A 72,089-nucleotide genomic window follows, 5' to 3' on the forward strand; every position below is an offset into this window, starting at 1 on the left:
GGTGGAGATTGTTGATGAAGTTATATTGGGAGTGGATTTCTTGGTTGACCATGACATCAAGATCGATATGCAGAGAAGGGTGATGCGTTATGAGAACCAAGATGTGCCACTTAACTTTAGTTTGGAAAAAGGGTTCAGCAGTAATCGGGTACTGGTAGAGAAGACTCGACGAAGGCCACGAAATTCAAAGGTAAAGGTTGATGGAACAAATGGGCCAAACAAATCAAAACCGAAGGTACCTGTGAGAGAAACACTGGCATTGAAAAGCCCTAACGGACGTACTAAAACGAAGAAAGAATGCAAGGGTGGTTTCAAGCCAAGGCACACTACTGTTGTGAAGCGTCGGAACGATACTGATTATGCAAAGCAAATCCGTCCAGCGCAAGCTCTGCGAATTAGTTCTTCATTGGCCGAGCAACAGAGTGCGAGGGAATGATCGAGGATAATGAGTAGTAAGATGAAACACAGGTACGACAAGGAAAATAATTCGGAAGGTTTCCGGGAGGGAAATTTGGTGCTGTTATACAACCTTAGCGATGTGCTTGCACAGGAAATGATTTCAATTGGAAAACAAAAACCAAATAAGAGAGTTTATTTATTATTAAAGTATTTACTTTTCTGTATATCAACAGTATTAATTTAAGTTGCAATATCGCGTACATATATAATAAGGGATGTGATACGATTGCTGTCGGAATTAGATTTGAAACCAATCAATACTCCTGCTAAGGGTTGCAGAATTATTGCTTGAATATTTAGATTTAGAACAATAATAAGTCTGACTTAATTACAAGTCGTACATTTTTAAGTTCATCAATTACGACAGCAATCGGATTCAATGACACCTTTGAATATTCTTGATCTGAAAAAAGAGTAAACCTCATCTGAATTTTTACTAAGCTTTAAGTTGTAGATTATTCAAATAATTGGAGTTTTTTCTAAAGCTTAAAATTATTTTCTGCTCGCTTAGGAAAGATTTCAATTGGAAAACAAAAACCAATTAAGAGAGTTTATGTTATTATTAAAGTCCTTACTTTTCTTTATATCAATTGTATTAATTTTAATTTTAATATCACGTACATATATAATAAGGGATGTGATACGATTGCTATCGGAATTAAATGTGAAACCAATCAATACTCCTGCTAAGGGTTGCAGAATTATTGCTTGAATGATTAGATTTAGAACAATAATAAGTCTGACTCAATTACAATTCGTACATTTTTAAGTTCATCAATTACGACAGCAATCGGATTCCACGACACCTTTGAATATTCTTGATCTGAAAAAAGAGTAAACCTAATCTGAATTTCTACTAAGCTTTAAGTTGTAGATTATTTAAATAATTGGAGTTTTTTCTGAAGCTTAAAATTATTTTCTGTTCGCTTGGAAAAGATTTCAATTGGAAAATAAAAACCAATAAGGCGAGTTTATTTATTATTAAAATTCTTACTTTTCTTTTTTATCAACTGTATTAATTTAAGTTACAATTTCATGTACATATATAATAAGGTATGTCGTGATACGATTGCTGTTGGAATTAGATTTAAAACCAATCAATACTCCTGCTAGGGTTTCAGAATTATTGCTTGAATGATTAGATTTAGAACAATAATAAGTCTGACTCAATTACTAGTCTACATTTTTTAATTCATATTTTACTTTATTACTTTCAAATTCAATTACGACAGCAATCCGATTCCACGACACCTTTGAATATTATTCTTGATTTGAAAACAAGAGTAAATCTAATCTAAATTTCTACTTAGCTTTAAGTTGTAGACTTAAATTGATTCAAATAATCAAATTTTGTATTCGAAACTATGTAAACAACTCAAATTATACATGAATATAACACACTTCTGAATTGTCCAAACGTAAAGTTAGCTGCAGCAGCAATATAGCTCAAAGCACTTAATATATTTTTATGTTATTATTAAAGTACTTACTTCCTTTTTATATTAAATGTATTAATTTAAGTTGCAATTTCATGAATATATGGCTCCAAGATGCAAAACCAGATGAATCCATGATATGTAAAACTTAGAAAAGCACAAAAAAGCTGAAATTTTGTAAATTGTTATGAATTTTCAACACGGGTTTAGAATGTTGCTAGGCGATGGAATATTGTCGCAATTTAAATATTATTTTAAAATTTTTAAACATCTGGTTTTGCATCTAGGCGCCTCATATATTCTTTTTTTGGCAAAAAAATTGACTAAATCTAATGATATGTTTTAAATAAATGTTTATATTATATGTTATGTTTGGTTATTATAATTAAAAATAAATATTGAAAATTAAATTTTTTTGGTTCATATTTTATTCTCGTGGCTGCTACAGGTAAAGTAAATCGGCAGGTAAAATTCACGTTATATGGCGGTTATATAAACGATAAAACCGCAGTAAAATTTATTGTCAAATGCCTCGAAAATGTAGAGGAAAAAACCGAAAATTTTACCGCCTTTTGACGCGCATTGTGACGTGTGTGAGCAGAGCAGTGCTATGCTCACATCCTATAAGTGGGAGCGGAATGCACGATCACATTAATAGGAACGAAACGGAAAATTTGGTCACAAAAGTTCATCACGCCCATGCAAACGTGACTATGAATATAACCGCTGCAGAAAGTCAGAATGACCGTACAATGACTAGTCAAATGACGTGGAGCGTTTTTGCAGGGTAGTCTTGTAAAGACAGATGCATAGTGTACAAGTACAACACTACAAGACAGGTACCCGTTACCTAATCGATAACTTAATCGTCACCAATAATTTGTTCACCAATTATCGTCTTAATGACTTTTACATTGCTGTCGTGAAAAAGGTAACGCATGCGCTCTCTCAAAATAATGTACGTGTGACTCGTTTTCTCGCTCTTACCTATTGTGTTTTCGACATTCCTTCTCGCTCGATGTTATTTACATTTTTAAGTTACTTCATCAGTTATGTTTCCGTTATCGCTAACCAAAACATATGCAACAACAACGACACGGGTAACTGGTCTATCGGTTACCTTCTGTCAAGTCGCTTTTTCCATGAATGAAACGCGTCCTTTATGTTCAGATAATATTTAATTATAAATAATTCATATATACAATGTTTTTTTACAATTTAAATTATTCCCTTATTACTCTAGTGAACTTAACATATGTGTATATTGATATGTACAAGCTAATTAAGTACAATAACGTCTATTTATAGCTGTGCCCTTTCTGAAACTTTCGAAGCTCAGTGATGATGCCCAATTTTTCCTGCGCTGGTGGTGTTGTTCAACATCATTTTGCAGAGCCATATGAGTTTTGTAGGGATAATACCGGAAGCCCCAATTCGTGCTATCAAAGTCGATTTACAGGTGATATTGATCCTTTGGTCTTGACCCTTTCCCATAGTATGCTTGTTAGCGCCTTATCTGTGGTACTAAAAAGGCGGGGGGATAGTTGTCGCAGTTTTCTTATAATTTGAGCAAATTTATGTTCTTCCTTCAGCCACAGCTGGAATATTTGGAAAATTGCTATGCGCACATCGTCAAAATCAAATTACCTAGAATGAGAAAGAAACTAATATCAGTAAGGATAGATTAAAGTTTTTAATATACTTAACCCGAAAAGTGTCTTTAAATAGGGCTCCACAATTAGCTCTTCTGAGAGGCCAAGGCACAAGGGACTCAAGGAGATTTCAGATAACTAGAATCAGGGGTACCCGAAGATACTTCGCTGTTGCATTCATAGAGAAGACAACATTATAACAAGAGATAATTGATTGATGTCACGAAGGAAATTAGACGTGCTACAAAAACAAACAAATGCAGATGACTGTTTAATTCAACAACAACAACAACAAAAACAACAACTGTTTAATTCATTATCCGAAGTTCTTGTATGGACGTGCAGTATGAAAAGTGCAAAGTACTGCTAAAACTGATTTCCCCGAGTAACCCGGGAACGAATTGATGTGACTACGCATATCCTTCTTTAACAGCAGGGTCTAGAACCAGTTCCCTGTTGGACAGGAAAATAAACGTTTGGTTATCTCCAAGTTGATCATATGCTATTACAGAATATACTCGTTTGCTGCATCCGACCAGTAGATCCAACTTTCTCAGATTTTCTGGGCTCAGCAAGGGTATCCTCCTGAATGGTGCATTTGTTGCACGCTGCTGCCTGGCCGCTCACCCAACAACACCAGACACGACGGAACTTTCCTTGGGACACCCAAGGTCACTAACGCTTCTCATGGCTCCAGCGGGTTAGGGGGCTTAGAGTATACCCGCGGTAGGCATGCCTGCGTAAGAGGCGATTAAAATACCAAATTGGTTCAGGGGGTTGTGTAGCGCAACCCGTTCAATGGGTTGCCAGCGCTATATATAGCTTCTCCAACCCAATTGTGAACCTCACCTACCCGTGGCGAATCCTGTTTCTTTAACAGCCGAGGCTCTGGCGACCCCATGTTCCTTATGGATCTACATTTGAAGGCGCTTAGTTAGCTGACATCGCTTACTTAAACGGTTGATTCTAAAGTAAAAACCAAAACAAAATATAGGTTAGGTTGAACTGGCGGGTTCATAACGACCTCACATAGACTGAATGAGTCCGTAGTGTTACCAAAAGTTTGTTTTAACGCCCAAGCTAAAAACCCTATCAACAACCAGGACATGTTATAAAATAACTCCGTACTCTTGACATATACCTGAAGCTTCCTACAACTTAACCCACTTGCTGTTTCTAGATCTGACAGCTGTCACCTGGAGTCTTAGCCTGGCAAGCGCAGGGCACGAGCACAGAACGTAATCGATCGTTTCCTCCTCCAACCCGCACTTCCTACATCTGCTATCACTGACCAAGCCTAATTTAAAGGCATGTGACGCCAGAAGGCAGTGTCCAGTAAATACCCGTCATGAGTCTACAGTCTACAGTTTAATGATAATGAAAATATAAGAATCAGTGTTTATGAATAACATATTTTAATTAATCTCTTACAACAACGTGATCGGTGGCTATATCGCCATGTAGATAGTGTGGTGTTCCACCTTGTATAAACGTAGGTACTGTATGTGCTCAACCGTGCAAATGGACATAAGCAGTGACATTGTGCCAAAATGTAATGGGCTGCTCAGACTCTTGGTGCGGCATTTGCGGCGTTCGAAATAAAGTCAGCACTGGTCCTTCAGTGCGTAGAAAAACTAAATCAATTAGGAGCACACAACGTAGTATTGTTGCCCTGGGTCCTAGGCCACAGGGGAGTAGAGGGTAATGAGCAGGCGGACTCAGTGTTTAATTTATTGCGTCCCTCCCACAAATTGTCATCCTCCCAGCATATCCTTGCAGCGGGTCTGCGCCATACTCTCCTCTTCCGGGAAGGTATCGACCCCAATCCGGGTCCTTCTCCTGACCCCGGTCCTGAGAAATGAGTTTACTGCGTTTGCCGGAAAAGAATCTTTTTAGGACGGTCATATATATAAGGGCCTGAAATATTTCAATGAACTTCCTAATCACATAAAAAGTAGTAATAACTTCAATACTTTTAAAAAAAGTTTATTGGAGCATTGTAAAACCCTTCTAATAAGATAAAGTTTTTCTCCTCTTATTTTTTACATGATATATCCGATACTGGAGCGCGAAAAGGGAATGGTAATATTGGAAGCAGCAAAATACAATGCATCCGGCCCTAAGGAAAAGAAAATCGATCGCCACCTGTAACTCCAGACAGTTCCAACAACTAATTCCGCTGGAATTCGGTATTTCCAGCTGATATTTACTGTTGCTGATCGGAATCACTCGCATTCCGACAGCATTAATATAACAATAAAATTATATAATGTGTAACAAAAATAACGAAAATAAGGCCAAACAAAAGTAGGAGCAGGGGGATTGGAAACACGTCCTTTTCAACCTCCCATTATATGTTGAGCTGTGCTAATCGGAATCTTTATGCATTCCGACAGCGTCTTTACTAAACAAAGTTGAGGGGTGATTGGATACACGTTATTTTCAATTTCCAACATCCAAAGACATGTTTAGCTGTGTTCATCGGAGACTAATACATTCCGACAGCTTAAAATACACATATAATTGAAAAATATAAGTTCCAAATTTTGTTGCTTTAAGCTGGGAGCAATGGAGGATTGGAAACGCGTCCTTTCCAACCTTCCTTAAATGAGTGGCTCCCATACTCGTCCCTTTGTCACGCTAGTAAATATGCTGATCGGAATCACATGGCATTCCAACATCATATTCAATAGAAATAAGTGATTATAACAATGTATTGTACTTAGTAGTTTAAGTTTTAGGCCTAAACAGCCGTAATAATAAATAAATTAAATTAAAAAAATAAATACTCTTGTCAGTGTTTCACGTGCAAAGGATGGTTGCATCGGACAGGTTGCTCTTGGCTAGATTCCAAAATCCAGCGTCCTCGTAACTTTTATAAATCTTTTGTGGCTCTTGTTGTTCACGGCCTCATTACATTATGAGGAAATACGGCACCTGAGAACACAGCCGTATGAAGCTAAAAAACACAAGCATATCTTCAGTGAACTCCACAAACAGGCGTCGGACCTCTATGCTGGTGATTCCTGTACTCAAAGAACAAAAATAGCAGAGGAGGAACGCACTCTCCCTGGGGAAACGAGAGTAGTCACTCTAGCTCAACTTCGAGCTGGATAACGTAACAGGTTAAACTCTTACCTATCCAGAATCAACCCCGACATACAAAACATTGTCCTGCTTGTAATGTGTCCCCACATGACACCAACCATCTCTTTAACTGTATTGTGGAACCAACGCCTCTAACACTCCTCTCATTATGGTCCACCTCTGTTGAAACAGAAAGTTTCCTTGGACTCCCGTTAGAAGACATTGATGACAATTTGTGATCGGTCGCACCTATTGGATGGGACGAAGCACTGCTATAACAACAACAGCAGGCGGACAACCCGGAAAGAGAGGCAGCAACTGCATGACCCATCGATCCCGAGCCGTTCCTGGCAGTTGGGTCACTCAATAAATGCCCCTAATAGTAGAAGGGAGGGAAAAGAGAGATCACTGGCGCAATATGCCAGGCCTGAGTCAATCTAAGTTACTGTTAGGGTGTTACAGCACAACTCGATATAGGGCATTAATAGGCTTTTCAAAAAGATAACCTAAGAATCCTAACGGCTATTCTTACAAGACACTGTAGACTGAACAGTCACATGCAAAAGCTGGGTATAATATCGAACAACACATACCGATTTTGTTATGGATCAGCAGACGGCGGACCATATCCTTCTAGGTTGCGGCGCAATTTCAAGACGTAGGGCTAATTTTATGGGCTCACCATGGCCAGAGCATTCATACATTTAATCCCTCAAGCCAAGAACACTGCTGGGGTTCATCAAGGAAGTCGGCTAGGATGAGGTGCTGTGAAGGGGATTCAAGGGGTTGTGTAGCGCAATATATAGCTTCTCCAACCCAATTGTCAACCTCACATTCGAGCGGCGAATCCCGTTTCACTAACAGACGAGGCTCTGGCGACCCCAAGCTCCTCATGGTACTTGGGGGTGGGGAGGGAGGGATGGGCTGAAGGTTTAATGTGGCCATATAAATCGTTCCCGAGATGGTCGGGCCAGCACCTTAATGGAGCTGTGTAACCGGAGCGTATCGGATCTGTATCCGACAAAGGACCATCACATCGATAACACTCCCCAAAGCCTTCGGGGAGTAACCTAATAGCTACAACAACAACAACAGGTGCTGTGAAGGAGATGTGCAAGTCAGTGTGCAATCCTCAATAAATTATCTATCCACGTTCCGGTAACAAGCACCATTGTGGTACTAGCCCCACCATCTCGGGAACTATTGACATGACTACATTAAACCTTCTAGGGATTGAATATTAATAATGACCGCTATGATGCGAAAGTCTGCTAAAATGTACCCTTCTCCATGGAATGATCGATATATAACTTTCCACGTTTTGAAACAGTGATGAAAAGAGCAAAATTTACTAAAATTTTAACTGGCTGTGGGTAGTAAGGTGTTGATGTTCTCTGTTAACGCAATATAATGACAACTGCGACGCAGGGAAAATGACAAAAATCTTGTAAATCTACTGATAATAATTAATTAATTCCTCCCCTTCTATGCATACATACATGTGTATGTTTCTCTCCAAACGCTAATTAAAAAATTAATTGGTTTTCACATGAACTTCGAACTCTGTCGTATTTGCATTCTTCAGATGATTATCAACACAAGCATGACAAATTATTTAATATGGTAGCCAATTTACTTACCCTTTCTGGTGCGATGATTCCTGGACAATCGGGCCTGACTAGACGCAATTTTTTTTTTGCCTTAAGAGAGCGTGCTTAACGCGAACCATATCATGTTATGGCACACCTTTGGTGATGTAAACAATCACACATTTCTGCTCCTAATTCTTCTAGGATAGCAGCAGCAGCTCCCGGTGGCGCCACATAAATAACAGTTGCATGCCGATCAGTTGCCTTTTTTGCTCTGGCTACCTATTCAATTTTAATTCACATTAAATTATCTATTGTTGCAATTTTTGGTAATAGTCTAGTTGAGGGGTCGACTGCTAATACGCTACCAAAAATATGGAGAGTGGTATCAAACGACGCGTCTTGACATCAGTATTAATAATCCGAAGGCGGAAAATAAAAATATTAACACGTTCAAAAGATATTAACGAAAAACCGAAAAAAGACCCGCGGGTACCTCCGAAACCGGGGGTCGGATCCATAGTATTTTTGCGCAGAACACCTTTCGGCGTTGGCGGCCTTCGGCCGCGCTTATAAAAAATAACCCTGGGCTACGCCATGCCACGTCCGGGTGTGTGGTTTAACCGTGGCTACCGGCACGGTGATGCACAATTTTTTTTGTGGGTACAAACACAACAACAACCACATGGAAATCGCCAACTTCAACTGCAAATATCTCCGGACAGAGATAAAATTTTTCTTTTCCGCCTTCGGATTATTGTTCTCGAGATTGATACGCGTCTTTTGATACCCGTATTAATCTCGAGAACAATAATCCGAAGGCGGAAAATAAAAATTGTATCTCTGTCCGGAGATATTTGCAGTTGAAGTTGGCGATTTTAATGTGGTTGTTGTTGTGGCGTACCCACAAAAAAAAATTGTGCATCACCGTGGCGGTAGCCACGGTTATACCACACACCCGGACTTGGCATGGCGTAGCCCAGGGTTATTTTTTATAAGCGCGGCCGAAAGCCGCCAACGCAGAAAGGTGTTCTGCGCAAAAATACTATGGATCCCACCCCCGGTTTCGGAGGGACCCGCGGGTCTTTTTTCGGTTTTTCGTTAATATCTTTTGAACGGGTAAAAAAAGTTAATTTCCGCTTTCGGATTCTTGATCTAGACGTGAATACGCGTCTTTTGATACCTCACTCGAAAATTTTGGCCCAAATTTGTTGTCAGTGTCAAAATATAGTGGAACCTGCGTGGAACATGCGTTTGACACTGAAAGAAGTGTCAAAGTTACCGGGGTTGCTGTCGTGGAAAGCGACGAAGGGAAACAAAAAAAGGAGCGGAATACCGATATGGGTTGCTGTGGTGGTAAATTTTTTTAACGAATTTAGTATGAAAATGTAGTGCCCTATATGGGTCCTACAGAAAATTATACAAAAGCCTCGAATTGGGGTATCTGAGGACACGTAGTTATTCCAGTATTAAGACCAGAAACACGGGTGCTAAGTTTTTCTACCCGTTCAAAAGTTCTCCGTGAAAAACAGTTTGAAACCGAGGTCGACTGCAATAACCCGTCCAAAAATGTGGAAAGAGAAATGAAAAGATGCGTTTTGTCCTGTTATCAATAGTCCAAAGGCGAAAAAGTATTCGAATTATTGGAAGCGAGGGTAATAGTCTAGTTGAGGGGTCGACTGCTAATACGCTACCAAAAATATTGAGAGAGGTGTCAAACGGCGCGTTTTGACAACAGTATTAATAATCCGAAGGCGGAAAATAAAAATATTAACTCGTTCAAAAGATATTAACGAAAAACCGAAAAAAGACCCGTGGGTACCTCCGAAACCGGGGGTGGGATCCATAGTATTTTTGCGCAGAACACTTTTTTGAGTTGGCGGCCTCCGGCCGCGCTTATAAAAAATAACCCTGGGCTACGCCAAGCCAAGTCCGGGTGTGTGGTATAACCGTGGCTACCGCCACGGTGATGCACAATTTTTTTTGTGGGTCCAACACAACAACAACCACATGAAAAACGCCAACTTCAACTGCAAATATCTCCGAACATAGATACAATTTTTTTTTTCACCGGATTATTGTTCTCGAGATTAATACGCGTCTTTTGACACCTCTCTCGATATTTTTGGGAGGGTATTAGCAGTCGACCCCTCAACTAGACTATTACCGAAGCGAGGCAAAAACGGCTCTATTAATACCTCCCCCAACGGTTTTGGTCGTGTTTTAGCAATCGTCCCCGGTAATAAAGTATCACAATTTGTTAATTAAAATTGTTCAAAACATGGATTTTAAAAAGGGATGTAATTAAGTGCTCGTTTGCATAGTACAGGTTTACAAGTATGATATGTATGAGAAGGAAATAATTCCTTCCTCTTTCTTACACACAGCAGTTTGACATTTCGGTCAGTGTCAAATTAGCGTGGAACCTGCGTGGAACATGAGTTTGATACTGAACGAAGTGTCAAAATTTCCGGGGTTGCTGCCGTAAAAGCGACGCAGGGAAACAAAAAAAGGAGCGGAATATCAGATATGGGTTGCTGTGATGGTACATTTTTTTGAACGAATTTAGTATGAAAATGTAGTGCCCTATATGGATCCTACAGAAAATTATACAAAAGTCTTGAATTGGGGTATCTGAGGACGCGTAGTTATTCCAGCATTAAGAATACCAACACGGGTGCTAAGTTTTTCTACCCGTTCAAAAGTTCTCCTCGAAAAACCGTTGGAAACCGGGGTCGACTTCAATAACCCGTCCAAAAATGTGGAAAGAGATATGAAAAGACGCGTTTTGTTATGTTATCAATAGTCCAAAGGCGAAAAAGTATTCGAATTATTGGAAGCGAGGCAAAAATGTGTCTATTAATACCTCCCCCGACGGTTTTGGTCTTGTTTTAGCAATCGTCCCCGGTAATAAAGTATCACAATTTATTAATTAAAATTGTCCAAAACGTATAGATTTTAAAGAGAGATGTAATTAAGTGCTCGTTTGAAAGTAACTAAGGATATTTCTTTGTAATTTTACAATAAAAAATTTACGCAGTTTTCGTTAGCAGCTACTACACTTTTCTTGGACCTAAGAAGTACAACAGTGCCAAACATAATCCACAAAAGGAACGAACAAGAACAAGCCTTTTATTAGGTGAGCGTGGCTGTGTATCATAGCGGAACGATACAAGGTGGCAGCATGGTGACATACCTACAAACATAAATAAAAATTGCATGTACTTTGTTTTTGTAAATTCGATGGACAAATGTCAAAATCGTACTGCGCCGTAATTTGATGTATCAAATCAAATAAAAAAAGCCTAAAATCAGCTGTCCCATGCTGCCACCTTGTATCGTTGTGCCATGCTGTGTATGTGCGCACCGCTACATATCCTACTTGTAGACCTGTACTATGCTCGTTTGAAAGTAAATAAGGTCATTTGTTTGTAATTTTACGATAAAAAATTTACGCAGTTTTCGTTAGCAGCTACTACACTTTTCTTGGACCTAAGAAGTACAACAGTGCCAAATAGCATCCACAAAAAAAACGAACAAGAACAAGCATTTTATCAGGTGAGCGTGGCTGTGTATGTGCGTGCTGCTACATATCTACTTGTAGACCTGTACTATGTCTGCAACAAAATTTTTAATTTCCGTCACATGTCACAACTAAAATTAACTTAATGTTATTTTGGGCGAAGGCCGCCAACGCAAAAAGGTGTTCTCTGCAACAAAATTTTTAATTTCCGTCACATGTCACAACTAAAAGCGCAAGATATTTTTCGTTGTAAACAATGATATTTTTTCTCCGTTTCAAAGCTTCCCGGAATAATTAATGAACTGTCATTTCGATGACAGCATGAAACGTGGATGTGTTAGTGGGGAGCGAAAAAAGCTTTGAAAGTGTGGGTGAACTAGTTACCTCCGTCTTGTAGAGAAGTGCGTTGACTTCTTTGTGAGAGGCACTCGCTTAAGTGAGCATATCGGAAAAATCTGGGTTGCCATTCTTGTTTCGGTTGAAAACGGTCAATTACGGTTCTGTACAGAGACGTAAAAGATTGAAACAGGGTTTATGTAGTCACAAAAGTGTTGCTCCTGTTCCACAGTATTTTAATTTTATATCATGGCGAAAAGTGTTCAGTTCAGAGTTATCGATTTTCATTAAAAGTTTAATTTAATACGGAGGGTTACTCCTTTAAGTGTAAAAAGCAGAGAAAACGTAGAGTTTTTTAAATTATTGTGAACAATTTTTTAATTTGAATTTCTGCACCCAAGTTCACTATTGTTTGCGTCCGTTGTCTATCGATACACGAAGTATTCACAAAATTTGATGGTCTGTAATTGTTCTATTTAATTCACTAGTTTGTATCCATTTTTATAACTAAGCTTTAGATATACTACATAAAATTATAATCCTGTAAATGTACATTATAAATACAACCCTGTAAAATGCAACTATGTAAACAAGGAGAAAGAAACTAATAAAATTTGGCTTGTCTAGACAGTCTTCAACCGACAATTGAATCGTGCAGTTCACATTTTTATTATACAGTCCACAAACTTTAATAGTTCACTATTGCATATGAACAACTATATTTGTGTAACACAAGAATCTGGAGGTCAATTCCTTAACTATGAAAAACTGAAAAATGTACACTTATTGAAAACTCATTTGCACACACAATTTACACTTTGAATTTAGTTATGTTTTTAGGCACAAATTTTTGAAACTAAAAACAAAATTGTCATTTTTGGATTATTCCGGTCAATTTTAATAAATTTTAATATTTTGTTATTAGGCTATTTGACCTATTATTGGTTCCAGTAGGAAATGAAAAGGTGGTGATTATTCCACTGTAGCGGCCCTACGTTTCGCTAGCCATCCTGGCTTCTTCAGGGGCGAAATCTATTTATTTTCAACAATAAAACATAAGAAATAATTACATTAGTTTTGTCACAATTTTGAAATAATTTACATTAACAACAATAAGGTGTCACAAAAACAACAATTTTAGCTAAGCTAAGACTAATATAAGGTACACTTGTCAGAAAAAATAAAGAAAAAACGGCCTAATGTCAAAAAACCCTATCGAAATACAAACTGGCTTGTTTGTTTTTAATGAACTACGTTGTATTTTTCTTGTATTTCGTTAGTTTTTTTGATATGTAGTTCACGCACACCAGTAATGAAACCTTATTGGCTCCTTCGACAAAAAATATAAGAGAAAATACAAGAAAAATATATAGAAAATAAAGTAGTGTCATATAGGAGTTTGATTTGTTTGCACTTACAGCACCATTTTATTTGCAGGAGACTTTCACAGCTACAAAAATTAAGGCGGATTTACACAGACGCTATGGTTGTGTTGCATTCATTAATTCATCTGTCGGGCGAAGTATCGAAAAATTTACATAAATGCTTTGGTTACATGCCTACGCTTTAACAACGCCATACGAAAAACAGTGAAACGCCGTACGTTATCTTTGCTTTGAAGCGACCAAAACGTTTATATAATTTTGTCCTTATGGATTTGTGTAAACAGCCTTAGAAATGGAATTTTTCCATGTTACACGTGTGGCGATTTATATTTTGACTCTAATTTAAATAAATTTATTACAGCCTCATTCTGTTTGGTGATATCGCCTCCAAAACGATCATCGTTCGTGTGTTCGTATTATGAATTGCAATACGATAGATAACAGCTGACTCTTACGTAACGAAAGTGCTCGTCGATTGGTATTCTGTATCACGAAAAGTTGCTACCAATACGAAAACAAAGTGTCAAAAACAAACAACAGTAGCGCTATTCACTAACTTTTAACGTATCTACATACGAGATTTTTAACATAAACACTTTCGTTTGTTATATAATACATGCGATTCACTAACTTAGTTTTAACAACACTTGTTAACTATCATTTCGATGTGGCAATGCTGGTAGTGAAATGTCAAAATTTACGAAAATTTCAAAGAGGAATCGAGAAAAACAATCAATTTTTTGTACGCGCCAATAATTTTATGCAGCTATTTTAGCAAAGGGAAGTATTTTTGATATATATTTTATATTAAGAACTCGAAAGCCATATTTTTTTAAATAAAATGTAATTTTGCACAAACCAAACGAAAGTAAACAATGTTTTAACAGCTTACACAAAATCTGCATTAAAATAACACATGCCAAATCGACTACGTTAAATTATCGGATTTGGAGTTGGCAAAAAGTTAGTGAATCGAAAAAGTGTTAAAATATATGTTAAGCTAATTTAACATCTCCAAATGTAGTTAAAAAAGTTAGTGAATAGCGCTACAGGTATTGACCTATCGTTTTGGTTTAAAATGAGCGACACAAACAAAAAAAGTGAGTATTAATAATTAATTAGTTATTATTGTATAAAAAACTTGTATTTTATATTAGAAGGCTCAAAAAAGACCACTAGCGCCCAATTCCTCGTGCTTGTTCATGAGCTGAAAGAAAATGTGGATCTGGCCAGAGGAGCACCGGTATATGGCGCAAATAAAACTTTATTTGATGGGCAATGGGCCAAAATTGCGCAAAAAGTAAATTCCCACTGTCCACCTCAAAGAAGAGCGAGTGAATGGAGAAAGGTATTATATGTACATACATATGTATATCCAAATATTATTATTTTACGTTATTTTATAGATTTTTGCCGACTTCAAATGCCGCACCAAAAAAAAAAATTGCAGAAAACGCGGCAAATATGAGTGCTACAGGTGTGGGACCATTTCAGCCGTCTCCACTCAACGAAGTGGAGGAGGTTATAGACAGAATGCTGCTGATGACGAAAGGAGCAGCGCCAAGCGGATGACACTTGGTGTGTCAAGGCCATCGAGGGCAACGTCTTCCACAGCTGCGGCGATATTTGAATTCGCAGGAGTGAGTGTTATAGCAGGCACAGTGTCCCCGACGCCACCATCTGCTTGTGCAACGCAAATTCCACAGAGGAAGTTAATACCAGCACGACCGCTGTAGTGACACCGAGCAGAGCGCAGCTCAGAGCCACTCAGACTCAAACCTTCCAACATCACATTGCCGATTCGGCGAAAATTCAAGCCGATGCAACCAAAGCACTAGTTGACGTGGGTGAGGCACAGGCCAAGGCAACGGAAAATTTAGCTGAAGCAGCTATGCTACAAGCAGATGCTGCAAATTCCATTGCCAAGTCGTTAGAGCAGCTAGTTGCTATTTTTTCTCGGCAGTCTGAGGCATTAGAATCTATAGTAGCAAATATGACTACAGAGTTTGTACGTGAGTCCTAAACTTAATTGTTGTAAACTTTATTGTTTCTAGGTACCGGAGCGGTTCCTCGAACGACGAGTAACAGAAGCTTAATAATAAGCAGCAACAAAAAAGAGTATCAACACTAAAAGCAGAAGAAAAACGAAAATTAGTCGAAGAAATCAATAGTGGATATTCCAAAGAAGTAAAAGTCGAAATTTCCAAATGAAGAGGGACAATAGTTTTAGTGAATCGCGAGGATTTTTGCTAATTCAGTGCACTTTTCAAGAACCACTTAACTATGCATTGTTTGAAGAACGGCCTGTTTCAGATTATATTTTGAGCTGATCCTTGCGATTCACTAAAACTATTGTCCCTCTTCATTTGGAAATTTGGACTTTTACTTCTTTGGAATATCCACTATTGATTTCTTCGACTAATTTTCGTTTTTCTTCCGCTTTTAGTGTTGATACTCTTTTTGTTGCTGCTTCTATTTATGCTTCTGTTACTCGTACGTTGAGGAACTGATTCGGGACCTTGAAACAATGGTTCGGCCTTTCCAGACATAAGTATTCAACCAGAAGTACCTAAAAAGTTAAAACGAAGCTTTATGAAAGCATAAGTACCTTAATAACATAGACAAAGAGTATATATTTGTTAAGAGGCGTCACTCGATACTTTGTTGTTGCCAAAGCAACCCTGTCATGTCGAATGTGATTCTCAAGGAAGTTTTGTTTAGTTTTTTTTAATTGAATCCTATATAGTTATGCGGTAAAGTGACTTTGCATAATTAAGATTTTTGGAAAGAGAATTAATTAATTAATTTAATACAATCAGTAAAATAAACACAAATACCCCACGAAAATGTATAGAAGGCGTTTTTATAAATACATCTGATAAAAAAAAACAACGACTACTTTGAGAAAACATCGAGTAATTCGCTTTGGCAACAACAAAAGTATCGAGTGACGCCTCTTGACAATATATACTCTTTGACATAGATAAAAAGTTTTTTCCCACAATTTTTTTTTTTGTGATAGTAAATGAATAAACGTCTTGAACAATTTCGATATACAGATGTGAACACAAAAATAGTAGTGGCACTTTTAGCAAGTTTCGGTTCCAGTGCCAATTTTTATCAAATTTCAGCAAGTTTCGCTTCAGTTAAAATATTTTTGCAATTTTTTTTATAAAAATATATGTCAATATATAATTAGACGAATATAAGTTGGAGCTTAAAACTTTACTCAAAAATCGGGAAAATCCAGCGGTCTCATGAAAATTTGCAACTTTTTACCAAGAATTTTTAGAAATTTTCTTAGAATTCAGTTTTGTACCTCGTTGTATTTTAGTCCAATAATGTGCTAATCTTATTTCGATAAAAAGACTTCCTCATTTTTGGCAATTATTTTTCTAACGGACCTTCGAATTTTTTTCTATACAAATTTTAGAAGGAAATTTTTTTTTATAAAAGGAAAAAAATACGATGGTCCGTTAGAAAAAAAATTGCCAATACTAAAATAGAATGAGCTACAAAACTGAATTCTCAGAAAATTTCTAAAAATTCTTGGTAAAAAGTTGCAAATTTTCATGAGACTCCGCTGGATTTTCCCGATTTTTGAGTAAAGTTTTAAGCTCCAACTTATATTCGTCTAATTATATATTGACCTATATTTTTATAAAAAAAAAATTGCAAAAATATTTTAACTGAAGCGAAACTTGCTGAAATTTGACAAAAATTGGCACTGGTATTTTTGTGTTCGCAACTGAAGAGTAAATATGTACTATAAAACATGGATCTCACAACATATTTATTTTATATAAAGTATAGATATAAAGATTTAGATTAAGTAATATTACAAACATGGATTTAATAGCTTATGCAAATAAAACAATAAAACAATGAAGTTTGTAGAAATTCATTATCAATCATAACTATTCATTCACATACTCAGACCATATTTCCACCTAGGCTTTATTCGAGATTTAGGCCTCTGAAAAGATTTAACGTTAAATCTTGCAAGTTTTATCATCAACGTCGATATAAATGCTCTTGTTTTTATGAAATGAATTTTATGAATTGATACAAGCTATCAATCAGAGCTGTAAAAAGATTGAATCAATTGAGTGTGCATTCTATCAGCATTATTTTAAAAATTTGTGATTTGGTTGCATATTATAAATCTCCATTCCTGAATGGCTTAAAATAGTTTAATTCAAAACTAAAGTGTGTGTGTTATTGAATCGTAAAATATAATTCAATATAGAGTGTGAATGTAAGAACCATTCCCAATCTTTAATGAATGTAAACTTGAAATGAATGCACATTTTTTTTTCCATTCAGTACTAAATACTTTTTCCCCAAGGTTATTTTTTGTATACTTTCATTGCCATCAGATATGTTAAATCAATTTAGGAGTTGGGTGCAAAAAAGGCGTAAAATTGGTCAATAGCAAAATTAATAATATTTAAGAATTCACGAGCTTAACGCCAGCTTATAATTATTGAATATGAATTATTATGTTTGTTTAAGATCAACTGAAAAAAAGAAGCATTTACTGGTATATTGCGACGGTACCATTTCGAAAACAAATAAACAAGTAGTTAATTATAAACCAGGAAAGTCTTAAATCATTTTCATGGTGTCCGAACATAAGACATACAAGAAATAGTACTTCATAGCAGATTTTGTATACTTCGTAATTGGGTTGATTTTTTTAATTAATCGTGTGAGATCAAAAAATTTTAGGCTCTTGTGAGTTTATTGGTTTCCTTTTTAGGTAAATCTCGCGGATAACTTGCTTACATAAAACCATAGGGCTCTTGATTATATAACGTATTCAAAAGGCATGAAGATATAGTAGAATTTGGCTGAAACTTCGCAACGACAATCTATTGCTTTCTTGCTATATGTCAAAATGTTACAACTTATTTTGCTATTGTTGTAAAATGGATTTTGTAAATGAACACATTGTGCATTGAACAAACAGATTAAATTGTGGATATTTTTTGTCCATAATGTAACAAAAACAGATACTTGAGTTGAAGTCATTTAAATACATCAAAGTGCATAGGTCCATCCATGGCGGAACGATACAAGGTGGCAGCATGGGACAGGTGATTATACGCTTTTTTATTTGATTTGATACATCAACTTCCGACGCAGTACGATTTTGACATTTGTCCCTCGAATTTACAAAAACAAAGTACATGGAATTTTTATTTATGTTTGTAGGTATTTCACCATGCTGCCACCTTGTATCGTTCCGCCATGGGTCCATCGGCGATTTCGTTGCTTTAAACACACGAAAACACGCGGAATCTCTTTTAAATGAGGTTTTCAGCTATTTGCATTCTTACATTCAAAGCTGCACTCGACGCTTCTTCATCGGGTAGGAGATCGTGATGTACTTCCGAGAGATTGCCGCTGTTCAAACTCAGAGGCAGTTCATGCTTAAACGAAACGCAAATATTGTGGATTGCGCAGCAAACATTTATTATTTTTATTGCCTTTTCAGCCGAATAATGAAGTCGCCTCGACCCTATGATACAGCGAAATTGGTTTTTCACCACTCCAAAGCAGCGTTCGATAAGGTTTCGAGCTTTACAATGTACCTCATTGTACCGCTTCTGAAGGGGTCCTAAATGGCGTCATTAAATAAGGTTGCAGAGGATATCCGGAATCGCCTGCCAAAAAATGTTTTTTTTTTCTTGAATCATAGAGAAATTAAAAACTATAATTACCTAGTAGCCAAAAATTCCCTTTTCCATTTTGATATTGTGTTCTCATATGCCGTTCTGCTTCACTATGCTTCCAGATAAATAAGTCGTGGTTTGCCCCTTGATGCCTTGAATCCACAAACGTTATGACCACATTGTGGTCACATATCTATAGAAGGAAAAAAAAAGCTGTCACCATAGTAAACGTAGCCTATTAGTATACATACTTACAACCAGCACATTTAAGCTATAAAAGCCTTTCCGGTTGAAATATAGGTGCTTCATATCTGCAGGAGGTGACTTGATCCGCACGTGAGTGCCACCCACGCAGCCAACAACACCCGGTATGCCGAATTTGGTAAAGAAGTGCTCTTTTACTGCACGTTCTCCTTGCTCACTCCTCTCAAAATTTACCCACTTGTGGCTGAAATGATTCTAAAAAATGGATAAGCATTCATCAATGACTTTCGCTACCGTAGGCTGGACCATAGATGAAATGCTTTCATTTCCAACTGATTTCTGATAACTGCCTGTTGCCAAAAAACGCAGGAACGTGGATAATTTTTGTTGGAGTGGTAAATGCGTGCTATGAAATGTATCTTTGAAATATATTTGTATTTCGTCAAAGATATGTTGAAATATTTCTTTGTTAACGCGAACATTTTGAACAAATTTACAAATAAAATTATTTTGTAAACAATGTCAACACAGGCGCAATTTTTTATTTTACTCAGCGTCCGGTAAGTGAAGAACGTTAGAGCTGTCTCTCAATATCCGCCTTTGGATTTTTAATTCTTCTTCTTGGGACACTAATAGAGCAATAACTTGATTCATTTTTATTATATATATATCACTGTATTTATTTGACTAGCAACTTTATTTTTATTTCACTTATTTTGTTAACTTTATAGACGTGCGCAAAAACAAAACATATGTGCACAGAGTTGCATGTTTGACACTTGATTATCGTGTAGTTGACGAACGACGTAAAGCTACACGATAAACGGCAACGTAAGATTCAGAATACCATAAGCACACGATATCGTCCAAGCAGGTATCGTTCGTTGAGCGTATCGTTCGCCAAACAGAATGAGGCTGTTAGCTTTCCGTATGTTTCCGCATTGTTGCAGGCTACAAATCTTCTAGTATTCTTATTTCCGCGGAAATATATGCAACTATTCATCTGTAAATACTACCCTGCAAAAATCGTGTGACCAAAAACACACAGCCACACGAATTTTTGACAGGGGTGACGATTTGGAATGAAAAATTGTGCAAATGAAATAGCATGCTGACAAATTTTGCTTTCCCACAATGTGTCGTGCTCTCTCGCACCTATTATTTTTATAGGGATAGCAAAATACGTAATTTTTGCGTGCGAAAAAATCCGCCATTTCTAATTCAGCAGTGACAGCAAAACATTTCGTGGTGGAAAATTTTTTCAATTTTGAGAGTTTTAAATGGAATATCTCCGGAAAGATTTAAAATTAAGAGGGAGTTCTCCAGATCACAAATATATATATTTAAAGTGCGCAAACTTATAATTTAAAAGTTTTTTGGTGTTAAAATTAGCAAATTTCTATACAAATTTTATATGTGTATACGTACATTCCGGTCTTGTCTTTCCGCGCGAGCGGTCGTACGGGTCATCCTCTTCTCAACGTCAATTTTCGGGCTTTTTGCGTTGAGTGAAAAGTTAAAATGGGCCACAGGGTTGGCTTCTGTGCTTCCCTCGGGCGTTTTGGCGGAGTTAGGAGATGCATTGCCTCCCTGACCTGGAGTTAGGGTGGTTTCTTGCGCTCCTAACAGGAATCGAAAACTCGTCCATAATTAATAACTGGCGTTACGACATGAAAGCCAATTCGCTTTAAATACATACATAATTGATCATAACGGGTCGTGAAAGACACTTGGCAACAGGCCACTGAAAATTAATGTTCATATACATACATACAAATGGAAATAAAATTCTCGAAAATAAACGGGACAATGTAACGGAGTGTATATAATTGATGCTGAAAAAGCATGATCGATTTACATATGTACTATGCAGTGCATTGCATACATCTAACTGCAAATTTTATTGCAAAAAGAACTAATAACGGGATTGAAAATATCCTTATTATATACTAATGTACAGTCATGTACACATAACCAGAATAAATATAAAATATAACACCTGATAAGACGAAAATACTTTTACAAAAATGAAATAAACGAAAAATAATTACTCCAATTGGACAAAAACCAACAATTGAATGGACTAGAGCATCTGTATATATTATATTAAAACTTACCGGATAAGACGAAAATACTTTTACAAAAATGAAATAAACGAAAAATAATTACCCCAATTGGACAAAAACCAAAAATTTAATGGACTAGAGCATCTGTATATATTATATTAAAATTTACTGGATTATACAAATTACCGGATTATACATAACGCCACCGTGGATCAACGGAACAAAAAACGGGACTTACATAAATATATAAAGTGATATTGGAGATTGGAAAATTTAAACAAAGAAAGTGGACAAAAATACCAACTTAAATTGAAAATAAACAAAAATTGAAACTATTGTAATTTGAAGATTTGGAAAAATTTCAACAAATTAAAGACCTTTACCAAATTAAATTGGACATAAACACAAATTTTATAAATAACAAATATACATATAACTGCACCGAGGACATATAACGGGATAGAAAATATCCTCATATCCATATAACCTGGCGTGGTGCCATGGAAAAACCGAATCAAATTGAAAATAATTTGAAAATAAGCTGACGTGGTGCCATGAAAAAACCAGTTTACAAAGCACATAGTTAAATACAAATAGCAAGCTACTACACATGGTTCTGGCCAGTCGGTATTACCATTGTGTACTAGTGGAGCCTAAATTACTTACATACTTTGGAAAGTTAATCCAGAAATTAATCATTTTATGCATTGGACAATAACCTGGAACTGGGACTTTCAAATATAAGAAGGTCCTCCTCCATGCAATCAAATCTCAAAAAAAAAAAAAAAAAAAAAAAAATGTGTATACGTATATATATGTGGCAGCACAGCTTTGTAATAGGGCCGTTCCATTGGTTTATCGAGCTCTGGCTCTGGCTAAAATCTCATTGGAACGATCTGGATCAACTTTATGAGAGCTGGCAGCACTAATATAAAACATCTGTTTTGTAGAAAATAAGAAGAAACGTACACAAAATTTTAAGATACTGATAGAATTATTAACTCGCACGTAAGCAAACTATTTATTTTCCTTACATCATCTTCAAGTTGTTTACTCTTTCAGTGTTTTTGCTTTTAAATATGGCGAGATCTTTTAGGTATACACAAATGTACACGTATTTAGTTCAGTGCATTGTTTACTATATTGTTTGGCAGCTTAATTCGAGGTTATGTTGCGAATAGAGTGGAAGGCACTCGCAGGCCGTGAAAATAGGCACTCGAATGGAGTGGAATGAAGAACATTAGGAAGACCAGAGTTGCATTGGATCAATCATTGCATCAATATTAAAGATAAATTTAGAAAAAATAATTAAATACTTGAGTATATTTCAACATTTTCTTTCAATTACTACAATTAAGGTGTCTTAGATGCTATTTATTCCAAAATTATAACATTTTATGTCTATTTAAAAATTTAACTTCAATTTCCCTAAGATTTCCGTAATATGGCCATTAGTGATGTTTGTGTGTGTGTGCAAATTTTGTGCATACAAACCTCAGGTGAGTTATCTATTTGGCCCAACCCAAACTGTGCTTAGCTGGTAGACCAGGACATCAGTAGGTCGATTCTGTAACTAATTTAAACAACATTTCATGTTGTTTCTACATCTTAACAACTTTTTTTGTTGTTAAGCGATTCTGTAGCACCTTTAACAAGACTTGACCTTGTTTATTGTCAACAATCACAATCAGCTGATTTGCTTTGTTTATTTTCGTGGCTAAGCTAAAGGCATTTCAGTTTGTGTTGTTATTAAAAAGATTTTTTGTTGTTTTCAGCTTTTTGTGGGTAAAAAATAAATTTAATAGCTTTTGAATATGTTGAAATGCATCTGTGTAATGAGGAAGTTAATGTACCTACAGTTGACCGGCGCAGGCTTCGGGAAGTTGATAACCCTTTCGATTTGACACCATTGGAGTTCCGTAAACTATACCGATTAAGTCCCAGCTTAACTGAAAATATAATATCGCAGTTAAGTGGCCAGTTAAAAGGAGAAAGGATAACGGCGTTATCAGCCGAAAAGCAGGTAATCTTATAAAAATCGGCTTATTTATATACTTGCATAAATGTATAAATAACTCGCAGGTTCTAGCAGCGTTACGGTTTTATGCCACTGGATGCTACCAACGATCAGTAGGGGAACAATGGGGAATATCGATGAGCCAAACGTCAATAAGCCGTTCCGTACACCGTGTGACAGACGCAATAAACAATTCTTTGTTTTCCCAACATGTGAAATTCCCTATGACGCAAACAGAGCGCCAGGCGGCAGAGGAAATTTTTGCATCAGCGCCTGCACCGTTTGTACCGGGCACTATCGGCGCAATCGATTCCAGTCACCTGTCGATTTTGGGTCCTAAAGATTACGAAGCTAGTTACGTCAACCACCACGGATACCATTCGATCAACGTACAAATGGTAGGAAGGAAATAGCACACAATAATTATATTAATGATGCCTTTTTTTAAACTTGCAGATATGTGATCCCAGCCTTAAAATTTTAAACGTGAACGCCAAATTTCCAGGAGCAAGACATGATTCGTTTATTTGGAGCTCATCTGCAGCACGTAGGGTAATGCAGCGGTCATACGAATCTGGAAATCAAAACATGTTTTTGATAGGTAAGGTGTTTCAATTCCATGTGGGTTGTAATATCAAAAGCAAATAATTGCAGGTGATTCTGGATATCCATTGGAGCCTTGGCTGATGACACCTTTGCCAAATCAGCCAGAAGGAACACCGAAGTTTCGCTACAATGAGGCGCTATGTAAAGCACGTAATCCTGTCGAGAGACTTTTTGGTGTCCTTAAAAGTACATGGCGGTGCTTATCACGCCAAAGAGTACTAATCTATGAACCTGGCTTTGCGGGAAAAATAGTAAACGCGTGCGCAGCAGACAGATTTCGACGAAAGAGTTGTTTATGATCCCGAAATGGAAACAGAAATCGTTTCCGATGTCGTTGCTCCAAGCTCGATTGCAAAACGTGTACAAGAACGGCTAATCGCAAATTTCTTTTAAAAAGGTGTCCTACCTCCATCCCTATCCTCACAACTATTCCTATCCCTATCCCTGTTGAACATTCTCGGTGCGGCTTCAGTCAGGGGTATTACTCTATATTGTGATGCGAAAGGAAATTCTGTCGAATTTGAAACAAAAATGGAAAAAGTTACAAAAATGAAGTGTTTTCGAAATTTTCAAAGTGTTTAAAAATTTTGTATGGACAATATACCCCTTAAATAAAATTATTTTAGTTATTTTAGCTATAACGAATTTTATTCATATTTCATCAAAACAAAGGCTTACAAATTCAGTTTATAAAAAATTGCATGTACATTAGAGTGGTCCAAAAAAACATTTTTGATTATTTTCAAGTCTTATTGTCTTAAAAGTTTCATTTAGGTAAAAAAAATGTCCTCCAAAGTTCAGCTTGATATCTCAATCCTACACTGAGCTCAATTAATTTTTATTTTCCCATATAAATTACTATGTAAATATATTTTTTTTTTCAAGTTTTATACGATGAAACTACGTAAAAACTTTTTTTCGGAATTTTCCACCAAAAAAACGTCTTTTTTGATAAATTTTTTATAGGCCCACGGTTAACTTTTTTGTAGGAAATTTAATTTTATTTAATGGAAAATTCCGAAAAAAAATTTTACGTAGTTTTATCGTATAAAAACTTGAAAAAAATATTTACATAGTAATTTATATGGGAAAATAAAAATTAATTGAGCTCAGTCTAGGATTGAGATATGAAGCTGAGCTTTGGAGGGAATTTTTTTTTGACCTAACCAAAGCTTTCGAGATGATAAGCAAACAGCTTTTATTTTTTGGACCACTCTAATGTACATACATATACAATATGTATCAAAATAGTTAGATCTATAAATAAATCTATTTCTGATATTTCATCAAAACAAAGGCTTACAAATTCAGTTTATAAAAAATTGCATGTACATTAAGCTGGGTTGATTTGCATGGACGAAAGCTAACCCATATCGCGCCATCAATTTTTCGATAGGTTTTGGGCTCAGAAAAAAAAAGTTCCATTAAGCATACCCAACAAAATAATTTTCGAGCCTGCAAAATTTGAGTTTTGTGACTTTTTTTCTTTGATTTTTAAGGTTTTTTTTCATGACCTACTTAAAAAATTTTCACTTCATTTTAAAATTTTCATGTATACCCTGTCGGACTCAAAATTGTCCACTAAAAACTTTGGCGATAACATTTTTTTGAAAAAAAAAAATATTTTTTGGTTTTTGAGGAGTGTTTTGGTGAAAAAATTTATTTTTTTGCCATTTTTTAAGGGTTTCTTCAGAAACGTGCAAATGTGTTGCCGATGAAAACGAATTTGCCTCATAGTTCCTATCGCACTTAAAATTATGCGATGAAAACGTTGGCATTAACAGTTTTTTTTTTTGGTTTTTGGGACTTGTTTTGGTCGAAATCGACTTTTTTCATTTCCAAGGCTCCAAATAATTTTTTATGTATTTTTTTTTTTTTCAAAAAAAACTTATCGCCAAAGTTTTTAGCGGACAATTTTGAGTCGGACAGGGTATACATGAAAATTTTAAAATGAAGTGAAATGAAAAAAGAAGAAAAAAGTTAAAAACTCAAATTTTGCAGGCTCGAAAATTATTTTTTTGGGTATGCTTAGTGGAACTTATATTCCTGAGCCCAAAAACTATCGAAAAATCGATGGCGCGATATAGTTTAATAAATCGACCCAGCTTAATGCACATACATATACAATATGTATCAAAATAGTCTATTAGTTTGAAGACATATAAATAATTCTTAAATATTTTTATTTATTAACCAAAGAACATCTTAGTTAATGAGAAAGATATGTCAGTTTTCGGTTTTTGATTTTTCGATTTCTCGATACGTATGGGGAGCTATTAGTTATTCGAGTGTACAGATCGGTGGGTATTGAATTGGGGAACGATGTAGTACTACTTCACTCAATTCTCATACTTACATTTTGCCACTGTTCAACCGACTTTACCGCGCCTCCAACGGCATTCAGCTTCGCGCCCATTTCAGCCCACTTCTTACGGCTTTCTAATTTGCCATGCATTTTTTGAAATTTTCCGCTGGCGAAGTCTGGGTCGGATGTAAAAACATCGAGCATCGCCCTTAGCTGCTCCCCCGATGCACGACTCCTTTATGATTGCGAAAACATTCTGTTGAAATAAATCGAAAAAAGTAATCAAATCCTTCCCTTTGATTTAGAAAAAAACGATTGCTATAGGAAGGTAGAGGAGGCTTTTCTGATCACAAACATATAGTTCCCAGCATACGGAGCTGTATAGTAATCCAGGTAATAGTGGTTAAAGTTGGAAGTTTTACGTACTCCTACAGCGTTTTTCATCATTATTTACACACTTTTAGTGAAAGTTTACACACTTGACCGCACACTGTAAATTACGCTTACAAAAAATAACCCATAGCCCATCAAATACCCGTCTTCCCGAAGAGACACATTAGAGACACAACCGATTCACATGGCTGTGGCTGCTGACACTTTTTGTTTATCCATGACACCATGCACTGGAGAACTATAAAATCGCGCGTGGTAAAACTTATATATTTGTGATCAGGAACACTTGTACCAATACACAATGACTTCCTCTCCCATTCCATAGCAAAAATAGTGCAATTCCTGCGACTCCAAGCTAAATCGCAGCCACTTTTTTGCTTAATATAAGGAGTACGGCTGTAAACTAAAGCGCACCCAGATATTCGCATTATTAGGTACTTACCCTTATGTTTGAATACTTATTTTGAATTTTTTCCACTTTTGGGTTAAAATGTGTCCTTTTTATTAATATATTATTATTTTTTACTTTGCAACTCAATATCCAGACAATATTGTTTGGCGCTCAAAAATTTATTTTGACATTCTCCTTTGTGTTTTTCAGTGCCCTGAACGTCATGCTGAACATATACCCAGTAGATATTGCGGGAAAGGCGGCCGCGGCAAGGTCGTTGGTCAGGCTTCGTGATATGGGATATAGACTTTCTGACCGCGGACACTCTAGCCTTCTTACCAGTTTCGACTTCATCCCGGACAGAACGGACTACTGTATGCCGATAACAGCTCCCTATACAACCTTCACCCCAGTTATTCCAGAGAGAGAGGATTGGGGAAGAGGAATTATCTGGGGCATGGGACCGGTTAACTTGTTCACGGATGGGTCAAAGCTGGATGGAAAGGTTGGTGGGGGGGTCTTTTGTCAAGAGCTAAATTTAAGCCGCAAGTTTAAGTTGGCTGATCACTGCAGTGTATTCCAAGCGGAAATTGCTGCGATTAAGGATGCGGTGGATGGAATGCTATCCAGTGCTACCACGGTTAGGGAATTTAACATCTACTCTGATAGCCAATCGGCTATCAAGGCCTTGAGCTCAACTACAGTGCGATCGAGGGTGGTCTGGGAGTGCCTGACCTCGCTTGCGATTGCATCGAATTATTTTACAATTAAGATTATCTGGGTCCCGGGCCATAGTGATATCCCGGGTAACTGTCAAGCGGATCTCTTAGCCCGCATCGGTACAACTGAACCGGATGAAGATGGCTGTAGGGACTTCGGGATCCCGCTGGCCACCTGTGGATTGCTCCTCCATAGCTGGGCCTCGAATCAGCTCAGCAAACGTTGGGCGGATACCACGTCTTGCAGGGTAGCAAGATCTTTCTGGCCGAAAGTGGATGGCAGGAGGTCTGCTGAAATAATTGGGTTCACTAAGGCTCACCTATCAATGGTCATTGGGGTTTTGACAGGGCACTGTCCCATGGGTATCCATGCGGTACGTCTCAATATACTGGAAACTCCATCCTGCTGCAGCTGTATGGAGGATGATGAGGTGGAATCACCAAATCACTTTATGCTTGATTGTCCAGCTTTTGCCAGAATTAGGCGAAAGTACTTCGGTCGCGACTCACTTGGATCTCCCGAGGATATATCCAAAGTTGAGATCGGTATCATTCGGAGCTTTATCGTTGCTACCCAACGATTTTCTAAGTAGCTGGATCTAGGTCACCGTTATTTTTGGTGTATGTGGTATCACAACGGACCTTCGTGTTGTCCAAGTGAGCTATCCTTATCAGGGCAGCTACCACCTAACCTATCCTATCCTATCCTTTGTGTTTTTCGCATTTTTCGCCTGAGGTGCCACCTATCACAATTTTCAGCAATAAAAAATAATCAGCTGTTTACCATTGTTAACACAGAGTTACAGAATCAACAAATTGTTAGTGCAAACAGCAAAAATTATTGTCTACGCTAACAACATTTGTTATTGTGAAGCGTTACAGAATCGACCTCCTGGTACTTGGCTCCATTTCCATTATGTTAAACCTAAACGCAAGGAAAAATAAACCTGAAGCGGCGTCCTCGTTGTCTAAAACGACGGCGTCACCGGGTAAAGACAATTTTGTATCGATGAATACAAAAACTAATAAAACAAAAATGGAAAGGGAACCAAAGATGATCAGAATCGTTAAGATGCAGGATTTTACTTCAGTAAAAGCCTCCTTAGCATCCAACGAAAAAAATAGTGAGGTTAGGAAAAAGCTAGAAGAGAAAACAAAGGACACGATGGCTGCCACCATTAATAACGGTACACAAAATACAAAACCAAAAAGTGCAGATACAGACATAGGTGACACGAACAACGGACCTAGACAAAACGAAAACACAAATACACATTCATGCGCAGAACAGGGAAGTACAGCCGCGGAAACCATTTTATACCCACATGAATATACAGGCACCATTTTTGTGCTTGTTGACTCATCTGCGTGCGCAGAAATGACAAATGAAAAAACGACAAATGGTTTAAATCTTTTCAACATTTTAAAGCACATGAAAATAAGAGACATTGACCTTATTTATGCCTTAGGTAACACTCTATACAAAATTTTGTTCAAAAGCGCGGCCGCAGCCAACAACTTTCTTTTAAACGCGAAGGTGAAAAAAAAGAACCTGAAAGCATTTGTGAATAGATCAGCCTTCGAAACCTACGGAGTAGTTAGAGGCAATCCTACAAATTACGATGATAATGAAATAAAACTTCATGCACAATCCTCAGTGCCAATCAATTCAGTTAGGCGGTTTATGCGGAAAAACCACGACGACAACACCCTGACAAGTACCAAAACAGTTAAGCTAGGTTTTATTGGTAAAGACATACCAAATGCGATAGTTTTAGACTATGTAAGACTCCCAGTCGATTTTTATATCCCTCCCCTGCGCCAATGCCTAAAGTGCGGTAGGCTTGGCCACATCAAAAAGTCCTGCAAATTCAAAGAGAGGTGCATCAACTGCGGCCTCCCAGAATGTAACGAAGACACGTGCGTCAAAAAATGCATTCTCTGTGCAAGCACAGACCATATTTCAACTGACAAGGCAAAATGCATATCATGGCAGAATGAACAAACCATAAACTGGGTAAAAAACGTCTTAAAAATGTCTAGGCGTGAAACGCTGGAAACGTACTTCTCGGACAGGCGCAACCGCTTTGACATCCTAACAAGCGACGACGAGGAATTTCCGAAACTCCCGGACACAAACAACACCAAAAAAGACAGGGACCGAACAATAAACAGGAAACTTACCAAAATCAGATACAGCACCATTGCATTAAGAGGTAGCGCGGAGGGAAAAAGCAAAAGACCGCTCAACGAATATAGGGAAAAGACACAAACGGAACCAGTCTACAATACACCAGAATACCTTAGGGGAAGGGTTACAGAAATAGAAAGTCGGTTTCACGAACTACTGGAAATTTTACAAAAGGAGGGGGTTAGGGAACATCTGGGAGGGGCCTTAGATAAACTGACCAAACTGAAAGAAAAATTTCATGCCAATGCACAAAACGAGGACATTATAGCTATACAAACAGGGACCGTAGTCCCACTAAACTAAGACATCATGACTGGCGCAATGAAAATTATGCAATACAACTGTCAATCCCTTAAGGCAAACATTAATACAGTAGAATATTATCTCAATCACAACGAAATAGAGATAGCCTGCTTGAGCGAAGTCTATTCGAACCATGAACAACCACATAGAAACATCATAAACTATAATATTCTCGAAAAAAATAGAAATGACGGATATGGGGGCGTCGCCATAATATTAAAAAAAATAATCAAATTTCATAAAATCAACTACCGTACTGACAACGACATACTCATTGTCCGCACCACCAACCTCAAACCAAATTTAGTTATATGTGCAGTTTACTTCCCACATTCGATTCTAATAGAGCCATTCAAAGCAGAAATGGACAGACTCCTTTCCTTTCTCGACAACCAGGAAAATGTACTAATACTCGGCGACTTCAATGCCAGAGCTAGGATCTGGGGAGACTCAACACAAGCATGCAGAGGCAATAACCTACACAACATAATAGACGAGCATAACTTTTTATGTCTAAATGACGGTTCGCCCACGTTCCAAACAGACTTAACTTCAAACACAGGATCAGTTCTAGACCTATCGTTTTCCAACTGCAGCATACCCTTTAAATCGAAAGTAGACAATGTCAGGTTGGGCGGGAGTCACCACTTTCCAATCATCATTGAAACTGTCGCAATCAAAATGTCCGGCATAAAGTTCCGCTCCAACAAAAAGCTCATGGAAAATCTCAAACAAATGGAAATAGAACCGGACATTGACGATATCCACCATAAATTCAACCAAGAAATTAAAGCTGCAACGTATGTCATCAAAGAAAACAAATCGCCCAAAGTCTGGTGGAACGAAACCGTAGCAAAAAGTTATCGATTCCTTAAAATTGCCTATCAAAAAGTGAAACGTCAACCCTCCCCGGAAAACTTTCAAATTCTTCAGAACACCAAAAAAGGGCTGAAAAAAGATGTCAAAAAATCCAAAGCTGAAAGCTTCGAATTCAAAATTAAGGAACTCAATGAAAACCCAACAACAAAAGATGCCTGGAGATTTGTAAAGGCATTGAGAGGAGATTTCAAAAACTCGAACAAATTTGAATGGTCCCCAGACAATGACAAGGATTACCTTCAAATCCTAAAGGACCAAGTACCCATCTCCGAAACAATGCCAATCAACAGTGAAACAATCCCAGAAAATTCGCTTGCAATCAGCTTTGATGAACTAAAATCCATTCTGCTGAAAAAGAAATCTGCCGGTGGAGTTGACGGAATAACATATGCCATGTTGAGAGCCTTACCGGATTCAACACTCAACAACATCAGAACAGTACTCAATAACGTTTTCCTAACTAACAACATCCCTGAAAAGTGGCGTGCCACCAAGATAGTCCCGATCCCTAAGAAAGGAAAGGATCTAAGTGAGCTGAACAACTTCAGGCCCATAGCCCTCATACCCGTCTTTATCAAATGCATAAATCTATGCATTAAAGACAGAATTTCCAACCTGCTAGAAGAAGATAAAATACTCCCCAAGCACACCTTTGCCTATCGGAAAAACAAATCCGCAACAGTCTGTATTAATTACCTCTTGCACGAAGCTGCAATACTCAAAAGTAGAGGTTTTAAAGTCCTCATCTGTTCAACCGACATCAGCAACGCGTACAACTGCGTTAGCATAAAACAACTCAAAACCATTCTGGAACAAACCAACATCCCCGATCAATGTATCTGTTGGATCACAAACTTTCTGGCCTATAGGAATCTTCAGTTAGGAAAAAAAAAATCACAACGAACGACGGTCTTCCACAGGGAAGCTGTCTGTCCCCGTGTCTTTTTAATATATATACTAAAAACCTACATACCATTGAAGACTCCAACACCAAACCGTTCCAATTCGCTGACGACTTCATTATAATGTCGTTCCACCACAACCTTGAACAAGCTTCAAATAACTTGCAAGCTAAACTCAATGAGTTCGCAAGCTGTTGTCAACAACTAAACTTATCGTTCAACCCGGAAAAAACGAATGTCATGGCCTTAAGCCTAAGTTCGAAATCCATCTTTGACATCACATATCAAAATAAACCCCTTCAACAGGTACGAGTAATTAAATTTCTAGGACGAAGCATAAGTGCATCCCTAACTGTTAGTGAGCACTACGAGGATGTAATAAAGCAATCCAGGAAAAACTCCAACCTCTTTAAATCAATAACGTCCATCAAGTCCGGGCTGCACCCTCAAGTAGCACTAAACTACTACAAAGCCATAGTACGTAGCAAAATTGAGTATTGCAGAACGTCCACATCCCATTGCGCCAAAATAATAAACAAAAAAATTCAAACGTACCAAAACAGCTTCCTTCGGAGAGGATTAGACCTAACCCCCGCAACCCCAGTGCCACTTATATATGCAATTTCAAACGAACTCCCACCTACTGAAAGAGGGAAATGGCTCACGGCTAAAGAAATAGTTAACATTGTCTCTCGAGACCCCATTTTCATGCAACTTCTAGCCAATCAGCCTAACGTAAAATCTAGCTATAGCCAAACATACAACGAATACAAAGAAATTTTCGACAGGCTTGAAATGGTAGACACATCTGTACTCTCTCCCAACCTTAGAGTAACAATGCCGACACTACCCGACAAAAAGTCTAACCTGCCCTCAAGCACAATAAAATCTATATATGCCAGCATTCTAAACCAGTACGTAACGTACAACTACAGCATATTTTTCACAGATGCATCTGTTGGCACCACAGCCACAGGCTGTGGAATATATAATCATACTGACGAAGCCGAATCATTCTTCAAACTCAATCTCAAATCCTCTTCATGCTTTGGAGAAATTGTAGCGATATATATGGCATTAAAACAGGCTAGAGACAAACAATACAGGAACATCGCAATCTTCACTGACATCCTAGGGGCGTGCCAACTCCTCTCCAAAGACCGCACACAAAACTGTTACATCTTGAAAATACATGAACTTATACAGGAGACAAACTTCGACAAAGTAGACATAATCTGGACCCCCAGTCATAAAGGCATTATAGGGAATGAAAAGGCAGACACACTCGCAAAAAACGCGCTAAACTGCGATAACATAAAACTAGTCAAATTATCTAAAGAAGAAGCCCTCAGAAACATAAAAAATCAAATAATGAACACATGGTACGAAGAAACCATAAATTACGCCAGAGACAAACAAATCCTTTTCTCCATGCTTTTTCCTAACAGACCAAACAAAACATGGTTTCGTAATTGCAATTTAACGCCTAAACAAATAAAAACTCTAAACAGAGTTCTCGTGGGATGCACATATGACGGTGCTTACTTACAAAAAGTAGGCATAACAGATTCTAACGTATGTGCATGTGGACACATCAACAACTATATCCACATAACCTTTGAGTGTAGACTTCTAGAATACGCTCGCACAGGACTAAAAATTTTTACAGAGTGTACCAGCTTTGAACAAGTTTTCCAGGGGTTTGATCCAAATAAGATCACTCAGCTTGCAGACTTTTTTACCAAAGCAAAAGTTACTTTTTGAAATAAACGTTTTAAAAATTGAAAGGAAAAACAGAAAAAACATATGCACTATTATCAAACACTCGTATCGCCAGCAAACCGCTGGTATACCAAAGATGCTAGTACCGTCCACCACATTTCAAATACCCATCCTAAACTCCCAATAACAAAAAAATATATATATAATAATAATAATAAAAATAAAAATACGCGAATTAAGGCACCAAAACCAAATAAGACACCATTTAAATGAAATATGGCAACATTGTTCCCGACATTTTGCAATTAAGGCAAATACGTTTTACAAACATTGCTGTTCATCATAAATACATGGAAGTTATATCTATCTACATGTTCGTGTAGCAAGAAGATTATACCAAAAAGAATCCAATCAAAGTCTGCATTCTCGTGCAGAAACTAAACGCAAATCATAAAGCAGGAGGAAAAACCTGGCGTGTGGAGACAAAGTCTCTGGCCAACAAACCCAAACCAAAAAAAAAAAAAAAACATTTATAATAAGTAAAAACAATGCAAAAATGGGTAATAGTCTAGTTGAGGGGTCGACTGCTAATACGCTACCAAAAATATCGAGTGAGGTGTCAAACGCGTATTAATCTCGAGAACAATAATCCGAAGGCGGAAAAGAAAAATTTTATATCTGTCCGGAGATATTTGCAGTTGAAGTTGGCGATTTCCATGTGGTTGTTTTTGTGTTAGTACCCACAAAAAAATTTGTGCATCACCGTGGCGGTAGCCACGGTTATACCACACACCCGGACTTGGCATGGCGTAGCCCAGGGTTATTTTTTATAAGCGCTGCCGAAGGCCGCCAACGCAGAAAGGTGTTCTGCGCAAAAATTCTATGGATCCGACCCCCGGTTTCGGAGGTACCCGCGGGTCTTTTTTCGGTTTTTTGTTAATATCTTTTGAACGCGTTAAAATTTTTATTTTCCGCCTTCGGATTATTAATACTGATATCAAGACGCGTCGTTTGACACCTCTCTCGATATTTTTGGTAGTGTATTAGCAGTCGACCCCTCAACTAGACTATTACCCAAAAATGAAATGTGAAATATACAAAAATGCAATTTAAGTTTATCGTTGCCAATTTATATAGATATGTATGTGGATTAAGGTTTTGAAAGATGTGTAAATTGTAATTTAAAGTGCTATAGAAATTTGCTAAATTTGCAAACTTTAACAACAAATAACTTTTAAATTATAAGTTTGCGCACTTTAAAATATATATATTTGTGATCGGGAGAACTCTTTCATTTGATACCAAGTTTTACCCCGAACTCGGGGGGTGCTATTCTAAGATTTTCCCAGTCTTTAATATACAATGATTTTTGCTGTTTATTTCGACAAACATTTTTGATTTGATTTTTGTGCTCATCGAAAGAATTCACAATTATATAGCACCATGCCACGAATTATGATAAAAGGTGGTGTGTGGAGAAACACTGAGGTAAGCATTTGACGCGACTGGTTACTCTTGGCCGTTTATTAACTAAATTGATAACTTTCAGGATGAAATCCTCAAAGCAGCTGTAATGAAATATGGCAAAAACCAGTGGTCACGTATTGCATCACTGCTGCGCCGCAAATCTGCCAAGCAATGTAAGGCACGCTGGTACGAATGGCTTGATCCTAGCACAAAGAAGACAGAATGGTCACGGGAGGAGGATGAAAAGCTTTTGCATTTTGCCATATTAATGCCAACACAATGGCGTATAATTGCGCCGATTATTTCAGAGGGTTAACTGGCACCAATTGTTCGCACCAAATTGTTAGCTACAGGATTCGCCACGGGTAGGTGAGGTTGGCAATCACAACCCCTTGAATCATTTTGGTCGGCAGGTATGCCGCAGATATATTCTTGGTACTTGTTATTGATGGCTTTTAAGCTGGTTAACTCGCTTAGATCTGGGTTGTAATTAATTACTACTAATTGATTTAGAAGTTTTTTACTTAATGTAATAACACTTCTAAAATTTGATTTTTTTTCTTCATTTTTTTGAGGCTAAAACTCCATTCTCATAACCAAAGCGTACACCACTAACAAGTGCACAGAAAACGAATCGTTTTGTAATTTCTATGAAACCAGTGCCAAAATTGGAGTTATTTAAGAAACCTCAAACTGCTATGCCATCACGTCTCAAAGAAAATACCGGACCTAAACATTTTTCGCATATCGTAAGTCCGGTTGGTGCATACATGAAAAATACAGCAACTACGCCGCTCATGTCAAATCTTAAGCAACGCTCAGAGAATCCAGATGTCCGCAATGCAACTGTTTTTCGTTAACTAGAACAAGAATCGCGAACTTATCAGCCAAAATTCGGTTTGACGGGCAATACGATAACAAAAACATCCAGCTTGCCAAAGAATGCATATATTTCTTCTGAATTCAAGCATGTAAGTAAATGCAATTACTACATAAATTCTCTAAGCAACGAAACCTAGGCATATAGTGGTAGAGTTTAGATTATCTAACTTGGATTATGTTGTTCTTGTTGTTGCTGTTGTTGTTGTTGTCGTTGTTGGTGTTGTTGTTGTAGCGATAAGGTTACTCCCCGAAGGAGTTGGGGAGTGTTATCGATGTGATGGTCCTTTGCCGGATACAGATCCGGTACGCTCCGGTAACACAGCACCATTAAGGTGCTAGCCCGATCATCTCGGGAATGATTTATATGGCCACATTAAACCTTCAGGCTATCCCTCCCTCGCCACCTGAAGTTCCATGAGGAGCTTGAGGTCGCCAGAACTTCGTCTGTTAGTGAAACAGGATTCCCGGCGGTTGGGTGAGGTTGAAATCGAATTAATTCAAGTTTGAAATCGAAGCAGTCAACCACCAGTTTCAGCTACACCACCAACATCAAGTGCAGGCGGTGTTGCAGCTCCATACCAGCACACAGGTGAATAGCAAATGCCACCGCAATCGTGTCCAATGCCACGACAGTCTGGTGCAATGCAGTCACAACCCGGTCAAATGCCACCTCAACACCCTATGCACCAGCCATTTGGTGGCCATGAGAAACATGGTCCTCCAGGTATGCCGCCCGCATCAACTGGACCAGGTGAGCCAATGACACCACATCCAGTTATACCAAGGTATATACCACAACAGCAACCGGGTTATGCAATGCCACGATAGCAGCAGCAACAACCTTCCCAGGCAGGCTATCTGCCAATGCCACAAAATCCGGGCTATCCACCACAACCTCAACATCCAGGCTATCCTCTACAACAACCAGGTGTACCACGTGGTTACATGGGTCAAATGATGCCACCAGCACAACCTGGACAGACGCCAATGCTCAGTCAACCACCCAAGCCGGGTCAACCCCCAATACCCGGACACGTCCGGACGTCCTGGTTATAACGTATGCTAATACAACTCATAATTTACAAATTTGCTGATGATTATTTTTGTGTTATTTTCTTTAGCAACCACCTGCACCTGTTACTGGTAAATAGCAACAGCCGCAACAGTATGATCAAGCCCAAGGCCGTTTAGATCCCGATCGGATGCCAAATCCGATAAGCGTTATCATTGAAAATCAAAAAAGCGCTGGTGGTGCTTTTATTACTAATGAACAGGGTTTATTACCACCATTGGTGACCACAAAATATGTGGTAGAAGATCAGGGTAACTCCTCGCCACGTTACGTTAGGTATCGATAATCGAAATTAATGTTTTGTGTGGTAATTACATTGATCTTTCTTCTTTGCAGGTCGTCTTTGTATTGCATACTTGCAACAGCTGATTTATTAAAAATAACAGCTTTGTCCATTACACTTACCGTCTCACCAATGGCACGCACGGTTGAGGGTGAATATGAGCCACCCATTGTAAATTTTGGTGAATTGGGTGCAATTAGATGTAATCGTTGCAAGGCTCAATAGCAACTTGTAGATGCTGGTCGCGTTTCCAATGTCTAATGTGTAAATTAACAACAGATGGTAAAAAAAAAATCTTTCACTTTTACTTGTGTTCATTGATCCATATTTTTTCTCAACAGTGCCAACTGCATATTTCCAACATTTGGGCCATACCGGACAGCGTGTCGATAAATATGAACGTCCTGAGCTTGTATTGGGTACATGAGTATTTGTGTAAAAAATGCTTGGGTACCGATAGCTCTCATGGTAAACCTCAACTCATATCCAACATCAATGCCTCGCATTGAATTGTGGCACTGTACGCACTACATTGGGTTCACGTAGTATGGACAAGCATATTGTTGATTCCAGTGGTAAGGCCACAATTTCAAATGATGGGGCAACCATTATGAAACTATTGGATATTGTGAATCCAGCCGTAAAACTCTAGTAGACATCGCCAAATTTCAAAATGCTGAGGTAAGTTGGCGTATTCTGTAGAATAAACTAGCTAAGTAAGGCGCCAATGTTGTGTTTTCTAATGCAACGTCCATATGCAACGTCATCTGCGTAAACCGTAAGTTTTTCTGGTCCCTCGTAGAATCCCCTAAGCAGTTGGTTAATGACCAGCGTCTACAGCAGAGGTGATAGCACCCCTCCCTGCGCAGTGCCCCTGTCCACTAATTTCGTGGCCGCGTACAATCCCCATTGCGATGTAATCTTACTGCAGTTTAACATGCAGTCGATCCATCTGGGTAAGGCTGGATGCACTTTAACGTAATTAAGACCATCAATAATCGCCCATTTAGAAAGCCCCGGCAATGCTTAAGAATACATCTAGAGCATATTCCTTATATTCCAGTGCTTTTTCTATGCTTATTACCACCCTATGTAATGCGGTGTCTACTGACTTGCCTTTGGTGTACGCCTGTTGTGTTGTGGAGAGCAGCTTTTCATCCACGTTGGACTTTATGTACACATCTATCAGCCTCTCAAAGGTTTTGAGCAGAAATGATGTTAAGCTATTGGGTCTATAATCTTTGGGATATACGTGACCGATCTTCCCCGCCTTTGGTAGGAAAGCTACACGAGCAGTTCTCCAAGAGTGCGGTACATGATTCAGTTTATGCACCCATCGAATATTATTTTAAGCCATCCCACGACCGCCCTACTTGAAACTTGTAGCATGGCCGGACATGTACAATCTGAGGCCGGCGATTTCACCACCACTACGAGGTTCTCAGTAGTGTAATTAGGCAGTATATATGAATACCATTACTACAGCTCGCACCCGTCCTTCCGTTTGCGCATAGTAAACGCCAAATCCGCGCGCGCTAAGTCCAGAAACCTTTCCTTCCGATGGAAGCCACGGCTCCTGGATCAGCGCGTTAGGAGGAGGAGTTCGTTCGACGCCACTTTACTGTGTTGGAGGTTTATCTGTAGGACTCGCAGCACCAATGGGCTGCTTGTCCCCCTCCAGCACCTTCATCGCGACGTCGTCGTCCTACCTTAGCCCTTTTGGTTTAGAGGGTTCGAAGCCCCCTTCAGCCTCTTGTACCTGTTGTGCCGGGTGTTCCTCTGTGCGGCTCACAGCACCATCTGGCTGTTGGTCCCCTTCTAACACATTCGGGGTGTCGTGGGCTACCTCCACCTGTCTTTTTTCCCTTAGGCTTTTGAGGTCCTTTTCGACTTCGCCCACGTCCAGCGTGTTAGGACTTTAATACACGCGACTTCTTTTCCTGAGTCGCATATAAATTTTGCCTGTACCTAAGGACATTTTTCCAAGCTGCGCGTACAATATATCCTCCGCCTGCTTGTTTATTTGGAAGATGTATAACTGGCCTTCCTCCGTAGGCCGAGATACAGTAAGTACCTTCCAATCCTGTGTCGGTATGTTCGGATTCTGATTCTGCAAAAGTCGCAGTGTATCCTCCGACTTCATCACGCATGGTATCCATACCTTAACTTTTGGTACCCTGGGGATTTGCGCTTTATCCACCATCTCAAAACTCGCGTTCGTGCCCTGCCTTTGGAGGTTTGGAACCACTTCCTCCAGCCACCGCAAGCTCACGATGTTGTCGCACGCTATCATCTTCATACCATTATACCATCCCCCGAATCAAAGGTTGGAAGGAGCTTACTTGGTTATTCCCGCATCATCTTGAGCATTAAGCTAATAAGCTCCTTTTCTACAGATCTCCAACTTTCACTAGTCATCTGTTCGAAAGGACTGCTACGATCAACCAGCGCCACAGTCAGTGACTGCTTTGCCACATCACTCATCTTCTCGGGAAAAGCAGGCGTCTTAGTGTTATTTCCCTTTGGCACCTCCAAGAAAGCCGGAGTCTTAGCTCCCTTTAGCACCTCCGAGAAAGTCGGAGTCTTAGCGTTATCTCCCTTTGGCTTATCTCCTACTTCCATAGTTGGAACTTCCCTCTGACTCGCAACCTTCGAGCTAGTTGCTACCTCGCTATTGTGGCCCATCTGTCTTACAGCTTTGGGCCTACTTGTCTTGTCTATGGGACTGCCCTGCGTCGCGGCTGTGGGACTGGGCCCTTTCTGCCTCTTGAAAGCAGGCTTGTCGCCTTCCGCCGAACGTTGCCTTTTCATTCTGCCATTCGACGCTTCTTCCCCATACCGGTTGCAGAACCGAGGGTTTCTCGCAGCAAACCTTTTGAACTGCCTTCGACCTACTTCTACCGCCTCATGAGCCCATGCCAAGCGCTCGATCTCCACTTCTGTTGGGTCCACCACTGCTCCCAAGCGTTGTACAATTCTTAGTACTGCACGGTACTTCGAGAGAGCTCTTTGCTCCGTACCCTTCTCCACTCTTCTACTCCTTTTTCATTTGTGTGCTTCTCCAACACGGAGTTCATTGAATCAGCACTACTCTCGCTCCCCGAGTCCGACGCATCGCTTAATGCGTATTGGTCGTCCTTGGCTTGCGGCTCAGTCCTCTTATCATCGTCCTTATGAAAATTAGGTAATGAGTCGTTCATCTTGGTCGTACGACCACCAGCCCGACAAGGCGGGCTCAGCGTCCAGTATTATATACGGGCAAAGAACCGTCAGCCACAGCAGCGCCCCTTACTGTGGTAAGGCCATCAATACTTCCCGAGGTGGTCCGGTATAGGGAAGGCTTCGTTCGAATACAGCCGAATTTATCCCCTGGCTACAAATCGACCAATAGGCACATCCGCATAACACCCTGGATTAGGGGGTTGGCAGTTCTTGGTCACCGACATACCGCCGCCCTCCTATGAGGCGAAACGGCGTAGATGCCAGTCCTAAACAGCTCTTCCTCATAGTCGGGCGCTATGGAGATCGGCTAAGCCCCCACACCAACGACGATTTTCGTTACATTGCTAGTGCATGCTCTCCAAGATGTAGATCCTGATCGAAAGTCACACCCAAAATTTTAGGGTGTAAGACAGTCGGTAGGGTAATGCCATATGGTCGACATTTGGCGCGGTCATGTTTTAAATAAGGTCACCGATGATTTGCTTGATGACAATATCAGGTTTCGCGAGGCGACAAAACTGGAGAGATTGGGAGATAGCTGTTTATTTTATTACAAAGCTCATCGATGTAGGAAACAATAGCATAGGCGTAGAAGCAATAGTGACTCCTGGTGGTAAAGGTAGCTATTGATATGTAGAAGTTAAGCAGAAGTTTGAATATGAGTTTTTTTAAGTTATAGCAAAAAAAGCGTTGAGGATTTTTAATATCCTACCAGGTACCTTCGTACATGTTTCTAAGAATGAAGAATAAAACCTATTCAAACTCAATTTTCACCAGGACAAAGCCGCTGAGACTTCGCTATACTTTAACATACAATACGTTACCCCATTTTAGCACAACTATAATTTTTTGATTTTATTAAATTTTATAAAATGTTTCTTCCTCTACAGTTCTATTTCGGTATTGGATGGTAAATATGGCTTTCGCATTTTCTCAATCAATAACTGAGAAAAGGTGGAAGAAATCTATGCGTGTAAATCTCACATATTATCTTGGTCGAGCGTTTCTTCAATAGCTCTCTAGTGGTGATGGTGACAGCAGAGAAACCCAACTGTTTACAAATGTTACACTTCAAAAAGAATCAAAATATCTGCCATTGCGTCTACGGCTCAAATACCCACAGTATACACTGCATCAAAAAATTGTAAATACAGCACTGACTTTGGGAAGAAAATGGTGAAATCTTCAGTATTAAACGAGTTTTACTGAATATTTGCACTGTTTTTAATTTTTTAATTCAAAAAGCAACCAATAACAAAAAATTTTACGAATAAATAAGGTATATTCATAACAAAAATAACACAAAGTAATTATCTTCAAAATCTTACATAAAAAAATTGTACATACAGTAAAGAAAACTTAAAGTTTACTTAGAATTAAAACGTGTTAATAAGACGTGTGGTACCCTTTTGCTTCAATTACGCAATTTCATGGAAAATACCAACTTTTTGGTTTCCTCAGACGAAATATTTTTCCACTCCTCTTGGATAATCCTTTGTAATTGCTCTCTGTTCTTTATTGTGTGCTTTCTGATTTTTTTTTTTCCAATATATCCCACAAATGCTCGATAGGATTCAAGTCTGGGGACTGGGGCGGATGCAGGAGCACAGATTTGCAATTGTAAAGCAAGAAAGTTCGTATAACTTCAGAACTATGCTTGGGGTCATTGTCTTGCCCCACCGAGACCCAGTTTCTCGGCACTCTGTTTTAAATTGTCTTTCAGAATAGATAAATATTTAAATCTATCCATAGTATTTTCTACAAATGCGAGATTTCCAACTCCGCTAGCTGCCATTGTGCCCCAAACCATGACATTGCCGCCACCGTGCTTTACGGTAGGAGTGAGGTTTTCCTTTGCCAGAGCAGTATTCGCTTTCCTCCATACAAATCTTCTTCCATCTGACCCAAAGATGTTGTATTTACTCTCGTCCATAAATATAACATCGTTCCAAATCCGGCTTATCAACATAGGTTTTCGCGTACTCCAATCGTTTTACTGCATTCTTCGCTGATATAAATGGCTTTCTACGTGAGACGCACCCCTTGTACCCTTTCGATTTCAGGAAATTTCTGATGGTTTGTGGGTTAACAACGGGCCCCCCAGTTTCCTCTAGGTTTGCTGCAATCTTAGGTGCTCCGATTTTCGGGTCAGCTTTAACCATCCGTTCTATTACTCGCTCGGTATACTGATTTAATTTTTTTTTTTCGTCCCCTACCTTTTGCCATAATAAACGTTCCATTCTTTTCAAACGTTTTTACGACGGATTGAATGGTAGCACGAAGTCTGGCAACAATTGCGGAAATTGCACCATAGCTCTTTCCTTCTAATTTTAGCTTAACAAAAAATTTTTTGATTTCAACCGATACTCCTGAGTGCTTTTTAATCACTTGACTATCCATTTACTACAAGTAAAAAAATGCACTGAAAAACAACGCATACATAACTCCTAATATGCCTACTTATGACGCAAAAATAACTACCGTTACTTAACACAGCAAGCATTGAATTGTTTTCGCGGTACATATTTGCTGTATTTACAATTATTTGAGCTTGATTCAACGGAAATTTATGGGTTACTCGAATTAAAAAAGTAAGCGGTTAGAAATTGTCAAAGATTTTTTAATGCTATTTCGTCCTTATAAAGTGATAATTAATTGTGCAAAAGAATTTTCGTTTGTACCAATTAACGCAACTGATATCATGTCTTTTATTTTGCAAGAAGTACTGCATTTACAATTTTTTGATGCAGTGTATGAATGAATCGATTGCTCCTAAGTGTCTGCCTAACGGATAGTTACATATTCATCAAATCGAAAATATTGCACCAAACGAACTGGGTCTGAATACCGAAACAGTACACATATTCAAAATCGATGAGGAGGCTGTGATGATGGTACAGGGTGAGTTGTTGAATAACATACGAAATGCTCCGTGTTTTTCTTTAAAATTTTTTCTTAAATGGATGACTTTTGTGCTAAGTGCAATAAAGCCTTTGCGAGAAATGACTCACTTGTTGTGCCATGTTCGGGTTTTTGCCAAAAAAGATTTCATAGAAACTGTTGTGATGGCCAGATTTCAGAATATGATGTGAAATTATTTAAGCTTAATCGTAACATCGTGTACTTGTGTCAAGGGTGTGTTAACTTGCCTGAGCGCTTTATATCCTCTTTAGGCTCTATTGCTGCTTCGCAAAAGCTTGGCATAGATTTTTTAAAAGATCTGTTCAGCTCTAAATTCGAGGATTTGATGAAGGAGGTTGAGGGGCTGAAATCGCTTATCAAATCAGATGAGCAACCTCAAAGCTTTAACAGTGATAACATCAACAATGCCAATGGCCTACAATTCTTACATAGTGCCGTCAGTCCATCTTGTGTTAGTGTGCGCGAAAATACAAACAACAATAACCACGGGTCTGCTACAGCTGCGCTTTCGTCTTTGCCGTTGTCTTTTACACCTTCTGTTTACCCTATACCTACAATGTTATCACCTGTTTTTTGCAATGTCAACGGCACTTCGGCATTCTTACAGTCAAATGGTGTGAGTGTGCAAAATACATGTTCTTTAACAGATGTTACTAAGGGTCATGCAATGCAAAGAAATTGAAATTATAAGAAGGTTGAACACGCCAGTATAAATGTTTTTTTGGCGAGTTGAGTCCAGAAGAACAAATTAGTGGAGTTCACCACATGCCACACACTATTTTTCGTGTTTGCCAAGTTCACCAAATACAAGCCGCGGCGAGCATATTTTCGCCGCGTAAAATATGAGAAATGTCAAAATACAAACAAATAGAATGAATAAAATTGATCTTGTCTAAGATCTTGTCTACTTTGTTACTCTTTCGGTAAAATGTATGCCGAAATTGGGGTGCTTTTTGGCAAAAAATTATATTGCTTGTTTACTTCTACCAATTGATTTTAACCGCGGCGGCCTTTAAATTCTTAGGTGTGAGGCAATTAACAAAATTTCATTCGTAATGTTTGATAACGTGAGAAATGTCAAAATACAAATAAATTGAATAAAAATCATCTTGTCTTGCCTACTTTGTTTCTCTTTCGGTACAATCTATGCCGAAATTGGGATGCTTTTTGGCAGGCAATTATGGTATTTGTTCTCTTCCACCAATTGATTTTAACAGTGGTGGCCTTAAATTCTTAGGTGTGTGGCAATTAACAAACTTTCATTCATAATTCATAATGTCCTCGCCCCACTGCGCGCGCAACTTTTGATGATTCTGGGTTCGAATACCACACATTTTATTTATTTTTATATTTTTTCTTCTTTAAATCATCCAAAATCAATCAATCAACAACCAAAATCATCAAAAGTTGTTCACAAGGCCACAGAGGAAGCCCGAAAATATATAAAAGAGCCCAATACACCAGGCCATCAGAAAAATATGTAGGCTTACTGGAGTATGTTAGAAAAATTTAAGTTAAAATACTCATCCATAAATGAATGCTGCAAAGGAAAAAGTAATATACAAACCAAAGGATAATCGAGCTATCTTCTTTGTACAACATATAAATGTGTTTAGAAGTCAGAAATACCGTTACTTAGTATGTATGTCCCACGCATTCACACACCGCTCACTAGACTGAAACTCAAGCATCATGCATATAACTGCTTGTTTGGCCAATAACATTTGTCAGCTAATGTGGCATAGCTGTATAGACTGCTAAATTGTTGTAGGTTTACGTGGGTTCAAAGCACGGCCAACTTAATTTTTCTTTATTTTTTTTTTTAGCTGAAATTATAAAAATGCGCCAAAATAGCAAAATTTTGCCGATAGGCGTTTCACAATATCAAAGAAACATTTTTTAACCAAAATTCAAACATTGTTTGAAATTTCTTCAATTGTTTGAAATTGTTCTCAATGGTAAAAGAGCCATCGAAAGCTGGCATGGTAATAGGCGACCATATATAATAGCAAATGTCGCTAAAAATATGCAAACATTTTTCCTAACTTCCATACCCGCTTTCTCCTCACCAACAAGCACAAAAGTCAAACCAGAGACAAAATTAGAGTTGGGTCGTTTCGTTCTGAACTTGTTCAACTGACCGTAGAGTTGGGTCATTTCGTTCTGAACTTGTTCAATTGACCGGGTCTCTCAACTGAACAAGTGAACTAGATCTTCGATTTCTGTTCTTTTTGTTCTTTTAGTTCATTTGTTCTTTTAGTTCGTTTTATCTAATGTTATTCTTTCTCTCTTCTCGTTCGCGAACATTGTAAATTCATACATACATACGCAGAAATTCACAGTGAGCACGAATGTCGATGATGACACTTACACTAAAGATATGTGTGGTCAGCTTTGTGTGACTGCTACAAAAATATATGTATGGACTATTTATGAAAAACATGTTTTATAAGAAACTAATCATTACATTTATTAAACTTGAATATATACATATATTACCTTATTTATTCATTACTCATTTAAATATACCTACACAAAGCATTGCTGCATACACACCCCCATCTATACTTGTTGGCTTTTTTCGCGGGTGCGAGCAGCATTGATCAAATTTGCTTGAAAAAAAAAGAACAGATGAACAAAAAGAACAACTTGTTCGTTCATCAGAAAAAGAACGAAAGATTCGAATCTCTGAAATGAACGAAAAAGCACAACTCTAACTGACCGCGTCTCTCAACTGAACAAGTGAACTAGATCTTCGATTTCGGTTCTATTTGTTCTTTTAGTTCTTACACAAAGCATTGCTGCATACACACCCTCATCTATACTTATTGGCTTTTTTCGCGGGTGCAAGCAGCAGTGAACAAATTTGCTTGAAAAAAAAAGAACGGATGAACAAAAAGAACAACTTGTTCGTTCATCAGAAAAAGAACGAAAGATTCGAATCTCTGAAATGAACGAAAAAGCACAACTCTAGACAAAATATTAAATTTTGATTTTGTGTCGATTCTTATTACCAACACATTCAAACATTTCGTCCGGCCGCGTACATATAGGCCAAAACTAACACAACATTAGATTTTGGCGAGGAAATCTTACATTCCCGCCTACGTCATATGGTACAAGGTTAAGTATTGCATTTCGCATCTCTAATGAATGCTGCTAAGTAAAAAGTACTATACAAACCAAAGAGGATAATAGAGCTATCTCCTTTGTACAACATATAAATATGTTTCCAAGTTAGAAATTATATATATGTCCCACGCATTCACTCATCATTCTCCACTCACTAGATTGAAATTCATCCTTATAACTACCTGTTAGGCTATCAATTTTCACAAGCTATTGTGGCACAGCTGTGTAGTCAAGTACATTGTTGTACGATTTCGTGGGTTCAAAGCACGCTCTAGTTGATCCTTTTTTTTTTTTTTTAGCTGAAATTATAAAAATGCCCATATAAAATAGCAAATGTCGCTAAAATATGCAAGCATTTTTCCTAACTTCCATACCCGCCTTCGCCTCATCAACAAGCACAAAAGTCAAACCAGAGACAAAATCTTAAATTTTGATTTTGTGTCGATTCTTCTTACCAACACATTCAAACATTTTGTCCGGCCTCGTACATATAGGCCAAAACTAACACAATCTTAAATTTTTTGCCGAGGAAATCTTACATTCCCGCCAACGTCTCATTCTGAAAATCACAAACATAAGAGGAAGAACAAAAAATAGAAAGAAGTCAGACAAAATTTAAAATTTGATTCTTCCTACTAACCCATGCAAACTTTTCGTCTGGTCTCGTACGTATAGGCCAAAACTAACATATTCTTAGGCGAGGAAAACTTCCATTCCCTCCTACTTACTTCTCGTTAAGCAAATTTTCTTTAATTTATTTTGCCAGAGATTTTAAAGGGAAATTTTGACTTCACCAGGCGCTCATAAAAACTAGCGCGTATCCGTCAAAAATATGAAACGAATTTTTTGGTGTACGTACGGACACATGTATGCATCTCCTTTTACGCAAAGAATTTTACGCACGAGGGTGAGTATAGCCATATCATATTTCTATCATATTTCGCACTTTAGAAATAGTAGAAAAAAACCTCTTTCGTTCCCGCCTTCATCTGATCGACAAACAAACAAATTACAAAAACCCATTGATGCAACCAAAACATTTGCTTATTTATATGTTTTTGCACAGCTTTCATATGCAACTAATGCAAACAAAGTATAATTAAACACTTGTTTTGGCAATTGTTATTAGTTTTCAAACACCAAAAACTTGTCCTTGTTTTGGTATCTTTGTTTACTTTTTAATTTTCTCACACACTGCTTCACTATATATGTACATACATATGTACACAGTTCACTAGCTTGACCTTTGTTTTGATTTGATGGAAAACAAAATATTTGCTTATTTATATATTGTTGCACAGCTTTCAAATACAACTTATGCAACATAAATATAATATAAACACTTATTTTGGCAATTATTTCAAAATTAAAATACAAACACTTCTTCCTTTTGCACATTTTTGTTTTGCTACATCTTTCAGCAATGGCCGACATTTAAATCAACAACACAACACAAATTTCACAACAAATATTTTTTCTTTCAGACCACTTTTTGATATTATTTACACTATTTCATATTTCTTTATTTCACTCAGAACGGTTTTTTACTTTGATTACTTTAATTTTACTAAACCGACAAACCACCACTTATTAATTCATTTTTGAAAGAATTACTTCGTATTTCTTTTCTTATTATTTTCAGCAATGGCCGACATTGCTTAAATTTGCACTTCACATAGTTTCTTTTGTTACTTCACTTTTTAATCACAATTTCTTTCTTAATCCTTTAAAGCACTTCACTTTTCAACAACACTTTAGAACTTATTTAAATAATTATTCACTGATAAATAATTATTTAAATAAAACCAAAAACTACGCGACCGACCAAATCCAAAACAAAACTACACGAAAATTCAATTAGAATTCGTTTTCGCCGCGTGGTGCGAAAGACGTGCCAAAGAGTATGGTGAACTCCACTAACCTGCTCTTTCAGAAAATTTTTGTTTTCTCGCTGAATTTTGAAGCAGCGAGTTCAACCTTCTTATAATTTCAATTTCTTTGGTGAATGCATTGGCTTCTTCAGCTGACAATGTTTATAATCGTAACAATGCTACTTATACCAAAGAAATTGAAATTATAAGAAGGTTGAACACACCAGTATAAAAGTTTTTTTGGCGAGTTGAGTCCAGAAGAACAAATTAGTGGAGTTCACCACATGCCACACACTATTTTTCGTGTTTGCCAAGTTCACCAAATACAAGCCGCGGCGAGCATATTTTCGCCGCGTAAAATATGAGAAATGTCAAAATACAAACAAATAGAATGAATAAAATTGATCTTGTCTAAGATCTTGTCTACTTTGTTACTCTTTCGGTAAAATGTATGCCGAAATTGGGGTGCTTTTTGGCAAAAAATTATATTGCTTGTTTACTTCTACCAATTGATTTTAACCGCGGCGGCCTTTAAATTCTTAGGTGTGAGGCAATTAACAAAATTTCATTCGTAATGTTTGATAACGTGAGAAATGTCAAAATACAAATAAATTGAATAAAAATCATCTTGTCTTGCCTACTTTGTTTCTCTTTCGGTACAATCTATGCCGAAATTGGGATGCTTTTTGGCAGGCAATTATGGTATTTGTTCTCTTCCACCAATTGATTTTAACAGTGGTGGCCTTAAATTCTTAGGTGTGTGGCAATTAACAAACTTTCATTCATAATTCATAATGTCCTCGCCCCACTGCGCGCGCAACTTTTGATGATTCTGGGTTCGAATACCACACATTTTATTTATTTTTATATTTTTTCTTCTTTAAATCATCCAAAATCAATCAATCAACAACCAAAATCATCAAAAGTTGTTCACAAGGCCACAGAGGAAGCCCGAAAATATATAAAAGAGCCCAATACACCAGGCCATCAGAAAAATATGTAGGCTTACTGGAGTATGTTAGAAAAATTTAAGTTAAAATACTCATCCATAAATGAATGCTGCAAAGGAAAAAGTAATATACAAACCAAAGGATAATCGAGCTATCTTCTTTGTACAACATATAAATGTGTTTAGAAGTCAGAAATACCGTTACTTAGTATGTATGTCCCACGCATTCACACACCGCTCACTAGACTGAAACTCAAGCATCATGCATATAACTGCTTGTTTGGCCAATAACATTTGTCAGCTAATGTGGCATAGCTGTATAGACTGCTAAATTGTTGTAGGTTTACGTGGGTTCAAAGCACGGCCAACTTAATTTTTCTTTATTTTTTTTTTTAGCTGAAATTATAAAAATGCGCCAAAATAGCAAAATTTTGCCGATAGGCGTTTCACAATATCAAAGAAATCAATTTCTTTGGTGAATGCATTGGCTTCTTCAGCTGACAATGTTTATAATCGTAACAATGCTACTTATACTTCTACGAATCCTGTTAAATCAGATGCTGCTGATACTGCTAATGCTAAAGCATCAAAATCTACAAAGAAGCGCACACTTAAGGAAATACCTGCTGCAATTGCTGTTAACCCTGATGAGTTAAATATTACTGCTAGTGGTGGGAATCCTAATATGCAATCAAGTACATCGTCGGGATTGGACATCCAACCTAGCTCGCCTAATGACAATAATAATAATAACAATAACAAGAATGCCAACAACAACAACAATGTCGGTAACACCAACAATAATGTTAATAACAATCATAGGCGTTCACGGAGGCGCGTGATTGGCTCTTGTGTGTCTACTGAACTTGGGGTAGCTGCTCGTTTCAGATGGTTTCATCTTTCTTCTTTTTTACCCTCGGTCAAACCTGAGGATATTATTGAGTATGTGATTAAACATACTAATCTAAATAAGCGTCAACTGCAGTGTTTCAAGCTTGCTAAGGAAGCGGAGTCGATTAACCGTACATATGTTAATTTTAAACTTGGTGTAGATGAATTGCACTTTGATAAAGTTCTGAAGGCTGAGTTGTGGCCAGTCAATGTAACGATCAGCCACTTCCGTTTTTTTCAAAAGGACGCAAAACTACAACAGCGGACTTAGTTCATAGTGTCAATCACATGCCATGCAAATATATCAATATCTTTTTTCAAAATGTTTCTGGCCTTAGAAGCAAGACCGAAAATGTGCGCCTATTTAGTTCTTTATTGGAGTATGATGTATTTGTCATCACTGAGACTTGGCTGAATAGTAATTTCTTAGATGCTGAATTTTTTGATCCTAAGCTTTATCATGTTTTCCGTAAGGATAGAGATGCAACAAAGACTGGCCTATATAGAGGAGGTGGTGTGCTGATTGCCGCCCGGGTCGGTCTCCAGGCCTCGCTTATTTCTTTAACTGTTAGTGACACGCTTCTTGATCAACTTTGTGTGCGGATTCATGGCTCTCTGGGTCAACTGCTCATTTGTGCTTCATACATTCCGCCGTCCAGCCCAGAAAGTATTTATAAGGCTCATGTAAATATGTTACGGTCTGCTGCTACGGTCTACGGCTACGACCCACTTGGGAGCGTGTTCACGCGAACACACCTAGCGATGTGGCGAAAGTGGCGATAGAAAAAAATATCGAAAGGAAGAAAAAAGACAGACCGGCCATCACTAGGGAAAAAATTTTCCTTTTTCTTTTTTTGATCACGAGGTTCCGGCCATAAAAGAGTTTTTGTTTTACAAAAGGATTGCAAAAGGGGCCAATAGAATCTAACTGCAGTGGGCGCGGAAGGAAAAGGGATCGACGGTAAGAATTAACCCAAAAATATCAACGTTGGCGATTTCGGCTTGGAAAACTTCGTACCATAAGAGTCTTATCCTTTAAAACTATTGCACGCACATACTTATAAGTCATCAAAACCCAATTAACTAAGGCTTGAAAACATTTACCACCAGCAAATGTGCAACGGTTCGAAAACTGGAATAACAATAGACTTTGCTAATTTAGAATGTAGAATAGTATGTAAAAATATGAAACCCATCAACACTGACTGTTAAGGGTGCTCCTATTGGTTGCACACTGCTTGCGTTTAACGGAGTCCCACATACTTATCAACCAACTACCCGGTCCGCACACTGGAAAAATAATTTTTGGAAATATTTTTACGCCTTCTAATTGTGGCGAAGCTTGTAACTAGTATCGAGCAATTTGGAATCTTCCGTTTTGCAATTTCCTGCGGACCAAAAAGGACAATTAAGAAACATTAGTACAGGGTCAAGCGAATTACGAGAAGACTCTTAAACCAACACCTCCGCCTCCAGGGCCAGCAGTACGCGGCAGCGTAGTACAACGAAAGCCAAATTTAGCCCCAAGTCATTCCGAAGTTTCGTTGCCACCAGGTGCACTCGATCACCTCGGACCAGAGCGCAACAACCACCAACAATACCAGCACAGCGCGCCCAAGACCGCACACCACAACCCACATCAGCGTCAACTTCACCGGCAAGGTCAACTCCACTAGCGACAACACGCCGGCAGAGACCCATGGTACGCACTCTGTCGGCCATGTAAGTACCAGGACGGTATAAATTTAGATTTAATTACCCTACAAAAAAACTTCTGGTCACGAAACTTACCCACGCCCATGCAAATGTGACTAAGAACATAACCTATGACTGTGTAGTAACTAGTCAAACGGCGTGGAATGACGAGAGCATTTTTGCAGGGTAGTTAAAAGAACTTCCAAGTGGTACTTAGAGGGTTTTATATAACCCCGGGTAAACCATTCGACAAGGATCGATCTCTTGTGTCTAAATTACGATATTTTTGTTTTTTGAATTATCAACACAAAAGATGAAAGGATAATATAACGTATTATAGACGAAAAGGTTATACATAAATGATTCCCACGAGTTAAGCTTAGCTGTATTGATTACCTAACCAAAAGAATTACCATATGAACACTTATGTTTTGCAACTTGACAAGATATTAAAGAATGCAACCATATTTTAATATGCCAAAATTATTTACACGTTTTAAAGGTTTGTTCACAAATAAACAGGCAGTTTTGTCTCAGTCCGGTCAAGCAGCACTTACCTGTTAGAACGCTTAACCCTAATTTCAACATACGCCGTTTATTTGAGAATGCATCTTACATATAATATATCAAACAAAACTCTTTAACTATGACTAAGATTGTATTCAGCAATTAACTAGTATGATTCCATTTACCTAATACCTACCTAAGCATTAGCTTTACATAAAAAAAGAAAAAGGATACATTTTTTTTTTCGATCATTTTAAGAATATATATTTTGTCACCTTAAGATGTTTAAAGTTAGCTCTATACATTGAAACGTTTTAGCGATTCACTTTGGAAGCTTAACCATAGATTTAACGGATTTTTTTTTGCGACAGCAGCCATTCGTCGATTGTCAAGTATACACGAATTGGCAAAAGGATTTTGAATTCAAAATTTTTTTTTCCTTCCAAATGCAATATATAGGTATATATATATGCATATGAATCCCTATTGCGGGCAATACCTTTCGAACAACAAGACGAAGGTGATTTACGTGCCGTAATACATATTGCTATCGCAATTTTATCGTTATTGCTTTTGGTAAATACTTTTTTTTGTACATATCAGATATTGTTAGCATTATACTAGGCGCATTAGCATTATATCGATTCGATATCAGGTTACACTCAAAACTGAGTTCTACGATAACATTGTAATAATTTTTGTAATGAATTTAATAATGTATTTATAATTTAATAATGAATTATAAATAAATTGTAATTTAAAATGGGAATGCTGGCGTCGCCACTTACTTAGAAGGCACTTAGATAAAACAGGTAAGGGGCCACCGAAAGATTAGGTGCGTCGGTGGCCATGGTTATTTGAGGGTGGGATAAATGCACCGGGCGTCGCAACAACACCCGCGGCGCCCCCAAGTTATATTCGGCCCTTTTGTTGTATTTTAATTTTCAGCTTTTTTTTTATTTTCGATTTTCAGCGTTGGTAACCGGCCATGTCCGGTTCGGTAAATTTTTTTGCGGTAATTTTTTTTTGAATTTTTGAATTTTTAAATTTTGGAATGTTAACGGGTTGTCCGTGGCATCCGGTTCGACCGGATGTCGTTTTGATTTGAATTTATAAGCGTTTTGAGTCGGTCTCTGCGCTTCTGTCAGTTTATTTTGATTTTGACAGCTGCTAGTTTGATAGGCATGATAGGAACCTTTTTCTGCTTATGGCGCAGGAACAGTAAGGTTGGCAAGGACCCGCCCCAGCCGACAATGACTAGCCACTGTGCACCAACACATCATGCCGACCGCCTTCCTTACTGCTCCCTTGTAAATGCGTTACCATAACAGATGGCGCCCAACGTGGCGCCTGAAGCGCTGGCCGCGAGGGTCAGTCGGGCCAACCTGTGGGGTTGACCATCCCACCAGTCCGAGTGAGCAGCCACAGAGCTGCCACCTACGTTGCGGTGGGATGGTTGGACAGATCAGGTTGTCCGGGCTGGTCATCGGGGGCAGTGGCCGAAGGAGCCACGGACTTTACGTCAAGTCTCCGGATTTTTTTTTTTCCACCCGATGAGGCAGTGCTAAACGCACTTGATTTTTTTTGTAAGTGGGATTTTAGTTACCGGAAGTTGTCCGTTAGTCGGCTTTGGAATAATTTTGTCCGCTAATTGGGTTTTTTTTTGTAATGTTAAATTTTTTTCTTTTATTTGCCGAATTTTGTGTCGTCAGTGTGAGTGCGTGTATGTATGTGGAAAAAGAACCCCGGCTCATCCCACGCCCCAGGTGGTAGTTTAGAATACCACCTGGACTGTGGAGGGTTGAGCTGGGATTCAGAGGGGCACTCCTTCCTGTCCCGCCAGACTGGGGGAGCGGTTCCGAAACCGCTCCACCCATTGCGGCGGAGGCAGGAGGGGTGTCCAGTAAAAATGAACGGGAGGCCTCAACACCCCCAACCAGTCCCAGGGGCAAGCCCCTGGAGACTGCCCCTGCGTTGCGGCTGGGCGTGTTGAGACCAACCCGTGTGTGCCTGGAGTGACCCTAGTGGCCTCAGACCAGTCTCGGAGGGGGGCCTTAAGACCCCCTCGCACTGCGGTTGGGAGCACTAGGGCCAAGTATGAATGTGTTTGTAGTAAATTTTTTTTTTTCTCAACCTGTAGCCCAAGTGCCTTCTGGGAATGGGATGTCAGCGTTCCCATTACAATTGCTACCAAGTTTTCTCAACTCCTCGCGTAATTTTTATATACACATTTTTTTTTCTCTTCAAGGCATCGCCTAAAATATAAGGTAAAAGGGGGAATTCTGATTTTTTTTTGTTGACCCCTAACTGCGCTACGCGGCAAAAGTTTTTTTTAACTACTACGTAACGAGCTACATTTTTTTTATATAAATATTTTTGATTATGTCACGCGAGCAATCGTTCGGCCAACCGGGGCGAAATACTCCGTTCGGGAGTGCGGGAGGGTTCCGGGGAAACCAAAACCGGGGCGGTGCTAATAGGGGGGCTTTTTCGAAAGCAAGGCGTCCTTTGGTGGTGCATACCCCAGTAGGAGGATCCTACGGAAATCCCGCGGGGACTCATATAGGCTCGGGCCCGAACGACGACCGCGACAAACTGGACATACCTGTAAGCACCAGCAATTTAAATGCATCGCTGCTAAACACACACAACATCTCGGGGATAATGACCAATGTGTCGAACTATGCACCAGATGGAGCGGGTGCCTTACCACCAAATCAAGAAGTTGGAAATTTTGGGGACGCTACCAGCGATCAGGCGAACCTCCTAGGAATGCAGGACGAAGCCACTCGTGGAGGCTCGTGGGTGGACGTGCTACACCAACTGTTCCAGGCTTCGCAGGAGGAAATGCGGAGAGAGATGGGCTCAATTAGAGCCAACATGGCCCAGCTCAACGCCGCTCTCGAATCCACGCAGCAAGTACACCAGCAACACAGGAACGCAAGCAGGATGGACCGTAACCCATTGCCATCGGTAGTACCGCCAATGTACCCGACTCCAAGCAGCATAACAGTAAAACCGCAGGAGTGGAAAATCGCATTCGACGGCACTGGGAGTGTAAGCGATTTCCTCTTCAAATTAAACACCTTGTGTGAGCGCACACAATGCCCTGACGAACAAATAATGGCCAGTTTCCACTTATTCCTTTCGGGACGAGCCGAAGAATGGTACTGGCTGTTCACAAAACAAAACCCAAATGCGACATATGCCTTTTTGTGCTACTCCTTAAAAAGAGAGTTTGGCACCTTGAAAACGGACCACGAGATCATGATGGAGATCTCCATGCGCAAGCAAAAGGCAAGTGAGTGTTATGACGTGTTTCACGCGGACATAATCTCCTTGAACGCGCGCTTAAGGGAGCCGATGTCAGAGCTTCTACTGATTGACATAATAAAAAGGAACGTCAACAGTAGCCTTAAGCTAATGCTTTTTAATGCGGACGTAAGGAACCTCCATGATCTGCGCGATGTAGCACGCCGAGGTGAACAAGTGCTGAAAGAGAGCAAGCTGCTGGGAGCCAATTACCCAGGACGGCATGTAAGCGAGGCACGCGTGACAACCCCGGACATGACGATGGAAGGCGAGAACGGCGAGATAGATCCGCAGATAGAGGCGCTGGAATATAGACGCAGCAGAAGACCGGACTACTCGGGAATCCAGTGCTGGAATTGCCAGGGAATGGGGCACTCCTATATATATTGCGAGGAACCCATAAAAAGTCCTTTTTGTTTTAAATGTGGGTATAAGGGTGTATTCACTCCTAAATGCCCTAGGGACCATCGCAGGCAGGGAAACCAGTACCCGAGCGAGAAGATGGGGGAACCTCGTTCGGCTTCATAGCTCCCACATCAGCCAGTGCTCGAGGCGTCGTCCCGTGCGCTGAACCAGAGGGCGAATCTCTGCATGGAGGTGGTGAGCTTCCGAGGTGCAGTAGTACCCTGGCAGAAGAACCCTCGACTGTAATAATAACCTTCCCCGATAGTACTGACGATTCGAATAGTTCTGAATCCGAGAGTCGAACGTCCTCTTTCACGATGGGCGAGCAAATCAAAATCCTGCGACGCCAGCATAGGGATGTCGCGTGCCAAACGCAACTTTTCCCAACCATAAAAGAAAGGGAGGATAGGTATGAACAAATGAGACATACCATTTTTGACCAATATCCGGTATCGGACAATATTTTGAAGTGTAGGAAGAGATACCACCGGAGAGTACAGGAGCGTAGACTGCTGCAAGCCACCACGTTAACGCTTACAGAGGACGAAAGGCCTTTAGTAAAGGCTAGAATTAAAAATAGTTTTCTTGTAGGGTTGTTAGACTCGGGAGCCAACGTCTCCATCTTAGGGAAAAATGGAGTAGAATTCCTAGAGGATAACGGCTTCGAATATCAGCCCTTACATGCGTTCGTATATACCGCGGGCGGCAACAAGCAAAAAATTTTAGGCTCAGTATCCCTACCGGTCACTTTTAAAAATATCACAAAGATTATTCGTTTTTACCTTGTTCCCTCGTTGCTCCAAGAAGCATACTTCGGGGTCGATTTTTGGAGAGCATTTGCGTTAGCTCCCGAAATATTCCCGAGCGTAGAGTGCTTAGAGACTAGGCTTGAAAAGGAAGAGGAACTTAACCTCCATGAATTGTCACCAGAACAGAAATCAGAATTGCGAAAAGTCATCGAGACGTTTCCTTCGTACGAGAAGTTAGGCCTAGGGCAAACTAAATTAGTGGAGCATCACATCGACACCGGTGATGCTGTGCCTATAAAAAGCAAGCATTTTCCTCTTTCGCCGCCGAGGCAAGCCGAAGCTTTTAGAGAACTAGACAGGTTACTACAGTTAGGAGTTATAGAAGAATCCAACTCCCCGTGGTGTAGTCCTGTAGTACTGGTCCGGAAACCAGGCAAAGTCAGGCTGTGTATAGATTCGAGAAAGGTCAACGCGGTGACTAAGAAGGATTCGTACCCCCTGCCTCATATCAACGGCTTATTGAGCAGACTGAAAGATACGCATTTTATTAGTGGCATTGATCTGAAAGACGCGTTCTTCCAGATCAAATTGACAGAGTCCTCGAAGGAAAAAACAGCATTCGCAGTTCCGGGGAGGCCTCTGTACCACTTCAAGGTGATGCCATTTGGTCTGTGCAATGGACCGCAGACTATGAGTAGGCTGATGGACAAGGCGATCCCTTCGCGTCTGCGAGAGAACGTCTTTGTCTACCTGGACGATCTGATGGTATGTAGCACTAATTTTGAGGATCATCTAAAATTGCTAGCGGAAGTGGCGAACTGTTTGAGAGATGCAGGTCTGACAATAAATGTGGAAAAAAGTAAATTTTGTCAGAAGGAAATACGCTACTTAGGGTATTTGATAGGCAGCGGGTGCCTGAAAGTGGATCCGGGAAAAGTAGAAGCAATACAAAACTTCCCGATCCCTAAATCCCCTCGGCAAGTGCGTAGGTTTGTGGGCATGGCGAATTGGTACCGGGCATTTATTACCAATTTTGCTGACTTGGCAGGTCCCTTAACCGACTGTCTCCGCAAGTCAGCAGGCCCGTTTAAACTCACTCCTGAAGCTATAGAGGCGTTCGAAAAACTAAAAGTAGCCTTGAGTTCGGCGCATGTCTTGGCCCAACCAGACTTTTCCAAAGAATTCGTAATACAATGCGACGCTTCCAAAATAGGTGTTGGCGGAGTGTTGTTCCAGGTCGATGATGACGGCGCTGAGCATCCAATCGCGTTCGTGTCGAAAAAGCTGAATAATGCTCAACGCAATTATACAGTAACCGAGCTGGAATGTCTTGCAGCCATAATCAGCGTGAAGCGTTTCCGACCCTATGTCGAAGGATTACCTTTTCGGATTGTTACGGACCACTCCAGTCTCAAGTGGTTGATGACACAAAAAGACTTAAGCGGGAGGTTGGCGAGATGGTCACTCTTACTGCAAAGATACGATTTTAGAATGGAACATCGTAAGGGCACCCTGAATGTAGTACCAGACGCGCTGTCGCGTTTTGACGTTGACGAGTTAACTTTCACTACCACACCCGGAGAAATAGACTTAGTCTCTCCCGAATTTACCAGCAATGAGTATTTAGACTTAATTCGGACCGTCACCGAAAACGAGGAATCACTTCCGGATTTACGAGTGGTGGACGGTGTAATTTTCAAAAGAGTTAAGTTTCGTAAGGGGATGGAAGGGGAAGAAGACTCGCTGTGGCGTTTATGGTTGCCAAAAGGGTTGACTGAGGAAGCAGTGAGATTAGCACATGACGCTAACCGGAGTTACCATGGCGGATGGCTGAAAACCTTAGAACGTGTTAGGCAGAAGTACTTCTGGCCGCAGCAGACTAAGGACGTCAGGGACTACGTCCAGCGTTGTGACACCTGCAAAACGGTAAAACCCACCAATCAGCAGTCGAGACCACCTATAGGGAGTACCTTTGAATCCGAAAGGCCATTTCAGCGGTTGTATTGCGACTTTCTAGGGCCGTATCCGAGATCTAAGCGGCGAAATCAATTTCTTTTCATAGTACTAGACCATTTTTCAAAATACGTTTGGCTAAAGCCCATGCAGAGAGCCACCACTGTAAACGTTATAAATTACTTCGCTTCAGAAATTTTTCCGGCTGTAGGGGTCCCTGAGTTTATTCACAGTGACAATGGTAAACAGTTTATCTCGAAGGAAATGAACCAATTTTTTGCAAACTACGGGGTGACGCACGTGAGGACGGGGCTATATTCTCCCCAAGCGAACGCATCCGAACGCGTCAACAGAGAAATTGTTTCTAAGATTAGGATTTTCCTGAAGGATAAACCTGACCACACTAATTGGGATAAGCATATACCCGAAATTTTATCAGTTTTGAGAAGTGATTTTCATACAGCGATTCAGTGTTCTCCGTACTTTGCATTATATGGCCAAAACATGGTCCAACATGCCTCAACGTACAACATTTTAGGGAAACTCGGCAGCCTTCGAGAAGACCAGGTTACGGTAGTAAGCCGAGCTGACAAGTTGACTAATATTCGTGAGCAGATCCGCAGAAATTTAGATCAGGCCAAAGATAGGGGAGTAACCACCTATAACAAGCGCTCTAGACACGTCAACTATAAGGAAGGTCAGGAAGTTTTCCGGAGAAACTTTGCCTTAAGTAATTTTAAACAGGGCATTAATGCCAAATTCCTACCCAAATACCTGAAGTGTCGCGTGCTTCGAAAAATAGGTAACGCATTGTATGATCTCGAGGACCTAAACGGGAAATTGATAGGTCGCTTCCATGCTTCGGATATTCGTCCGCAATGAACCAACAAGGGCGTTTCTTTTGCCAATTTACAATTTGATTTTTTGTTTATATATCCACCTATTGGACTTTTTTTGTCTGGGCGTTTTGGCGGTCGGGGACATCTCGTCCAGTATTCTCCCCGAGCACTGACCTCATAGGATGTTCACGCGCGTACTCACCGAGGACCGTGAACACCCTGGCAGTCCCGCTTAGGTCGGACTAGCCTTTCGGAGTTTGGACGAGTTCTCCATATCAAAATGTCTATTTTTTTTTGTCTTGCCTTTTGTGGGGGCGATAACCACTAAAACCTTTCGGAGTTTTGACGAGTTCTCCATAACAAATGTCTAATTGCCGCAAAGCCCTTTTAAACTAGGAAACAGAATTAATTCCCAAATTTGACTTAACTTTTTTTTTGATGGACCCATGTTGCCCGGCTAGCTTCGTAGTAGGACTTTGAGACTCTTTTCTCAGGGGTGAGTCGTGCCCCACGTTGCTTGTCATCGGAGATCCCTGGCAATAGCTTCCCACAGATGATCCGGTTCCCTGTTCGCTTCATCGTCAGGTCTTCAAAGCGAAGCAGGTTTGTTACGGTCTGCTGCTACGGTCTACGGCTACGACCCACTTGGGAGCGTGTTCACGCGAACACACCTAGCGATGTGGCGAAAGTGGCGATAGAAAAAAATATCGAAAGGAAGAAAAAAGACAGACCGGCCATCACTAGGGAAAAAATTTTCCTTTTTCTTTTTTTGATCACGAGGTTCCGGCCATAAAAGAGTTTTTGTTTTACAAAAGGATTGCAAAAGGGGCCAATAGAATCTAACTGCAGTGGGCGTGGAAGGAAAAGGGATCGACGGTAAGAATTAACCCAAAAATATCAACGTTGGCGATTTCGGCTTCGAAAACTTCGTACCATAAGAGTCTTATCCTTTAAAACTATTGCACGCACATACTTATAAGTCATCAAAACCCAATTAACTAAGGCTTGAAAACATTTACCACCAGCAAATGTGCAACGGTTCGAAAACTGGAATAACAAGAGACTTTGCTAATTTAGAATGTAGAATAGTATGTAAAAATATGAAACCCATCAACACTGACTGTTAAGGGTGCTCCTATTGGTTGCACACTGCTTGCGTTTAACGGAGTCCCACATACTTATCAACCAACTACCCGGTCCGCACACTGGAAAAATAATTTTTGGAAATATTTTTACGCCTTCTAATTGTGGCGAAGCTTGTAACTAGTATCGAGCAATTTGGAATCTTCCGTTTTGCAATTTCCTGCGGACCAAAAAGGACAATTAAGAAACATTAGTACAGGGTCAAGCGAATTACGAGAAGACTCTTAAACCAACACCTCCGCCTCCAGGGCCAGCAGTACGCGGCAGCGTAGTACAACGAAAGCCAAATTTAGCCCCAAGTCATTCCGAAGTTTCGTTGCCACCAGGTGCACTCGATCACCTCGGACCAGAGCGCAACAACCACCAACAATACCAGCACAGCGCGCCCAAGACCGCACACCACAACCCACATCAGCGTCAACTTCACCGGCAAGGTCAACTCCACCAGCGACAACACGCCGGCAGAGACCCATGGTACGCACTCTGTCGGCCATGTAAGTACCAGGACGGTATAAATTTAGACTTAATTACCCTACAAAAAAACTTCTGGTCACGAAACTTACCCACGCCCATGCAAATGTGACTAAGAACATAACCTATGACTGTGTAGTAACTAGTCAAACGGCGTGGAATGACGAGAGCATTTTTGCAGGGTAGTTAAAAGAACTTCCAAGTGGTACTTAGAGGGTTTTATATAACCCCGGGTAAACCATTCGACAAGGATCGATCTCTTGTGTCTAAATTACGATATTTTTGTTTTTTGAATTATCAACACAAAAGATGAAAGGATAGTATAACGTATTATAGACGAAAAGGTTATACATAAATGATTCCCACGAGTTAAGCTTAGCTGTATTGATTACCTAACCAAAAGAATTACCATATGAACACTTATGTTTTGCAACTTGACAAGATATTAAAGAATGCAACCATATTTTAATATGCCAAAATTATTTACACGTTTTAAAGGTTTGTTCACAAATAAACAGGCAGTTTTGTCTCAGTCCGGTCAAGCAGCACTTACCTGTTAGAACGCTTAACCCTAATTTCAACATACGCCGTTTATTTGAGAATGCATCTTACATATAATATATCAAACAAAACTCTTTAACTATGACTAAGATTGTATTCAGCAATTAACTAGTATGATTCCATTTACCTAATACCTACCTAAGCATTAGCTTTACATAAAAAAAGAAAAAGGATACATTTTTTTTTTCGATCATTTTAAGAATATATATTTTGTCACCTTAAGATTTTTAAAGTTAGCTCTATACATTGAAACGTTTTAGCGATTCACTTTGGAAGCTTAACCATAGATTTAACGGATTTTTTTTTGCGACAGCAGCCATTCGTCGATTGTCAAGTATACACGAATTGGCAAAAGGATTTTGAATTCAAAATTTTTTTTTCCTTCCAAATGCAATATATAGGTATATATATATGCATATGAATCCCTATTGCGGGCAATACCTTTCGAACAACAAGACGAAGGTGATTTACGTGCCGTAATACATATTGCTATCGCAATTTTATCGTTATTGCTTTTGGTAAATACTTTTTTTTGTACATATCAGATATTGTTAGCATTATACTAGGCGCATTAGCATTATATCGATTCGATATCAGGTTACACTCAAAACTGAGTTCTACGATAACATTGTAATAATTTTTGTAATGAATTTAATAATGTATTTATAATTTAATAATGAATTATAAATAAATTGTAATTTAAAATGGGAATGCTGGCGTCGCCACTTACTTAGAAGGCACTTAGATAAAACAGGTAAGGGGCCACCGAAAGATTAGGTGCGTCGGTGGCCATGGTTATTTGAGGGTGGGATAAATGCACCGGGCGTCGCAACAACACCCGCGGCGCCCCCAAGTTATATTCGGCCCTTTTGTTGTATTTTAATTTTCAGCTTTTTTTTTATTTTCGATTTTCAGCGTTGGTAACCGGCCATGTCCGGTTCGGTAAATTTTTTTGCGGTAATTTTTTTTTGAATTTTTGAATTTTTAAATTTTGGAATGTTAACGGGTTGTCCGTGGCATCCGGTTCGACCGGATGTCGTTTTGATTTGAATTTATAAGCGTTTTGAGTCGGTCTCTGCGCTTCTGTCAGTTTATTTTGATTTTGACAGCTGCTAGTTTGATAGGCATGATAGGAACCTTTTTCTGCTTATGGCGCAGGAACAGTAAGGTTGGCAAGGACCCGCCCCAGCCGACAATGACTAGCCACTGTGCACCAACACATCATGCCGACCGCCTTCCTTACTGCTCCCTTGTAAATGCGTTTCCATAACAAATAATATCTTAAATCTTAAGCGAAGTTCAGGAGAAACGCAGCTATGTGTTCTGGGGGATTTTAATTTAAGTAATGTTAGCTGGATCTCTCTTGAAAACAATCTCTATTTAACTCCTACTAATATTAACAGCTCTTATGAATCGTATCTTATTGATAACTGTGGAGGGGTTGGTTTATCTCAAATTAACAGTTTCCATAATTCTTTATATCGCACTCTTGATTTAATTTTTGTAACTAATAATATTAGTTTTGTTATCTCGGAACCTGCGTCTTCAATTTCGCCACCAAACTTGCATCACCTGCCCTTAAAGCTTGAAATTCAGTTCTTTGAGTATTTCTGTATTCCTACATCAAATATGAAAAAATCGTTCAATTTTCGAAGATGTGATTTTAATCGTTTAAATTCTGCTTTACGTGGAGTTGATTGGGATGCTATGCTTGGCGAAAGTGAAGTTGGAAAATCTTTCAATGTATTTGAAAATGAAATTCATAAGATTTGCGAAAAAATCGTGCCGATATATAAAAATAAAATTTACAAATCTCCCTGGCACAATAGTGCGCTCAAACATCTAAAAAATTTGAGAAACAAGTTCTTTAAAAAATATAAGTTTACTAATCAGCGTCGATTTTATGATTTGTTTATTGTTTATAAGAAAAAATTTAACAATCTTAATAAGTCTTTATATGCTAAGTACGTCAGAAATTTTGAGGTAAACATCAAGAGCAATCCGAAGAACTTTTGGAATTACATTAACTCCATGAAGAGCGTATCTAGCATACCGAAATCAGTAAGCTACAATAATATTACTGCCAACTCTGTTAATGATGCTGCTAATCTCTTTGCTGACTTCTTCTCGGCGAATTTTATCACAGATAATGATTTAACTGTGGAAGATACAGATAACATACACAAGTTAATTAAGTCTCCCTCTGCTAATAATTTTGGGTCACTTACTCTCACTGAGGCAGACATAATTGAGGGGATTATAAAACTTAAAAATTCCTCCAGAACTGATGTTGATAATCTTTCAGTTATTCTATTGAAAAATTGTCCTTCTCTAGTACGACCCTTAATGATTATATTCAATAAATCATTGGAATCGGGTATTTTTATTGATGACTGGAAACAAGCATCCGTCACTCCCATTTTTAAGTCTGGCAACAAAAGTAACTGTTCTAATTACAGGCCTATTTCCAAATTGTCTACAACTTCGAAGCTATTTGAATGTGTTGTCAATGACAAGCTTTACTTTAGCATTAAACACCTGATTTGCGCCAATCAACATGGTTTTGTCCCGGCCAGATCCACATTAACGAACCTCGCTGTCTTCTGAGGATTGCTACGCGGCATTTAGGCGGGGTTTTCAGGTTGATACAATATACCTTGACTTCTCCAAAGCATTCGATAAAATTTCTCATAAAATTTTAATTGCGAAATTTGCTTGTTATGGGTTCCACTCTACGTTCCTACAGTGGATTAAATCTTACCTGCACAACAGAAGTAATGTTGTAAATATTGACGGTGTTTATTCGAAACCATTTTGGGCCACCTCTGGAGTGCCCCAGGGCAGTATTCTGGGCCCTTTACTATTTATCTTGTTCATTAATGACATTAGCTCTTGCTTCTCATCTACCAAATTTCTGCTTTATGCTGATGATCTCAAGATCTATTCTGAGATCAGTTGTTATAATGATGTCGTTGTTCTTCAATCTGAGATTAATAAGCTTTATATCTGGTGTGTTAAGAACCGTCTTTTCCTTAATATAAGTAAGTGCCACACGGTGACGTATGGTAAAATGCTGAGGCCACTTCATACCTCCTATCATATTGCAGAAACCTTTCTTCGAACGAATCTTGAAGTTAAAGACTTGGGGGTATACTTCGACTCAAAGTTTAATTTTAACACTCACGTCAGCTTCACAATTTCTAAGGCGCTTTCAATGCTTGCTTTTGTCAGACGCCATTCCGCAAACTTCTCTGACCCATACACACTCAAAGTTTTATATACGTCCTTTGTGCGGTCCAAACTTGAGTATGCGGCTTTCATTTGGCGGCCCTACCACACAGTTCACATCAACCGCCTGGAGCGGGTTCAAAATTTCTTTATGCGCTTCGCGCTTATTTCATTACGTTTCTCTGAACCGATCCCGTCTTATGAGTCTCGATGCCAACTAATATCCTTATTATCCCTTAACAATCGCAGAATTCTTTTGGCCTCGTTGTTCATTTTCGATCTTTTCACGGGCAAAATTGACTGCGCGCTGCTTCTTGAAAGACTATGCTTAAATACTCCCTGTAGAAACCTCCGCCACTTTGAAATCTTTTTCATAGGGCTGAGTAGAACTGTTTATAACTCAAAAGCGCCTATTAACAGAGCCCTATCAGAAATTAATTGCTTCTCTAGTGTTTTGGATATTGATTTCTCCGACTCAAAATACGCTTTTCAACTTAAACTAAAAAATTACTTAATCTGTAATAATATAAATTCTTCTTGTTAATGTTCTCCATTGCTTAATATAAGCTGGTCTCTGTAATTTAGTCATAAGTGTCTGTACTAAACATTTGTTACTAGACTAAATAAATAAATAAATAAATAAACAAATAAATAAAAACCACTTTAACCCAACTATATATTTGCATTACAGCTAAAGTTTTACAAACAGCAAAAATTGCTGGCGCCAAGCAATTGGAAAAGGCAGTGAAGCATTCATCACACTGTACGGATGGTGTAAAGTTAGAAACTGCTGTTGTAACAGCTTCCACCGACACAACGGTCATCTCTACTTGGCCGAGTAGCGGCTCGTCCGACTATCTATCGAAGACAGTATAATCATATCTTTTGCCAAAACAGGTTAGCGATGTGCTTGCTCAGGAAAACAAAAACCAATTAAGAGAGTTTATTTATTATGAAAATATTTACTTTTCTTTATATCAACAGTATTAATTTAAGTTGCAATATCACGTACATATATAATAAGGGATGTGATACGATTGCTGTCGAAATTAGATTTGAAACCAATCAATACTCCTGCTAAAGGTTGCAGAATTATTGCTTGAATAATTAGATTTAGAACAATAATAAGTCTGACCTAATTACAAGTCGTACATTTTTAAGTTCATCAATTACGACAGCAATCGGATTCCACAACACCTTTAAATATTCTTGATCTGAAAAAAGAGTAAACCTAATCTGAATTTCTACTAAGCTTTAAGTTGTACATTATTTAAATAATTGGAGTTTTTTCTGAAGCTTAAAATTATTTTCTGTTCGCTTGGAAAAGATTTCAATTGGAAAATAAAAACCAATAAGGCGAGTTTATTTATTATTAAAATTCTTACTTTTCTTTTTTATCAACTGTATTAATTTAAGTTACAATTTCATGTACATATATAATAAGGTATGTCGTGATACGATTGCTGTTGGAATTAGATTTGAAACCAATCAATACTCCTGCTAGGGTTTCAGAATTATTGCTTGAATGATTAGATTTAGAACAATAATAAGTCTGACTCAATTACTAGTCCTACATTTTTTAATTCATATTTTACTTAATTACTTTCAAATTCAATTACGACAGCAATCCGATTCCACGACAGCTTTGAATATTATTCTTGATTTGAAAACAAGAGTGAATCTAATCTGAATTTCTACTTAGCTTTAAGTTGTAGACTTAAATTGATTCAAATAATCAAATTTTGTATTCGAAACTATGTAAACAACTCAAATTATACATGAATATAACACACTTCTGAATTGTTCAAATGTAAAGTTAGCTGCAGCAGCAATATAGTTCAAAGCAATTAATATATTTTTATGTTATTATTAAAGTACTTACTTCCTTTTTATATTAAATGTATTAATTTAAGTTGCAATTTCATGAATATATGGCTCCAAGATGCAAAACCAGATGAATCCATGATATGTAAAACTTAGAAAAGCACAAAAAAGCTGAAATTTTGTAAATTGTTATGAATTTTCAATACGGGTTTTTAGAATGTTGCTAGGCGATGCAATATTGTCGCAATTTAAATATTATTTTAAATTTTTAAATATCTGGTTTTGCATCTAGGCGCCTCATATATTCTTTATTTGGCAAAAAATTGACTAAATCTAATGATATGTTTTAAATAAATGTTTATATTATATGTTATGTTTGGTTATTATAATTAAAAATAAATATTGAAAATTAAATTTTTTTGGTTCATATTTTATTCTCGTGGCTGCTACAGGTAAAGTAAATCGGCAGGTAAAATTCAAGTTATATGGCGGTTATATAAACGGTAAAACCGCAGTAAAATTGATTGTCAAATGACTCGAAAATGTAGAGGAAAAAAACCGAAAATTTGACCGCCTTTTGACGCGCATTGTGACGTGTGTGAGCAGAGCAGTGCTATGCTCACATCCTATAAGTAGGAGCGGAATGCACAATCACATAAATAGGTACGAATTGGGAAAAAAGTTACCGACGCCTGAACAAACATGACCAAAATTTAATAAGGGGCGTGACCGCACAATGTCGGTCAAATGACTAGACAAATGACGTGGAGCGTTTTTGCAGGGTTGTATAGGTACACTATGTCCAAGTTGCATCTGTGGCCCCTATTATGAGATAAATTCGATCTTCGACCGTGGTCGAAGGAGCTGATCGAACGAATTTTCATTCAGAAGTAGAAGACAGGTGAGATGCTTCAAATCCTTTGGAAATGAATTCCACCACGTAAGTGTAGCTTTCTAAATAAGTTGTTAAATTGTTGAAATTATAAGTTTTGTTTATAGATTTATTCAAAATTTGAGACTGTCCAAAGAAGCGTTCATGGACTTGTTGTCCAGTACAGATGAACTGCTGCAGCAATGCACAAGAGCCAAGTCTATTCCTAATATTTTTTAGTTTTGGCAACAGTTCTCTGATTTTGTGCTCAGGGATCCTACCAACTGAGCGTTGGAAACGAAAATGCAATCGGACTTGCCCAGCCGACTGTGTCTGTGGTACTATCAGAGGTGTTGAATGTCTTGGAAAATTTTATTTGTGAAAGATGGATAAAATTGAATTACGAGGAGGCTGAGCTGCATCAAGCAAGTTGCATTTCTATAATGTGCAAGTTCCTTTGCTATATGGGAATTTTGTTCCATAATTGAAACCAGTCTTTCAAGCTGTTGTTTTGTACTCACGACCTTGGACCTATATAAAATGAATTCAAATAGTTTAAAATTACTAGTAGGTAGTAAAAAAGTAGAACATAAATACAAAAAACTTACATTTTAAACAATTCGTTTTCTATTCGATACAGCATCGACAACAAATTTCTATTCGCTTGAAAATTAGATACACAACGAAAATTTCGACAGAGATGAGTTGTCATAATACCAATTTCAAATTCGATTTTCGATGTTCGATAGCCAGCGAAGATCGAAGATCGAATAATGCTCATAATAGGGGCCATAATTTCATCTGTTGTAAAATTTTGTTTTTGCAATCACCAGTTCTTATCATTGTAAATTTTACCAAGTAGCGCAACTAACAGCTGATCGGTGAAAATTCGCACATTCACACGCACAGTTCTCGACTCAATTTCAAAAACAAATTTTAGATTATTTAACCCAATTTTTAAAGTGAGATTATCCTTACGAATTTATGTATATAGAATATATAAGGCGTTTTTGTTGTTATTAAAATAATAGTTTTATTTATATTAAAGCTTTTAACATTTTTTTTTAACTTTGAAAAAACTCCGAACACCATTCCTTCATTATATGACATTCAACTGCCTAGTCCACTGCCTTCCACTCTATTCGCAACATAACCTCTACTTAAGCTGCCAAACTATATAGTAAACAATGGTTCTTATTTTCTCGCAGTTTTACAGAAAAATTAATTATTTATGCGAATAAATTAATAAATATAGGATAATAAAGTAAATGTGAAGACAAAGTGATTGGACGATCTATATATATGTGAAATCTAACTTATTTAATATTCTGGTACAATGAGTTCGGATAGTGATGAAGATGGTTCTACTGGGCGAGGTGGTGGGGGCTCCGCTGATAGCTGCGCTGGAGGTGGCTTCGGAATGGACTTAACTGGTATACTTTTTGGAAATATAGACTCCGAGGGCAAACTTGTGGACGAAGATGATGCCCGCAGTGGATTTGATTCAGAATTTCGTGAACACATTGGGTCACTGTCAAAGTGAGTACACTAGAACAAAATTAGGGAAATTTGTTATTAATCAGATTTGCTATTGCAGATTGGGACTTAATTCTATGCTAAACGAGGTGATAGAGACTGAAAATGATGAGGGCAATGATGTGGAAAGACCTAAACATCCAATGAGTGATTTTGATGCCTTAAAGGCTGGACTTTCAAGTAATGATGGTAATGAAGCTGATAACGAAGATGATGGCGAAATTGTAAAAGATGATAACGCTATTGATTATTCTGATATTAATGAGCTATCCGAAGATTGTCCACGTACTCCACCACCTGCAGTTGCAACCCAGAATATGATGGAGGACTTAGAAGATGCAATTCCGGCAACAAAAGTTGAGGCTGGAGGTAAATTTTAATTTCATTGTTGCATGTTTCAGTCACACTAAGAAATATTATTCTAGGTCTAACAAAAGATGATAAGGAACTAATGCCACCTCCACTTGCGCCTATACGTCGACTTTCAACCAGCGGAAACAGTGCAGACGCAGCAACTAAAACGAATGGGCCTGATACCGCAACATCAGACACAAAACAAGATAAACGTAGATTTTTTACTTTTTTAGAAATATCACATATTCTTAATTCTTTGGTTTTGCAGCGGTAGAAAGGAAATTAGATACGCCCCTAGCAGATATGCTCCCATCTAAATATGCCAACGTCGATGTGAGAGAACTATTTCCAGACTTTAGGCCTGACAAAGTATTACGTTTTTCACGCCTTTTTGGGCCAGGTAAGCCGTCTAGCCTGCCACAAATTTGGAGGAGCGTTAAAAAACGTCGACGACGGCGTAAACATTCAAGGGATCTAAAGGTAGATTCACTTCCTTAATACTATGAATTTATGTACAATTAAATACTCATATATTACAGAATCCAAATCCCGGCTCGGACTCTACCAGTGATTCGGAGGAACCTAAGAAAAGGGGTTTCGGGCTACACGAAGGACCGGATCCATTGCCACATCAATGCATGTCCGACGACGAAGACAAGCTTCTAAGTATTTCCAATAATGAAGACGTAAAACAAGAAGGACCAGAAAACGGTGAAAACAGTGATAGTAAACCAAAAATTGCTGATTGGCGTTATGGTCCTGCACAAATTTGGTATGACATGTTGGATGTGCCAGATTCTGGTGAAGGATTTAATTACGGCTTCAAACCGAAGTCATTAGGAGCAGCACATAAAGGTGGAAATTCGTCGGCGTTTGAATCTAAAGCATTAGTGCCTGTGGAAGATAATATAGAAATAAAAGGCGAACCAATAGCAGACGATGCATTTTTGATGGTATCACAATTACATTGGGAGGATGAAGTTGTATGGGATGGAAATGATATCAAAGCAAAAGTGATGCAAAAATTAAATTCAAAAACAATAGCAGCCGGCTGGTTACCTTCAAGTGGTTCGCGTACTGCTGGAGCATTTAGTCAACCAGGCAAGACAATGCCCGTCTCGGGTAACACGGGCAGTGCAAAAATGCAAGGTAGTAGCAGTGGATCCTCAAACAAAAAAGCCAGTCAAATGTACGTAAACAAAATACAAAGTTATGCAGAGTAATGAAAATGAAACCCAATCAATAACATCGTACATTTTTAGCATACAAAGCAAACAACCGGAAGCAGTCGATGATACTTGGTACAGCATTTTTCCAGTTGAGAATGAAGAATTAATATATGGAAAATGGGAGGATGAAATTATTTGGGATGCTGAACAAATGCCTAAATTACCAAAACCCAAAGTGCTTACGCTTGATCCAAATGATGAAAATATTATACTTGGCATACCCGATGACATTGATCCTTCGAAAATAAGCAAGAATACAGGACCACCGCCTAAAATTAAAATACCACATCCTCATGTTAAAAAATCAAAGATTTTATTGGGTAAAGCAGGTGTTATTAATGTATTGGCCGAAGATACGCCACCACCGCCACCAAAGAGTCCAGATCGTGATCCGTTTAATATATCAAATGATTCGTGAGTCTATTACAAAAAAATTAATAAACGTTTGTTAACTAAAGAATAATTTCCACAGCTATTATCAACCCAAGACTGAACCGACATTGCGTCTCAAAGTCGGTGGCGGCAATTTAATACAACATTCGACGCCTGTAGTTGAATTGCGTTCACCATTTATACCGGTATGTTGTTTCACATTTATATAGTGTAATTGTGTATTTACATACTGTCTTTGTTTCCACTAACACTCAGACGTATATGGGTCCAATGAAACTACGTGCCTTTCATCGTCCACCCCTCAAACGTTTTTCGCATGGTCCCTTGGCTTCACCAGGGCCTCATCCTGTACTACCGCTACTTAAATTCATCGCCAAGAAAGCTAAGCAACGCGAACTAGAACGTATTGCTTCTGGTGGTGGTGATGTCTTCTTTATGCGTAACCCCGAAGATTTAAGTGGCAAAGACGGCGATATAATTTTATG

General features: G+C 38.6%; 2 protein-coding genes and 3 long non-coding RNA genes across 11 annotated transcripts in view; 3 read left to right on the top strand and 2 right to left on the bottom strand.

The window, feature by feature from the left end:
* Positions 1 to 14,281: 14,281 nt before the first annotated feature.
* On the top strand, positions 14,282 to 15,464 carry LOC137244264 (uncharacterized). The gene is made up of 3 exons (XR_010950865.1): positions 14,282 to 14,567; positions 14,625 to 14,815; positions 14,874 to 15,464. It is a non-coding gene; the product is annotated as an uncharacterized lncRNA (long non-coding RNA).
* A 1,623-nt stretch (positions 15,465 to 17,087) lies between these two features.
* On the bottom strand, positions 17,088 to 20,073 carry LOC137244270 (uncharacterized). The gene is made up of 3 exons (XR_010950872.1): positions 19,401 to 20,073; positions 19,194 to 19,338; positions 17,088 to 19,136 (listed from the first exon to the last, which is right to left on the bottom strand). It is a non-coding gene; the product is annotated as an uncharacterized lncRNA (long non-coding RNA).
* Positions 20,074 to 22,330: 2,257 nt separating this feature from the next.
* LOC137237840 (putative nuclease HARBI1) lies at positions 22,331 to 24,672 on the top strand. Of its 3 annotated transcripts, XM_067762084.1 has the most exons (6): positions 22,355 to 22,423; positions 22,478 to 22,511; positions 23,191 to 23,438; positions 23,498 to 23,830; positions 23,889 to 24,033; positions 24,087 to 24,672. In XM_067762084.1, exons 3-6 carry the CDS (start codon positions 23,238 to 23,240, stop codon positions 24,335 to 24,337), a joined length of 930 nt encoding a protein of 309 aa, XP_067618185.1. In that variant the 5' UTR covers positions 22,355 to 22,423; positions 22,478 to 22,511; positions 23,191 to 23,237; the 3' UTR covers positions 24,338 to 24,672. The 3 variants fall into 3 exon arrangements, with proteins under 3 accessions (XP_067618184.1, XP_067618185.1, XP_067618186.1); XM_067762083.1 differs by lacking the exon at positions 22,478 to 22,511 and having other exon boundaries at positions 22,331 to 22,423; XM_067762085.1 differs by lacking the exons at positions 22,355 to 22,423; positions 22,478 to 22,511 and adding an exon at positions 22,520 to 22,914.
* Positions 24,673 to 66,330: 41,658 nt separating this feature from the next.
* LOC137237841 (uncharacterized) lies at positions 66,331 to 68,872 on the bottom strand. Its single transcript, XR_010949046.1, has 2 exons — positions 68,701 to 68,872; positions 66,331 to 68,623 (listed from the first exon to the last, which is right to left on the bottom strand). It is a non-coding gene; the product is annotated as an uncharacterized lncRNA (long non-coding RNA).
* A 388-nt stretch (positions 68,873 to 69,260) lies between these two features.
* The window catches only part of Taf1 (TATA-box binding protein associated factor 1), a 19,215-nt gene continuing 16,386 nt past the window's right edge, over positions 69,261 to 72,089 (top strand). For all 5 annotated transcript variants that reach the window (XM_067762060.1, XM_067762063.1, XM_067762064.1 and 2 more), the window contains exons 1-8: positions 69,261 to 69,631; positions 69,690 to 69,997; positions 70,054 to 70,194; positions 70,251 to 70,462; positions 70,522 to 71,171; positions 71,245 to 71,625; positions 71,684 to 71,789; positions 71,860 to 72,089. The exon at positions 71,860 to 72,089 is cut by the window's right edge and continues 37 nt beyond it. In XM_067762060.1, coding sequence (XP_067618161.1) covers positions 69,429 to 69,631; positions 69,690 to 69,997; positions 70,054 to 70,194; positions 70,251 to 70,462; positions 70,522 to 71,171; positions 71,245 to 71,625; positions 71,684 to 71,789; positions 71,860 to 72,089 — 2,231 coding nt within the window. In that variant the 5' untranslated portion in view covers positions 69,261 to 69,428. The remainder of the gene's footprint in view (positions 69,632 to 69,689; positions 69,998 to 70,053; positions 70,195 to 70,250; positions 70,463 to 70,521; positions 71,172 to 71,244; positions 71,626 to 71,683; positions 71,790 to 71,859) is intronic.

Source organism: Eurosta solidaginis, chromosome 1 (genome assembly GCF_040869045.1).
Source record: "Eurosta solidaginis isolate ZX-2024a chromosome 1, ASM4086904v1, whole genome shotgun sequence".
NCBI classification, from domain to species: Eukaryota; Metazoa; Arthropoda; class Insecta; order Diptera; family Tephritidae; genus Eurosta; species Eurosta solidaginis.

Bases quoted from the DNA above. Each gene is read 5' to 3' on its own strand.
- LOC137237840 (XM_067762083.1), top strand. From the start codon at position 23,238: ATGCATCTGTGTAATGAGGAAGTTAATGTACCTACAGTTGACCGGCGC. The intron at 23,439-23,497 runs GTAATCTTATAA...AATAACTCGCAG, and splicing joins CGTTATCAGCCGAAAAGCAG to GTTCTAGCAGCGTTACGGTT. The intron at 24,034-24,086 runs GTAAGGTGTTTC...AAATAATTGCAG, and splicing joins TCAAAACATGTTTTTGATAG to GTGATTCTGGATATCCATTG.